This window comes from Oncorhynchus masou, unplaced genomic scaffold, assembly GCF_036934945.1.
Source record: "Oncorhynchus masou masou isolate Uvic2021 unplaced genomic scaffold, UVic_Omas_1.1 unplaced_scaffold_1906, whole genome shotgun sequence".
In the NCBI taxonomy this organism is placed as follows: domain Eukaryota; kingdom Metazoa; phylum Chordata; class Actinopteri; order Salmoniformes; family Salmonidae; genus Oncorhynchus; species Oncorhynchus masou.
Genome location: NW_027008404.1, coordinates 2,382 through 62,143, shown reverse-complemented (window position 1 = coordinate 62,143; position 59,762 = coordinate 2,382). Strand labels below are relative to the sequence as shown.

Genomic DNA, 59,762 nt, shown 5'->3' with positions numbered 1-59,762 from the left:
GTGTAAGTGTAACTCGGGAAGAGTAGTGGAAGTGTAGTTTGGTCGGATGGAGGCTCCGTAGCTGTATGGATCTGTCACTGCTACAGTGTACAGTCGTGGCCAAAAGTTTTGAGAATGACACAAATATTAATTTCCACAAAGTTTGCTGCTTCAGTGTCTTTAGATATTTCTGTCAGATGTTACTATGGAATAGTGAAGTATAATTACAAGCATTTCATAAGTGTCAAAGGCTTTTATTGACAATTACATGAAGTTGATGCAAAGAGTCAATATTTGCAGTGTTTAACCTTTTTCAAGACCTCTACAATCCACCCTTGGCATGCTGTCAATTAACTTCTGGGCCACATCCTGACTGATGGCATTCCATTCTTGCATAATCAATGCTTGGAGTTTGTCAGAATTTGTGGGTTTTGTTTGTCCACCCGCCTCTTGAGGATTGACCGTAAGTTCTCAATGGGATTAAGGTCTGGGAGTTTCCTGGCTATGGACCCAAAATATCGATGTTTTGTTCCCCTTGCCACTTAGTTACCACTTTTGCCTTATGGCAAGGTGCTCCATCATGCTGACACGGAATTGTTCATCACCAAACTGTTCCTGAATAGTTGGGAGAAGTTGCTCTCGGAGGATGTGTTGGTACCATTCTTTATTCATGGCTGTGTTCTTAGGCAAAATTGTGAGTGAGCCTAGTCCCTTGGCTGAGAAGCAACCCCACACATGAATGGTCTCAGGATGCTTTACTGTTGGCATGACACAGGACTGATGGTTGTCTTCTCCAGACAAGCTTTTTTTCCCGATGCCCCAAACATTTGGAAAGGGGATTCATCAGAGAAAATGACTTTACCCCAGTCTTCAGCAGTCCAATCCCTGTACCTTTTGCAGAATATCAGTCTGTCCCTGATGTTTTTCCTGGAGAGAAGTGGCTTCTTTGCTGCCCTTCTTGACACCAGACCAACCTCCAAAAGTCTTCGCCTCACTGTGCGTGCAGATGCAATCACACTTGCCTGCTGCCATTCCTGAGCAAGCTCTGTACTGGTGATCCCGCAGCTGAATCAACTTTAGGAGATGGTCTTGGCGCTGCTGGACTTTCTTGGGCGCCCTGAAGCCTTCTTCACAACAATTGAACCGCACCCTCTCGCAATGATTCCAAGCACCACCCTACTTTTGAAGCTTCCAGTCTGTTATTAAAACTCCATCAGCATGACAGAGTGATCTCCAGCCTTGTCCTCGTCAACACTCACACCTGTGTTAACGAGAGAATCACTGACGTGATGTCAGCTGGTCCTTTTGTGGCAGGGCTGAAATGCAGTGGAAATGTTTTTTTGGGGGGTTCATTTCATTTGCATGGCAAAGAGGGACTTTGCAATTAATTTCAGTTTATCTGATCACTCTTCAGAACATTCTGGAGTATATGCAAATTGCCATCATACAAACTGAGGCAGCAGACTTTGTGGAAATTGATATTTGTGTCATTCTCAAAACTTTTGGCCACGACTGCATGTCAGAGAGGCCCAGCATCATCCGGGTTAGGGTTTGGCCCGGGTTAGTGTTTGGCCCGGGTTAGGCCATCATTATAAATAAGAATTTGTTCTTAACTGACTTGCCTAGTTAAATAAAATACATTTAAAAAAATGTCAGGTTGACGTTAAAGTTCATGTCCAAGTAAAGGGGGAATGTCCTGTATTGATGTGACGTGCTGACATATGACGTCACCACGGGAATGTGGGGTTTATTTCACGGACAGTGACGGAGTAAAGACATGTTGAAGTTTACCTTCAAGTCTGGTTGAGTTAATTCAGAATAATAACCTAAATATGAGATTGAACAAGAGAGGCCTGTAAAACATGCACAATGACTACGCTGATATGACGCTCACGAACATTTCCTGCAGCATCTCATAATCCAGACCAAACTCACTCGGAAAGTGGATACGTTTTTCCCGCTGCTCTACCGAGACCTCACCATTTCCAATTATTTTCAGCCAAGAAATTCGCTACAGGAAATCCGTTCCAGGTAACCTATTGCTAATTGTTATTATTTGTTTTAATGATGCTTGTAACACGGTCTGTAAACCAACGCATTCCAGGATGAAACCGCACTGGTTTCCGCGGCCTGGTTTTGTTGTTCCCCCAGCTAGTTAGCTGTTAGCCAGTTAGCAACACATCTCCCGTCCGACCCGTTTGTGTAGCTAGCTAGCTAACATGCTAACTTTATTCCAGGTTCACGGTTGAAGTGTGGCTTCCATTTCGTAGTTAGCCAGCTGTCGACTCATTGTGAGTAAAATGACTGTTGGGAGGAATTAGCTAACCGGCTGCTCCTTGTTTAGCCACAGATAGATAGGTTGGTTACAAAAGATTTGGTTTAGCTATCTAGGTAGCTAGCCAAATTAGCTGGACTAACCGTCGCTAAACTAACCGGCTACAGGTTTATGCAAACAGCTAACGCCTCGATTATACCGACAGTATTATTGCGTTTTGGTACTCCCGAGTGGCGCAGAGATCTAAGGCACTGCATCTCAGTGCTAAAGACGTCACTACAGACCCTGGTTCGATTCCAGGCTGTATCACAACCGGCCGTGATCGGGAGTCACATAGGGTGGCGCACAACTGGCCAAGCATCGTTAGGGTTTGGCCAGGGTAGGCCTTCATTGTAAATATAATAATTTGTTCTTAACTGGCTTGCCTCGTTAAAGGTAAAATAAAAGTAATTTCCTATCCAACTGGTCCGGCGTTTGCCTTGCAGCATTGATTTGCAGAGGCAGTGCGTTCTGTTTGGTGATTATGTTGCATTTATTGAACATATGCGTCAAACTGTATGCATAGACGTCTTGACAGAAATGGTAGCAGAATGTGAATGTTGCACATATCCAGATGATGCTGTGTACCTTTTTGTGCAATAATTTTGTTGGTGTGATCAAGGCATAACCCTTTTTCCACAATATTTTCAAGCAAATTAAGAAGGAATGTCGACCTAAGAAGCAAAATTTGGTTTTCCATCATAATGATACAGCTGTGACGCAGGCAAGAATAACAAAGTACTTCTGGGTGCATGGATCTTTTGGAATCCTCCAGAATAAGAGTCCCGTTATTATGGATAAACTGACAAGATGCATGTCTTTCCGCTCTAGTAATGGGAGTGGTTGTCCACAAAGCGGCACAGTGGGCTGTCGAGCTCCCCCCTATCATTTCTTTGAATTGGTGGATTCATCTCATTATTGTAATCCTTTAAAAAAGTATTTGATGAGGGTTGTTGACGTCAACCGCCTGTATTCAATGGAGAGATTGTATGCTACTACCATTTACTACCATCTTGGGACAACTCCAGTATAGTGTCCTACATATATCAGTACACTCGTAACGACTTAAACATTACGAAACTTCTATTAGATCAAATTAACCTTGTGTCGCAAATAGTCTTTTTTTTTGTTGTTGACCGAATTCGACACACTCTCATTGACTTCATACAAAAACCGGTTACTTAGCCAAACAAGTGGGGGGAAAACACCACCTGCTGGACGAATACAGATTTGCACCCTAGCTGGGCCTCTCTTCCACTTCCTCTCTGTGTGAATACTTTGTAAATTACTAATTAGTGCAGAATTATCCATGTATTTTATCCTTGTAATTATTCTTTCTTTGATAACAAGTATTTCTATAAGATATTGTGGGATGTATTTGTTTATTTCAATCCTAAATGGTCAACAATGTTGTTTGTGTGTGTACTCTTATATTGTGTACGTTGTGCTGCAGTAAAAGGTCCATTCTACTCAGGAACACTTCTAGTCTCCAAATCCACTGAGTTTACACCCCCAGGAATACTTCTAGTCTCCAAGTCCACTGAGTTTACACCCCCAGGAACACTTCTAGTCTCCAAGTCCACTGAGTTTACACCCCCAGGAACACTTCTAGTCTCCAAGTCCACTGAGTTTACACCCCCAGGAACACTTCTAGTCTCCAAGTCCACTGAGTTTACACCCCCAGGAACACTTCTAGTCTCCAATTCCACTGAGTTTACACCCCCAGGAACACTTCTAGTCTCCAAGTCCACTGAGTTTACACCCCCAGGAACACTTCTAGTCTCCAAGTCCACTGAGTTTACACCCCCAGGAACACTTCTAGTCTCCAAGTCCACTGAGTTTACACCCCCAGGAACACTTCTAGTTTCCAAGTCCACTTTTACACCCCCAGGAACACTTCTAGTTTCCAAGTCCACTGAGTTTACACCCCAGGAACACTCTAGTCTCCAAGTCCACTTTTACACCCCCAGGAGCACTTGTTTCCATAACTGAGTTTACATAGGAACACTTCTAGTCTCCAAGTCCACAGTACATCGATTGTGTCTCCAATACTGAGTTTACACCAGGGTCCAAGTCCACTGACTCAGGAACACTTCTAAAGTCCACTAGTTTACAAAACAGAATGTACATGTCCCCTATAGAGTGAAAGCTTTATCTACTTGGATTGGACTAAATACTCACCATAGATAATCGGTGCAAAACAAGGGTCCAGCCTCTACTTGGATTGGCTACAAAACAGAATGTACTGTCAAATATGAAGCATCTACTTGGATTGGCTACTCTTTAAGGGCTGCAAAATGAACAGCCACACTTCTCTGGGTGTGAACTCCGTGACAGTGTGAACGGACAGTGACATTGTGAAGTTGGCAACGATAAGAAGTAGCCCGGGAGTAGCAGATAGAGTCGCTAATGCAAATACACCTATTCTGGAAATTCATGAGCTGGAATATATCGCTATCTCTGCCTATGGAAGCAGATTACTGACTTGTTCCGGCTGAAGATCATTAGTTTGATAACGGATACGAGAGAAGGGTACTAATGATTGATTCACAGTGACTCTAAAAGAAAATATCATTGTTCTCTTCATGGAATAAAGACGTTCCGCGAAGAGAACTGAAAGTCATTGAAGACCTGGATGTCGCCTGAGTCGCTGATTTTATTTAGAATTGGGAGGGGGGAAAAAAATAACTATTTTCTTCTATTGACAATTTTATATCAAATCAGATGTTTTGTCACCGGTGTAGACTTTTACAGTGTGATAATTACTTACGAGCCCAAGTTGCTGGATCGAATCCCGAGCTGATAATGTAAAAATCGGTCGTTCTGCCCCATGAACAAGGCAATTTAACCCACTGTTCTACCGGGCGCCGAAGACGTGGATGTCGATTATGGCCCCGCCCACACCTCTCTGATTCACAGGGGTTAAATACAGCCCCGCCCACACCTCTCTGATTCACAGGGGTTAAATACAGCCCAGCCCACACCTCTCTGATTCACATTGGTTAAATACAGCCCCGCCCACACCTCTCTGATTCACAGGGGTTAAATACAGCCCAGCCCACACCTCTCTGATTTTACATTTACATTACATTTAAGTCATTTAGCAGACGCTCTTATCCAGAGCGACTTACAAATTGGTGAATTCACCTTCTGACATCCAGTGGAACAGCCACTTACAATAGTGCATCTAAATCATTTAAGGGGGGGGGAGAAGGATTACTTATCCTATCCTAGGTATTCCTTGAAGAGGTGGGGTTTCAGGTGTCTCCGGAAGGTGGTGATTGATTCTGCTGTCCTGGCGTCGTGAGGGAGTTTGTTCCACCATTGGGGGGCCAGAGCAGCGAACAGTTTTGACTGGGCTGAGCGGGAACTGTACTTCCTCAGTGGTAGGGAGGCGAGCAGGCCAGAGGTGGATGAACGCAGTGCCCTTGTTTGGGTGTAGGGCCTGATCAGAGCCTGGAGGTACTGCGGTGCCGTTCCCCTCACAGCTCCGTAGGCAAGCACCATGGTCTTGTAGCGGATGAGAGCTTCAACTGGAAGCCAGTGGAGAGAGCGGAGGAGCGGGGTGACGTGAGAGAACTTGGGAAGGTTGAACACCAGACGGGCTGCGGCGTTCTGGATGAGTTGTAGGGGTTTAATGGCACAGGCAGGGAGCCCAGCCAACAGCGAGTTGCAGTAATCCAGACGGGAGATGACAAGTGCCTGGATTAGGACCTGCGCCGCTTCCTGTGTGAGGCAGGGTCGTACTCTGCGGATGTTGTAGAGCATGAACCTACAGGAACGGGCCACCGCCATGATGTTGGTTGAGAACGACAGGGTGTTGTCCAGGATCACGCCAAGGTTCTTAGCGCTCTGGGAGGAGGACACAATGGAGTTGTCAACCGTGATGGCGAGATCATGGAACGGGCAGTCCTTCCCCGGGAGGAAGAGCAGCTCCGTCTTGCCGAGGTTCAGCTTGAGGTGGTGATCCGTCATCCACACTGATATGTCTGCCAGACATGCAGAGATGCGATTCGCCACCTGGTCATCAGAAGGGGGAAAGGAGAAGATTAATTGTGTGTCGTCTGCATAGCAATGATAGGAGAGACCATGTGAGGTTATGACAGAGCCAAGTGACTTGGTGTATAGCGAGAATAGGAGAGGGCCTAGAACAGAGCCCTGGGGGACACCAGTGGTGAGAGCGCGTGGTGAGGAGACAGATTCTCGCCACGCCACCTGGTAGGAGCGACCTGTCAGGTAGGACGCAATCCAAGCGTGGGCCGCGCCGGAGATGCCCAACTCTGAGAGGGTGGAGAGGAGGATCTGGTGGTTCACAGTATCGAAGGCAGCCGATAGGTCTAGAAGGATGAGAGCAGAGGAGAGAGAGTTAGCTTTAGCAGTGAGGAGCGCCTCCGTGATACAGAGAAGAGCAGTCTCAGTTGAATGACTAGTCTTGAAACCTGACTGATTTGGATCAAGAAGGTCATTCTGAGAGAGATAGCGGGAGAGCTGGCCAAGGACGGCACGTTCAAGAGTTTTGGAGAGAAAAGAAAGAAGGGATACTGGTCTGTAGTTGTTGACATCGGAGGGATCGAGTGTAGGTTTTTTCAGAAGGGGTGCAACTCTCGCTCTCTTGAAGACGGAAGGGACGTAGCCAGCGGTCAGGGATGAGTTGATGAGCGAGGTGAGGTAAGGGAGAAGGTCTCCGGAAATGGTCTGGAGAAGAGAGGAGGGGATAGGGTCAAGCGGGCAGGTTGTTGGGCGGCCGGCCGTCACAAGAAGCGAGATTTCATCAGGAGAGAGAGGGAGAAAGAGGTCAGAGCACAGGGTAGGGCAGTGTGAGCAGAACCAGCGGTGTCGTTTGACTTAGCAAACGAGGATCGGATGTCGTCGACCTTCTTTTCAAAATGGTTGACGAAGTCATCTGCAGAGAGGGAGGAGGGGGGAGGGGGAGGAGGATTCAGGAGGGAGGAGAAGGTGGCAAAGAGCTTCCTAGGGTTAGAGGCAGATGCTTGGAATTTAGAGTGGTAGAAAGTGGCTTTAGCAGCAGAGACAGAGGAGGAAAATGTAGAGAGGAGGGAGTGAAAGGATGCCAGGTCCGCAGGAGGCGAGTTTTCCTCCATTTCCGCTCGGCTGCCCGGAGCTCTGTTCTGGGCTGTATTCACAGGGGTTAAATACAGCCCAGCCCACACCTCTCTGATTCACAGGGGTTAAATACAGCCCAGCCCACACCTCTCTGATTCACAGGGGTTAAATACAGCCCAGCCCACACCTCTCTGATTCACAGGGGTTAAATACAGCCCAGCCCACACCTCTCTGATTCACAGGGGTTAAATACAGCCCAGCCCACACCTCTCTGATTCACAGGGGTTAGATACAGCCCCGCCCACCTCTCTGATTCACAGGGGTTAAATACAGCCCCGCCCAACTCTCTGATTCACAGGGGTTAAATACAGCCCAGCCCACCTCTCTGATTCACAGGGGTTAAATACAGCCCCGCCCACCTCTCTGATTCACAGGGGTTAAATACAGCCCCGCCCACCTCTATGATTCACAGGGGTTAAATGCTGAAGACACATTTCAGTTGAAGGCATTCAGTTGGACAACTGACTATCCCCCGTTTCCCTGTTTTGTCACAGGTGTAGACTTTAGGGTGAAATGGTGACTGACGAGCCCTTTCTCCTTGTTTTGTCACAGGTGTAGACTTTACAGTGAAATGCTGACTGACGAGCCCTTTCCCAACAATGCAGAGTTAAAAAGGAAAATGAGAATAGTTAAGCAATAAAATACAAGGCGTAGCGTTACCAAGTCTGTCTGTGTGAGGTTACATGGTTACATGGATAGTCACATTAATATAATAGTTTGATTAAAACGTGCTTTGCAAGAAGAACGGTTTCTCTAATAATAATCCAGTTTCCATGGAAAAATCTGAACCCGCTCCCGATGGCTCTCTGATAAATGCAGAAGATTACTATTCAAAATAAATGTTCTACCACAGCGATCATGTTATTTTTTTTATTTTTTTTAAAGCACATTTGATTCCCCCTAGAAATAGTTTTCACAAACAAAATGTTATAAGATAGTAGTACATTCAGTTGTTCTGAACTCACTTCACTTTGCACTTAACAGGGAGGCTGTTCCCAACACATGTGCAGATCAAATAAATTAGCTGAATTTCAATTTCAAATACAATTAGCTGGAATTTCAATTTCAAATACAATTAGCTGGAATTTCAATTTCAAATACAATTAGCTGGAATTTCAATTTCAAATACAATTAGCTGGAATTTCGATTTCAAATACAATTAGCTGGAATTTCGATTTCAAATACAGTTAGCTGGAATTTCGATTTCAAATACAATTAGCTGGAATTTCGATTTCAAATACAATCTGCTGGAATTCAGATTTTATGCTACATGTCCTATAGTCTGAAAGGTTGCTCAGAAAACCTTGTTTTAATCGGCGTTGATGCTCGCTTTCATTTTTGACCGTATACCGATTTTTAAGATAAGCAGAGTAAGGTGTTTACATGACTATTGGATAATATGCCATAATTAGATTAATATTGAGGTAGTCGAGGTAATATATGCATGTAGTTAGGGGTACAAGTGACGAGGCAATCAGGATAGATGATAATAATAGAGGAACAGCAGTATACAGAACCAGTCAACGGTTGACACAGACCTCCTCCTTCAACGGTTTACACAGACCTCCTCCTTCAACGGTTTACACAGACCTCCTCCTTCAACGTTTACATTCCTTCAACGGTTGACACATACCTACTCCTTCAACGGTTTACACAGACCTTCCTTCAACGGTTTAACAGGAACGGTTTACACAGACCTCCTCCTTCAACGGTTTACACAGACCTCCTCCTTCAACGGTTTACACAGACCTCCTCCTTCAACGGTTTACACAGACCTCCTCCTTCAACGGTTTACACAGACCTCCTCCTTCAACGGTTTACACAGACCTCCTCCTTCAACGGTTTACACAGACCTCCTCCTTCAACGGTTTACACAGACCTTCCTTCAACGGTTTACACAGACCTTCCTTCAACGGTTTCACAGACCTACTCCTTCAACGGTTGAGACCACCTCCTTCAACGGTTTACACAGACCTCCTCCTTCAACGGTTTACAAGACCTACAATTTACACAGACCTCCTCCTTCAACGGTTTACACAGACCTCCTCCTTCAACGGTTTACACAGACCTACTCCTTCAACGGTTAGACTGGAATTTACACAGACCTACTCCTTCAACGGTTTACACAGACCTCCTCCTTCAACGGTTTACACAGACCTTCCTTCAACGGTTTACACAGACCTACTCCTTCAACGGTTGACACAGACCTACTCCTTCAACGGTTGACACAGACCTACTCCTTCAACGGTTTAATCAGACCTACTCCTTCAACGGTTTCACAGACCTTTTCAACGGTTTACACAGACCTACTCCTTCAACGGTTGACACAGACCTACTCCTTCAGGGTTTACACAGACCTAGTCCTTCAACGGTTTAATAGACCTACTGCTTCAACGGTTTACACAGACCTACTCCTTCAACGGTTTGCACAGACCTCCTCCTTCAACGGTTGAACAGACCTAACGGTGACACAGACCTACTTTCAACGGGATACAGACCTCCTCCTTCAACGGTTTACACAGACCTAGTCCTTCAATTTACAGGATAGATTCAACGGTTTAAAGACCTCCTCCTTCAACGGAACAGACCTACTCCTTCAACGGTTTACACAGACCTCCTCCTTCAACGGTTTACACAGACCTCCTCCTTCAACGGTTTACACAGACCTCCTCCTTCAACGGTTTACACAGACCTCCTCCTTCAACGGTTTACACAGACCTCCTCCTTCAACGGTTTACACAGACCTCCTCCTTCAACGGTTTACACAGACCTCCTCCTTCAACGGTTTACAGACCTCCTCCTTCAACGGACACAGACCTCCTCCTTCAACGGTTTACACAGACCTCCTCCTTCAACGGTTTACACAGACCTCCTCCTTCAACGGTTTACACAGACCTACTCCTTCAACGGTTTACACAGACCTCCTCCTTCAACGGTTTACACAGACCTCCTCCTTCAACGGTTTACACAGACCTACTCCTTCAACGGTTGACACAGACCACCTCCTTCAACGGTTTACACAGACCTCCTTCAACGGTTTACACAGACCTCCTCCTTCAACGGTTTACACAGACCTCCTCCTTCAACGGTTTACACAGACCTCCTCCTTCAACGGTTTACACAGACCTCCTCCTTCAACGGTTTACACAGACCTCCTCCTTCAACGGTTTACACAGACCTCCTCCTTCAACGGTTTACACAGACCTACTCCTTCAACGGTTGACACAGACCTCCTCCTTCAACGGTTTACACAGACCTAGTCCTTCAACGGTTTACACAGACCTCCTCCTTCAACGGTTGACACAGACCTCCTCCTTCAACGGTTTACACAGACCTCCTCCTTCAACGGTTTACACAGACCTCCTCCTTCAACGGTTTACACAGACCTCCTCCTTCAACGGTTTACACAGACCTCCTCCTTCAACGGTTTACACAGACCTCCTCCTTCAACGGTTTACACAGACCTCCTCCTTCAACGGTTTACACAGACCTCCTCCTTCAACGGTTTACACAGACCTCCTCCTTCAACGGTTTACACAGACCTCCTCCTTCAACGGTTTACACAGACCTCCTCCTTCAACGGTTTACACAGACCTCCTCCTTCAACGGTTTACACAGACCTACTCCTTCAACGGTTTACACAGACCTACTCCTTCAACGGTTTACACAGACCTCCTCCTTCAACGGTTTACACAGACCTACTCCTTCAACGGTTGACACAGACCTACTCCTTCAACGGTTGACACAGACCTACTCCTTCAACGGTTTACACAGACCTACTCCTTCAACGGTTTACACAGACCTACTCCTTCAACGGTTTACACAGACCTCCTCCTTCAACGGTTTACACAGACCTACTCCTTCAACGGTTGACACAGACCTACTCCTTTAACGGTTGACACAGACCTACTGCTTCAACGGTTGACACAGACCTACTGCTTCAACGGTTTACACAGACCTACTGCTTCAACGGTTTACACAGACCTACTCCTTCAACGGTTGACACAGACCTACTCCTTCAACGGTTGACACAGACCTACTCCTTCAACGGTTGACACAGACCTACTCCTTCAACGGTTTACACAGACCTACTCCTTCAACGGTTTACACTGACCTACTCCTTCAAAGGTTTACACAGACCTAGTCCTTCAACGGTTTACACAGACCTACTGCTTCAACGGTTTGCACAGACCTACTCCTTCAACGGTTTACACAGACCTACTCCTTCAACGGTTGACACAGACCTACTCCTTCAACGGTTGACACAGACCTACTCCTTCAACGGTTGACACAGACCTCCTCCTTCAACGGTTTACACAGACCTAGTCCTTCAACGGTTTACACAGACCTAGTCCTTCAACGGTTTACACAGACCTCCTCCTTCAACGGTTTACACAGACCTACTCCTTCAACGGTTGACACAGACCTACCCCTTTAACGGTTTACACAGACCTACTCCTTCAACGGTTGACACAGACCTACTCCTTCAACGGTTTACACAGACCTCCTCCTTCAACGGTTGACACAGACCTACTCCTTCAACGGTTGACACAGACCTACTCCTTCAACGGTTGACACAGACCTACTCCTTCAACGGTTTACACAGACCTACTCCTTCAACGGTTTACACAGACCTCCTCCTTCAAAGGTTGACACAGACCTACGCCTAAGACATCAAAACTATAAAATGGCACATGGAATCATGTAGTAACTCAAAAAGTGTTCAACAAATGCTTTTCCAATGGTCTTCAAGGAGTTCCCACATATGCTGAGCACTTGTTGGCTGCTTTTCCTTCACTCTGCAGTCCAGCTCATCCCAAACCATCCCAGTTGGGTGATTGTGGAAGCCAGGGCATCTGATGCAGCACTCCATCATTTTCCTTTTTGGTCAAATAGCCCTTACACAGCCTGGAGGTGTGTTGGGTCATTGTCCTGTTGAAAAACAAATGATAGTGGGACTAAGCCCAAATCAGATGGGATGGCATGTCGCTGCAGAATGCTGCATGCTGGTTAAATGTGCGTTGAATTCTAAATAAATCACAGACAGTGTCACCAGCAAAGCACCATCACACCTCCTCCTCCATGCTTCACAGTGGGAACCACACATGCGGAGATCATCCGTTCACCTACTCTGCGTGTCAAAGACACGGTGGTTGGAACCAAGAATTTGGACTCATCAGAACAAAGGACAGATTTCCACCGGTCTAATGTCCATTGCTCATGTTTCTTGGCCCAAGCAAGTCTCTTCTTCTTATTGGTGTCCTTTTAGTAGTGGTTTCTTTGCAACAATTCGACCATGAAGGCCTGATTTCACGCAGTCTCCTCTGAACAGTTGATGTTGAGATGTGTCTGTTACTTGAACTCGGTGAAGCATTTATTTGGGCTGCAATCTGAGGTGCAGTTAACTCTAATGAACTTGTCCTCTGCAACAGGGGAAACTCTGGGTCTTCCTTTCCTGTGGCGTTCCTCATGAGAGCCAGTTTCATCATTGCGCCTGATGGTTTTTGTGACTGCACTTGAAGAAACTTTCAGGTCTTGAAATTTTCCGTATTGACTGACCTTCATGACTGTCGTTTCTCTTTGCTTATTTGAGCTGTTCTTGCCATAATATGGACTTGGTCTTTTACCAAACAGGGCTATCGTCTGTATACCACCCCTACCTTGTCACAACACAACTGATTGGCTCAAACGCATTAAGAAGGAAATAAATTCCACAAATTAACTTTTAACAAGGCACACATGTTAATTGAAATGCATTCCAGGTGACTACCTCATGAAGCTGGTTGAGAGAATGCCAAGAGCGTGCAAAGCTGTCATCAAGACAAAGGGTGGCTACTTTGAAGAATCTGAAATATAAAATATATTTTTTTATTTGTTTGACACTTTCTTTGGTTACTACATGTTTCCATATGAGTTATTTCATAGTTAGAGTTCGCCACAGGAGTCGCTATTGCGCAATGAGACAAGGATAACCCGGACGACGCTAGGCCAATTTTGCGTCGCTCCACGAACCTCCTGGACGTAGCCGGATACGACAGAGCCTGGGCACGAACCCAGAGTCTCTGGTGGCACAGCTGGCGCTGCAGTACAGCGCCCTTAACCACTGCGCCACCCGGGAGGCCCACTTAGATACATTTTTTGTTGTCTTTTCTGGAGCTATACCACGATCTAGGTTTGTGAAAATCACCCTTTCGGTCTCCTCCTTTAGATCTATCCAGCCTACCATGTCTGAACCAGGTTCTGGTTGTGGTGTTCCAGCCCAGAGAAGCTCACAGCAGGGTCCAGAGTTGCTGTCAGTGAAGCTGGGGTACTGCAGTCAAACAGTGGAACTCAATGTGATTGTCAAGGAGGAGGGCGAGGAGAGAGAAATCAATGAGCGGGAGGAGGAAGAGCGAGAGGAGGACAGGGCCTCTTTTGACTCAGGTAAATTCAGGCTAACATCCTCTTTGGTTCAGAGGTAAACAACCCAAAATAACCATTGATTTTCTGGTTCATTAAGAAATGTAAACATGTGTTTTTGGGTGTTGAATAAAATGTTAATTCAGAATATTTAGGCAAGTTAGCTGGCTAACTCATTGACTCTGCTTTTTGTAGTATAACCCTCAGGCTTCTGTATGTGTAAGAGGGAAGGCGAGTGCCTCCAAAAAGGGCTACCGACCATTGCGCAATGCATTGTAATTTGACAATGGCGGCATTATTTATGTGTAATGCAACAAGCCCCTTGCAAAAGTATTTATTTCAATACACTGTTAATCCTAATTAATGTTAAATCCTGCATTAAGATAAAATACTTTGTTCCTCTGTCCGTTTCTTACCCCATATCTGTTCATATTCTTACAGGAGAGATCCCCAACCCAGACTCAGTCAACGAGCCCAGTTCCACAGCTTCAAGTCTGCCTGGTTGTGGGAGTTACCCCTGTCCTCAATGTGGGAAGTGTTTCAGTCGAGCAGGAGACCTGAAGACTCATCAGAGATCCCACAGTGGAGAGAAGCCTACCTGTACTCTCAATGTGATTGTCAAAGAGGAGGACGGTGACTGTACTCTCAATGTGATTGTCAAAGAGGAGGAGGATGAGAAGGAAAAGAGAGGAGTTGAGGAAGAGAAGGAAACTAGTGGTATAGTTGACCCAGATACATCAAGACTTCGTGGTCGTTACCCTTGTCCTCAATGTGGAAAGAGTTTCAGTTCCTCAGGTAATCTAAAGAATCATCAAAGAGTTCACAATGGAGAGAAACCTTACCACTGCTCTCAATGTGGAAAGGGTTTCAGTCGAGCAGGAGACCTGAAGACTCATCAGAAATCGCACAGTGGAGAGAAGCCTCACCACTGCTCTCTTTGTGGGAAGTGTTTCAGTCGAGCAGGAGACCTGAAGACTCATCAGAAATCGCACAGTGGAGAGAAGTCTGCCAGTACTTTCAATGTGATTGTCAAAGAGGAGGAGGATGAAAAGGAAATCGATGAGACGGTAAAGAGAGAAGTTAAGGAAGAGCAGGAACCTAGTGGTGTAGTTGACCCAGATACATCAAGACTATCTGGTCGTGGTCGATTCCCCTGTCATCAGTGTGGGAAGAGTTTCCGTTCCTCAGGTAAACTAAAGAATCATCAAAGAGTACACACTCGAGAGAAACCATTTCACTGTGCCACATGTGGGAAGAGTTTCCGTGAAAAATTCAACCTCACGAGACATGAGAAGGTACATAGTGGGGAGAAGCCGTATCACTGCACCCAGTGTGGGAAAAGCTTCAATCGTTCTGGAAGTCTTAAGGAACATCAAAGAGTACATACAGGGGAGAAGCCTTACCACTGCTCTCTTTGTCAGAAGAGTTTTAGTCAGCCAGGAAACCTTAAGAAACATCAGAGAATACATACAGGGGAGAAGCCTTACCGTTGCTCTCTGTGTGGAAATAGTTTTTGTTTTGCTGGAAACCTAAAGAATCATCAGAGATCACACTGTGGAGAGAAGCCTTACCGCTGCTCTCAGTGTGGGGAGGGATTCCCTCAATTAAAAAGTCTTAAAAGCCATCAGAAAATGCATATTGGAGAGTCGTCTCCCTCAACTTTCAATGTGATTGTCAAAGAGGAGGATCGTGACTGTACTTTCAATGTGATTGTCAAAGAAGAGGATGATGGGAAGAAAATTGATGAGAAGAAAGTGAGAGAAGCTGAAGAGGACAACAACAACAGTGGTTTAGTTGACCCAGATGCATCTAGATTGCCTGATCGGGGTCGTTACCCCTGTCCTCAATGTGGAAAGATTTTCAGTTCCTCAAGTAATCTTAAGAATCATCAAAGAGTACACACTGGAGAGAAACCTTTCCTCTGCTCCCAATGTGGGAGGAGTTTCAGTGAGAAAGTAAACCTTAAGAGACACGAAAGAGTGCATAGTGGAGAGAAGCCTTACCACTGCACCACATGTGGGAAGAGCTTCAATCATTCAGGAAGCCTTAGAGATCATCAGAGAATTCATACAGGGGAGAAACCTTACCACTGCTCACTTTGCGGAAATAATTTCCGTTTTGCTGGAGACCTAAAGAATCATCAGAGATCACACAGTGGTGAGAAGCCTTACCAATGTTCTCGGTGTGGAGAGGGATTCAGTCAGCTAAGAAGTCTAAGAAGTCATGAGAGAATATCCATTGGAGGGAAGCCTGCCTGTGCTTTCAATGTGATTGTCCAAGAAGAGAAAGAAGTTGAGGGAGTGGAGAGTGATGTGAAATAAACGTGAAGTGAGGATACATAAGCTACCTATAGGTATTGATATTCACACCTATCCTTGCAATGGTGTCATGGACTGCACCATTTAGGGCTATCTTCATCATCTTCTTTTACTTCTATGAGTGTATTGGAAGTTCACAAATGAACTCAACTTGAATACCACCACCACCTAATGTGCTAGAGAGTGTATAAATCTGACCTTTATTTTGACAGGGAGTCAATACTGAGACCCGAGGTCTCTTTTCCAGATGAGGCCTGTATAGCACCACGATACACATTAAACTGCCAATTCATATACACATGAATACACATTAAACTACCAATTCATATGCACATGAATACACAATAAACACATTCAACTACCCATTAATATACAATAAACACATTCAACTACCCATTTATATACAATAAACACATTCAACTACCCATAAATATACAATAAACACATTCAACTACCCATTCAACTACCCATTAATAACTACCATAATATACAATAAACACATTCAACTACCCATTAATATACAATAAACACATTCAACTACCCATTAATATACAACACATTCAACTACCCATTAATATACAATAAACACATTCAACTACCCATTAATATACAATAAACACATTCAACTACCCATTAATATACAATAAACACATTCAACTACCCATTAATATACAATAAATACATTCAACTAGCCATTAATATACAATAAACACATTCAACTACCCATTCAACTAACATTAATACACAATAAACACATGCAACTACCCATTCATAAACACAATATACACGGTGTTATACACAACATGACACAAAGTAAAACACAATCATAAAAAAACAGACATTCTTTAGCAACAAGGTTCCCATAACAACTGTCTGAAATGCCCTAGAGGCACCAATTCCTCTGATTTTTTTTTTAAAGTGCATTGTAGATTATTCGACACACGCAAGGCACAAGGAAACCAAATGCTGATCGACCGAACTCTGTAGACACCGATGGAGTCTCTAGAGTTAACTAACCCCGTGAACGGGTTTTGAGTTTTAAAAATCAGTAAGGGTTTTTCCTGCACAACTGTAAAATCAGACTGTAGTCTTGTCACAGCCAGGTCAGCAGTCGGGGTAATTCCGTAACGTAATAGTATCATCCCTATTGAGATGAGATCGAGACCAGATCGTTAACAACTATAGTGGTTGCTGTAGTAATGCTATTCCCAGGCCTAAAGCCTTTTACATGAGATCGAGACCAGATCGTTAACAACTATAGTGGTTGCTGTAATAGTGCTATTCCCAGGCCTAAAGCCTTTTACATGAGATCGAGACAAGATCGTTAACAACTATAGTGGTTGCTGTAATAGTGCTATTCCCAGGCCTAAAGCCTTTTACATGTTAACGATCTTGTCTCGATCTCAACTATAGTGGTTGCTGTAATAGTGCTATTCCCAGGCCTAAAGCCTTTACATGAGATCGAGACAAGATCGTTAACAACTATAGTGGTTGCTGTAATAGTGCTATTCCCAGGCCTAAAGCCTTCACATGAGATCGAGACAAGATCGTTAACAACAATAGTGGTTGCTGTAATAGTGCTATTCCCAGGCCTAAAGCCTTCACATGAGATCGAGACAAGATCGTTAACAACTATAGTGGTTGCTGTAATAGTGCTATTCCCAGGCCTAAAGCCTTTTACATGAGATCGAGACAAGATCGTTAACAACTATAGTGGTTGCTGTAGTAATGCTATTCCCAGGCCCCTTTTAAAGATCGAGACAAGATTTTATAGTGTAATAGTGCTATGAAAGCCTTTACATGAGATCGAGACAAGATCGTTAACAACTATAGTGGTTGCTGTAGTAATGCTATTCCCAGGCCTAAAGCCTTCACATGAGATCGATATGTTGAACAATACGTTTTCCATTCACACAAAAAAAGCTTATTTCGTGCGCAAATTTGTTTACATCCTTGTTATTGAGCATTTTTTTTCTTTTGTGAAGATAATCCATCCACCTGACAGGTGTGTCATATCCAGAAGCTGATTAATTAAACAGCATGATCATGACAGCATGAACATTGACAAACTGATGTCCCAGCCTTATTAGTCTAGTGATGGTAAAAACACGACGTCTGGCCTCCCGAGGGTCACCGCGGTCTAAGGCACTACTGTCCTTCTTTTGAATGCACAGATGCCACAATAAACAACCATATCTAACCCGAACTACCACAGTATCATGTTAAAGGGACATTTCACCATTACATAGTCATAATCTCAAGCACCACCCCCAACATCGAACATTTGTGAAAATGGCACATTATGTTTTGCGGTAAAATATATAGAGGAGTGTGTGTTTCCAATGACATCAGTGTGATTTTAACCAATTATCAGGAGGAATTGTTTACTAATGACCTACTAATTGGTTGATGACGTCATCAACCAATGTTGATGTTGGGGTGGTGTTTGAGATGATGAATATGTAGTATGTTTTTTTTTAAATACATTATTTCCTGTTAAAGTAACGTATGTACATGACTAACATGTAAAACAGTAGCTTAGTCTATAGAGGCCTGTATACTGGGGGCTGAGTCTATAGAAGCCTGTATACTAGGGGCTGAGTCTATAGAGGCCTGTATACTGGGGGCTGAGTCTATAGAGGCCTGTATACTGGGGGCTGAGTCTATAGAGGCCTGTATACTGGGGGCTGAGTCTATAGAGGCCTGTATACTGGGGCCTGAGTCTATAGAGGCCTGTATTCTGGGGGCTGAGTCTATAGAGGCCTGTATACTGGGGGCTGAGTCTATAGAGGCCTGTATACTGGGGGCTGAGTCTATAGAGGCCTGTATACTGGGGGCTGAGTCTATAGATATAGTATATACTGGGACTGAGTCTATATATAGTATATACTGGGGGCTGAGTCTATATATAGTATATACTGGGGGCTGAGTCTATATGTAGTATATACTAGGACTGAGTCTATATATAGTATATACTGGGGGCTGAGTCTATATATAGTATATACTGGGGGCTGAGTCTATATATAGTATATACTGGGGGCTGAGTCTATATATAGTATATACTGGGGGCTGAGTCTATATATATATAGTATATACTGGGGGCTGAGTCTATATATAGTATATACTGGGGGCTGAGTCTATATATAGTATATACTGGGACTGAGTCTATATATAGTATATACTGGGACTGAGTCTATATATAGTATATACTGGGGGCTGAGTCTATATATAGTATATACTGGGGGCTGAGTCTATATATAGTATATACTGGGGGCTGAGTCTATATATAGTATATACTGGGGGCTGAGTCTATATATAGTATATACTGGGGGCTGAGTCTATATATAGTATATACTGGGGGCTGAGTCTATATATAGTATATACTGGGGGCTGAGTCTATATATAGTATATACTGGGGGGCTGAGTCTATATATAGTATATACTGGGGGCTGAGTCTATATGTAGTATATACTGGGGCTGAGTCTATATGTAGTATATACTGGGGACTGAGTCTATATGTAGTATATACTGGGGGCTGAGTCTATATGTAGTATATACTGGGGGCTGAGTCTATATGTAGTATATACTGGGGGCTGAGTCTATATATAGTATATACTGGGGGCTGAGTCTATATATAGTATATACTGGGGCTGAGTCTATATATAGTATATACTGGGGGCTGAGTCTATATGTAGTATATACTGGGGACTGAGTCTATATGTAGTATATACTGGGGGCTGAGTCTATATATAGTATATACTGGGGCTGAGTCTATATGTAGTATATACTAGGGCTGAGTCTATATATAGTATATACTGGGGGCTGAGTCTATATGTAGTATATACTGGGGCTGAGTCTATATATAGTATATACTGGGGGCTGAGTCGATATGTAGTATATACTGGGGGCTGAGTCGATATGTAGTATATACTGGGGGCTGAGTCGATATGTAGTATATACTGGGGGCTGAGTCTATATATACTATATACTGGGGGCTGAGTCGATATGTAGTATATACTGGGGGCTGAGTCTATATATACTATATACTGGGGCTCAATGTCCCAAATGGTGCGCTATTCACCCTGTAGTGCATTACTTTCGACCATTGGCCCTATTCTGTAGTGCACTGCATTTGTCCATGGGCCCTATGGGCTATTCTGTTGAATACAAAATAAGTCCATAGACTCCAGTAGAATTCAGTTGTGGATATTTTTTATACCTGATTAAACTCAGTAGAAGGGCTGGTTTGTATTGACATAAAATGTATTGTTATGTCATGATCTGGATGGAACCGGTGTTTTTTAGAATATTGTTCTGTTCCGGAACAGTATAGATCCCTTTCGTTGTCAGTTCTGGTTCTGTTCCTTGAAATTCCGGTTTTCTTTTCTGTTCCCTGAACTGGTTCCAACCCCTGGTTTAGAATATTGTAAAGTATCCATTAATTAAATAATAAATGCTAACAAACTGTTATCTTCTTCTTCATTAAAGGTGGATGATGTTGGTAGATTGTCTTTATCCATGAAAAGTCAGTATTGTATCATGGTGAGGATAAATCACAAGAATAAAAGATGCCAGACACTCACTGCATTGTTGGAATATTATAAACTGTCTGGTTTGAGCCCTGAATGCTGATTGGCTGACAGCCGTCGTTATATCAGACAGTATGACAAAACATGTATTTTTACTGCTCTAATTACATTGGTAACCAGTTTATAATAGCAATAAGGCACCTCGGGGTTTGTGGTATATGGCCAATGTATCCAGGCAGTCTTTCAGTCGTGCATAAGAACAGCCCTTAGCAGTGGTATATTGGCCATATACCACACCCCTCTGGCCTTATTGCTTAAACATAATACTCTGGTGAATGTTTGTATTGAATGGAGAGTGGTTGGGAAATTGTTTTGCACTCCATGTAACGTTGCGCTTGGAACACAAGAGAAGGTCGACAATCAACAGTCACGTCGAATCAGCAAAGTATATGAAAATCAGAACACTTCCCACAGCAGTGGCAGATCACCATGACTGAAGTGGTAGCAGGGAAGACTGTGGCAAGCGCTGAAAGAATCAAGGTGAGTGGCGTTTTTACTCCGCCACTCTTGGCTTTTGTAGGGTGGTCGGCACTCTGCTCTCCCCAGTCTACTCTTGGCTTTAGTAGGGTGGTCGGCACTCTGCTCTCCCCAGTGTGTCAATGGAGAGCGCTGCTCAAATCGCTGAGTGCAATTTGTCAGCTTTGCGGTATTCAACTTAACACGTATGATGAAAGCACAAGCTTTCTGGGTTTTAAAAGTACTTATCAACCACAATACTCAATTTTTTACGTTTTCTTTTCTTCATCTCCCTTGCGACCCTTTCAGAAAAAATCACAATCAAGCATTTTTAAGACAAATCGATGCTCAAATTGAAAGCGATTGATGAGCGGAATGGGAGGTGCATCTTGTGTTGATAGCAAGCCCCACGCCTGATGGAGAGGTGTGTGGGTGGATTCATTTTATCTAATTAATTGGTGCAATTGTTATTTTTCAGATTTGTGAAGATTGAGTACACACTTGCACAACAGTCAACATTGCAGGACGGAAAAAGTCATTGCAAAATGTATAACAGAATTTCCGAAAAGCTTCCACAAAATCAAGTAGAAATCAGAAAAGAATGTCGGGAAATGCTGTATTATGTTGGTAGATTGTCTTTATTGATGTCAGTATAGTCACTTTAAATAATGCCACTTTAATGTTTACAAATCTTACATTAATAATCTCATGTGTGTGTATATATACTGTATTTTATACAATGTATTGCATCGTGCCTATGCCTCTCGGTCATCTCATCCATATATTTATATGTACATATTTTTATTAGATTACTTGTTAGATATTACTGCACTGTCGGAACGAGAAGACAAGCATTTCGCTACACTCGCATTAACATCTGCTAACCATGTGTGACCCGTACAATGGATTTGATAGTGACATGGGGATAATAAAGGATAACAGATGCTGTACACTGTTGTAATAATATAACATCACACTGCAGATAGACTGTAATGACAGCTGTCTTGTTTTGGTTGAGAAATATATTTTCGTTTGTTTTGCCTGACTTCTTTCCGTCGGAGGCCTGTAAAACATGCACAATGACTACGCTGGTACGACGCTCACGAACATTTCCTGCCCCATCTCTTAATCCAGACCAAACTCACTCGGAAAGTGGATACGTTTTTCCCGCTTGCTCTACGAGACCTCTCCATTTCCAATTATTTTCAGCCCTACAGGAAATCAGTTCCAGGTAACCTATTGCTAATTGTTATTATTTGTTTTAATGATGCTTGTAACACGGTCTGTAAACCAACGCGTTCCAGGATGAAACCGCACTGGTTTCCGCGGCCTGGTTTTGTTGTTCCCCCAGCTAGTTAGCTGTTAGCCAGTTAGCAACACATCTCCCGTCAAAACCCGTTTGTGTAGCTAGCTAGCTAACATGCTAACTTCATTTCAGGGTCACTGTTGAAGTGTGACTTCCATTTCATTGTTGTTGCAAATAAGAATTTGTTAACTGATTTGCCTAGTTAAATAAATAAAACAAATATTTGGTTTTGCTACTTAGGTAACCAGCTAGCAAAATTAGCAGGACTAAACTAACCGAAAATCAAACTCCTGCCAGAATTCAGCCCCCCCTAATGCGAAAACGCGCACGCACGCTCTTCTACATTTTCTTGCCTGCCGAAATCCGTGCGCATACATGCGAAGGGGGGAGATTTTCGGCACAACACCAGCTACCAGTTTATGCAAACGTCGAATCCCAATGCTTCAAACACATCTACAGTGATTTTGCGCAAAATGCTATTTAGCAACAGTTCAACCGTCAGCTACCATTTCTGTCAAGCCGTCCAGTCATACACTTTTATACATACGTTCGATCAATTCAACGAATGCATTGCCTCTGCAACGCAATGCTGAAAAGCAAACACAGTGTCCCATTGGAAATGAATGAATGTACTTCTGGTGCACCAAAATACAACGATACTGTTGGTGTGATAGAGGCGTAACACTTTTCCAAGCAAAGTAAGAATGAATATCGACCAAAGAAGCAAAATTCCATCAAAATAATAAAACACAGTTGTGAAACAGACAAGAATAAGGAAGTACTTCCGGGTCAAGGATCTTTTGGAATCCTTCAGAATAAGAGTCCCGTCATGGATATACTGACAAGATGCATGTCTCTCCGCCCTAATAATGGGAGTGGTTGTCCACTGGGAGTGGTTGTCCGGTGGGCTGTCTAGCTCCCCCCTATCCTTTCTTTGAATTGGTTGATACATCTCATTATTGTAATCCTTTAAAAAAAATATTTGATGAAGGTTGTTGACGCCAACCGCCTGTATTCAATGGAGAGAGAGATGGATCAAATCAAATGTTATTGGTCACATACACATGGTCAGCAGATGTTAATGCGAGTGTAGCGAAATGCTTGTGCTTGTAGTTCCGACCGAGCGGTAATATCTAACAAGTAATCGAACAATTTCACAACAACTACCCAATACACACACATCTAAAATCTATATAAAGGAGTGGAATAAGAATATCACTACATGTAAACATATGGAAAAGTCTATGTCGGCAGCAGCCTCTCTGTGCTAGTGATGGCTGTTTAACAGTCTGATGGCCTTGAGATAAAATGGATGTATGTCGGTAGCAGCCTCTGTGTTAACGATGGCTGTTTAACAGTCTGATGGCCTTGAGATAAATGGATGTATGTAGGGTAGCAGCCTCTCTGTGTTAGCGATGGCTGTTTAGCAGTCTGATGGCCTTGAGATCGAAGCTGTTTTTCAGTCTCTCGGTCCCAACTTTGATGCACCTGTACTGACCTCGCCTTCTGGATGGTAGCGGGGTGAACAAGCAGTGGCTTGGGTGGTTGTTGTCCTCGATGATCTTTTTGGCCTTCCTATGACATCGGGTGCTGGACGTGCCCTGGCGGGCAGGTAGTTTGCCCCCCCCCCCCGATGATGCCTTGTGCAACCACACCACCCTCCGGAGAGCCGTAGCGTCATGCCATGAATATGCATGGTTATCTCGAGACTCCAATGCTTTTTCTAAAAGTTGTGTGTCACGCATGTCACATGTCCTACTTATATCAGTACACTTGTAACGACTTAAGGATGACAAAACTTCTATTCGATCAAGTAAACCTTGTGTAGCAAATAAGCCATAACTTTTGTGTTGACCAAAATCGAAACTCATTTACCTCCAAACAAAAACTCCCTGCTTGGTGGGCGAAACAATGAGAAAACGGCACCTGCTGGAGGGAGACAGATTTTCAGCCGAGTTGAGCCTCTCTCTTCCTCTTCCTCTCTGGTTATACTTTGTAAATAAAAGTATTTCTATAAGATATTATGTGATTTATTTGTTTATTTTTTCCAGACTAAATGGTCAACAATGTGTTCTGTGAGTAGACCTATTAATTATTGTCCACAATTATCAATATATTTTATACTAGTTATCGTACAAAGAATAATTACAATATTTATATAAAATAGTTATTTGTTAATTTTTTCAAGTCTAAATGGTCAACAATGTGTCTTATTTGTTATTGCACCTTACACAATTATCTGTACGCAACTGAGTTTACACCCCCAGGAACACTTCTAGTTTCCAAATCCACTGAGTTTACACCCCAGGAACACTTCTAGTTTCCAAGTCAACTGAGTTTACACCCCCAGGAACACTTCTAGTTTCCAAATCCACTGAGTTTACACCCCCAGGAACACTTCTAGTCTCCAAATCCACTGAGTTTACACCCCCAGGAACACTTCTAGTTTCCAAATCCACTGAGTTTACACCCCCAGGAACACTTCTAGTTTCCAAGTCCACTGAGTTTACACCCCCAGGAACACTTCTAGTTTCCAAATCCACTGAGTTTACACCCCCAGGGACACTTCTAGTTTCCAAATCCACTGAGTTTACACCCCAGGGACACTTCTAGTTTCCAAATCCACTGAGTTTACACCCCCAGGGACACTTCTAGTTTCCAAATCCACTGAGTTTACACCCCCAGGGACACTTCTAGTTTCCAAATCCACTGAGTTTACACCCCAGGAACACTTCTAGTTTCCAAATCCACTGAGTTTACACCCCCAGGGACACTTCTAGTTTCCAAATCCACTGAGTTTACACCCCCAGGGACACTTCTAGTTTCCAAATCCACTGAGTTTACACCCCCAGGGGCACTTCTAGTTTCCAAATCCACTGAGTTTACACCCCCAGGAACACTTCTAGTTTCCAAATCCACTGAGTTTACACCCCCAGGAACACTTCTAGTTTCCAAATCCACTGAGTTTACACCCCCAGGAACACTTCTAGTTTCCAAATCCACTGAGTTTACACCCCCAGGAGCGTCTCTTTTTTCGTAATTGAATCGTAATTGGATATCACGAAATTGGGGACAGAAAGGGGGTAAAATACACACAAAAAAACAATTCTAAACAACTTTTAACAATTTCCACTGAAAATTATACAAACACAGTGCAGATTGACAGTTTTTGCTGTTTGGTGCTGTCCAATTTTCTGTGTAAATTGTTAAAATGAGTCCTTGTGCATGGAGTTGTAGGGTTTGTATTCATTGCTTGTTTAAGTTTGTACTCAACAGCCAGTGTTTTTCTTCATTTATTGCCTAATTTCTGACTGGCTGTTGCCGTCAATCCTATATTTTTTTATGGCAAAAACAGTTTCCTGCTGGACGGGATGTGTGTTTAGCTAGCTAAGATACATGTTTGTCATTTCTGAAGCTATACCACGATCAAGGTTTGTGAAAATCACCCTGAACTCTTTTGGTCTTCTCTTTTAGATCCACCTCTAGCCTACCATGTCTGAACCGGGTTCTGGTTGTGGTGTTCCAGCCCAGAGAAGCTCACAGCAGGGTCCAGAGTTGCTGCCAGTGAAGCTGGGGGACTCCAGTCAAACAGTGGAACTCAATGCGATTGTCAAGGAGGAGGGCGAGGAGAGAGAAATCAATGAGGGGGAGGAGGAAGAGCGAGAGGAGGACAGGGCCTCTGTTGACTCAGGTAAATTCAGGCTAACATCCTCTTTGGTTCAGAGGTAAACAACCCAAAATAACCATTGATTTTCTGGTTCATTAAGAAATTTAAACATGTGTTTTTGGTTGTTGAATAAAATGTTAATTCTGAATATTTAGGAAAGTTAGCTGGCTAACTCATTGATTCTGCTTTGTAGTATAACCCTTCTAAAACTGTTTGAATGATGTATGTGTAAGAAGGAAGGCGAGTGCCCCCCCCCCAAAAAAAATGTCTACCGACCATTGCGCAATGCATTGTAATTTGACAATGGAGGCATTATCTATGTGCAATGCAACAAGCCCCTTCCAAAGTATTTATTTTAATCCACTGTTGATCCTAATAAATGTGGAATCCTGCATTAACTTCCTGGTGACACATGGGGCAGTTTTGAGTAGCTTGGATGAATAAGGTGCCCAGAGTAAACTGCCTGCTACTCTGTCCCAGATGCTAATATATGCATATCATTACTCGTATTGGATAGAAAACACTGATGTTTCTAAAACTGTTTGAATGATGTCTGTGAGTATAACATAACTCATATAACATGTTAGGCGAAAACCTGAGAAAAATCCAACCAGGAAGTGGGAAATCTGAGGCTTGTAGTTTTTTTTAAAACTCAGTCCTTACTGTAGAAACAGTGGGATATTGGTTATATTGCACTTCCTAAGGCTTCCACTAGATGTCAACCGTATTTAGAAACTGGTTTGAGGATTCTACTATAAAGGAGGGGCTCATAGGAGCTGTTTGAGTCAGTGGTCTGGCAGAGTGCCTTGAGTGCCCTTTCCATTGCTTTTCGACAGACAAAGGAATTCTCCGGTTGGAACATTATTGAACATTTATGTTAAAAACATCCTAACAATTGATTCTATACTTAGTTTGGTGTGTTTCTACGACCTGTAATATAACTTTTTGAACTTTTCATCCGACATTCGGCTGGACCTGAATACGCGTTTGGATTTGTTTACCAACAAGAGCCGCTATTTGGACAGAAATGATGGACATTATCGAACAAATCAAACATTTATGGTGGAATTGGGATTCATGGGAGTGCATTCTGTTGAAGATCATCAAAGGTAAGTGAATATTTATAATGCTATTTCTGACTTCTGTTGAGTCCACAACATGGCGGATATCTGTATGGCTTGTTTTGTTGTCTGTGCGCTGTACTCAGATTATTGCGTATTATTGTGCTTTTTCCATCTGACACAGCGGTTTCATTAAGGAGAAGTATATCTCTAATTTCACATGTAACACTTGAATTTTCATCAACATTTATGATGAGTATTTCTGTAACTTGATGTGGCTCTCTGCAAAATCAATGCATGTTTTAGAACTATTGAACGTACCGCGCCAATGTAAAATGAGATTTTTTTAAAATAAATATGCACTTTCGCGAACAAAACATACATGTATTGTGTAACATGAAGTCCTATGAGTGTCATCTGATGAAGATCATCAAAGGTTAGTGATTAATTTTATCTATATTTCTGCTTTTTGTGACTGCTATCTTTGGCTGGAAACATGGCTGGATTTTTATGTGACTTGGTGATGACCTAACATAATCGTTTGTGGTGCTTTCGCTGTAAAGCATTTTTGAAATCAGTCACTGTGGCTGGATTAACGAGAATGTTATCTTTAAAATGGTGTTTGATACTTCTATGTTTGAGGAATTTTAATTATGAGATTTTTGTTGATTTGAATTTGGAGCCCTTCACTTTCACTGGCTGTTGGCGAGGTGGGACGCCAGTCCCACATATCTCATAGAGGTTAAGCTAAAATACGTTGTTCCTCTGTCTGTTGCTTACCCTATATCTGTTCATATTCTTACAGGAGAGATCCCCAACCCAGACTCAGTCAAGGAGCCCAGTTCCACAGCATCGAGACTATCTGGTTGTGGGAGTTACCCCTGTCCTCAATGTGGGAAGTGTTTCAGTCGAGCAGGAGACCTGAAGACTCATCAGAGATCGCACAGTGGAGAGAAGTATGCCAGTACTTTCAATGTGATTGTCAAAGAGGAGGAGGATGAAAATGAAATCTATGAGACGGTAAAGAGAGAAGTTAAGGAAGAGCAGGAACCTAGTGGTGTAGTTGACCCAGATACATCAAGACTATCTGGTCGTTGTCGATTCCCCTGTCATCAGTGTGGGAAGAGTTTCCGTTCCTCAGGTAATCTAAAGAATCATCAAAGAGTACACACTCGAGAGAAACCATTTCAATGTGCCACATGTGGGAAGAGGTTCCGTGAAAAATTCAACCTCACGGGACATGAGAAGGTACATAGTGGGGAGAAGCCTTACCACTGCACCCAGTGTGGGAAAAGCTTTAATCGTTCGGGAAGTCTTAAGGAACATCAAAGAGTACATACAGGGGAGAAGCCTTATCACTGTTCTCTTTGTCAGAAGAGTTTTAGTCAGCCAGGAAATCTTAGGAAACATCAGAGAATACATACAGGGAGAAGCCTTACCGTTGCTTTCTGTGTGGAAATAGTTTTGGTTTCGCTGGAAACCTAAAGAATCATCAGAGAGCACACTGTGGAGAGAAGCCTTACCACTGCTCTCAGTGTGGGAGGGATTCCCTCAACTAAAAAGTCTTAAAAGCCATCAGAAAATACATTTTGGAGAGACACCTGCCTGTACTTTCAATGTGATTGTCAAAGAGGAGGATGAGAAGGAAATGAGAGAAGTTGAAGAGGACAACAACAACAGTGGTATAGTTGACCCAGATATATCAAGACTGCCTGATCGTTACATCTGTCCTCAATGTGGAAAGAGTTTCAGTACCTCAAGTAATCTTAAGAATCATCAAAGAGTACACACTGGAGAGAAACCTTTTCTCTGCTCCCAATGTGGGAGGAGTTTCAGTGAGAAAGTAAACCTTAAGAGACACGAAAGAGTGCATAGTGGAGAGAAGCCTTACCACTGCACCACATGTGGGAAGAGCTTCAATCATTCAGGAAGCCTTACAAATCATCAGAGAATTCACACAGGGGAGAAACCTTTCCACTGCTCACTTTGCGGAAATAATTTCCGTTTTGCTGGAGACCTAAAGAATCATCAGAGATCACACAGTGGAGTGAAGCCTTACCACTGCTCTCAGTGTGGCGAGGGATTCACTCAGCTAAGAAGTCTAAAAAGTCATGAGAGAATATCCATTGGAGGGAAGCCTGCCTGTGCTTTCAATGTGATTGTCCAAGAAGAGAAAGAATTTGAGGGAGAGGAGAGTGATGTGAAATAAACGTGAAGTGAGGATACATAAGCTACCTATAGGTATTGATATTCACACCTATCCTTGCAATGGTGTCATGTACTGCACCATTTAGGGCTATCTTCATCTTCTTTTACTTCTATGAGTGTATTGGAAGTTCACAAATAGGCCATACTGGGGCTGAGTCTATATTTGTCTACACTGGGGCTGAGTCTATATATATATATAGTATATACTGGGGCTGAGTCTATATATAGTATATACTGGGGGCTGAGTCTATATATATATAGTATATACTGGGGCTGAGTCTATATAGGCCTGTATACTGGGGCTGAGTCTGTTTATAGTATATATTGGGGCTGAGTCTATATATAGTATATACTGGGGGCTGAGTCTATATAGGCCTGTATACTGGGGCTGAGTCTGTTTATAGTATATATTGGGGCTGAGTCTATATATAGTATATACTGGGGGCTGAGTCTATATATAGTATATACTGTGGGCTGAGTCTATATATAGTATATACTGGGGCTGAGTCTATATAGTATATACTGGGGGCTGAGTCTATATATAGTATATACTGGGGCTGAGTCTATATAGTATATACTGGGGGCTGAGTCTATATATAGTATATAATGGGGGCTGAGTCTATATATAGCATATACTGGGGCTGAATCTATATATAGTATATACTGGGGCTCAATGTCCCAAATGGGGCACTATTCCATCTATCTCTCATAGACTCCAGTAGAATTCAGTTGTGGATATTTTTTATACCTGATTAAACTCAGTAGAAGGGCTGGTTTGTATTGACATAAAATGTATTGTTATGTCATGATCTGGATGGAACCAGTGTTTTTTAGAATATTGTTCTGTTCCGGAACAGTATAGATCCCTTTCGTTGTCAGTTCTGGTTCTGTTCCTTGAAATTCCGGTTTTCTTTTCTGTTCCCTGAACTGGTTCCTAACCCCTGGTTTAGATTATTGTAAAGTATCCATTAATTAAATAATAAATGCTAACAAACTGTTATCTTCTTCTTCATTAAAGGTGGATGATGTTGGTAGATTGTCTTTATCCATGAAAAGTCAGTATTGTATCATGGTGATGATAAATCACAAGAATAAAAGATGCCAGACACTCACTGCATTGTTGGAATATTATAAACTGTCTGGTTTGAGCCCTGAATGCTGATTGGCTGACAGCTGTTGGTATATCAGACAGTATGACAAAACATGCATTTTTACTGCTCTAATTACATTGGTAACCAGTTTATAATAGCAATAAGGCACCTCAGGGGTTTGTGGTATATGGCCAATGTATCCAGGCAGTCCGCTTTCAGTCGTGCATAAGAACAGCCCTTAGCAGTGGTATATTGGCCATATACCACACCCCCTCTGGCCTTATTGCTTAAACATAAGAGGCTACTCTGGTGAATGTTTGATGAATGGAGAGTGGATTATCTACTTTACACACAATCTCTGCTCTACTTGTTCAGCTTCCCAGAGAGGAGGCTACAACGGAGAATATTTGTGATGAATAAAGAGTGGTGCTCGTTTTATGAAGTTAGATCAAAATACTGATTCAATTTAGGATCATAGGCTGAGTTTACACAGACAGCCAAGATCTGATGTGAAAAAAATGTCATGTGATTGGTCAAAAGACCAATGAATGAAGAAAAAAACCTCAATTGGGCAGCCGGTGTAAATGCAGCCATAATGACAGTATTCTATATTTATGCTCACCCTCTTTTTACATTTCTCAACATGATTTAAAAAAAATATAATTCTTCAAGTCTTAGATCTTGGGTTATGTACAGTGTTATTTTGAAGTAGCCTACAGTGTTGTGAATGATGTACAGAGAATGAATTTTAGAGCATAAAGCGTTAAAGAACTAGCCTGTTTTTTGTTTCAATAAAAGCACATTGCCTATTGCCCATAGTGGCTCGCGTTGTTGAGTTTTGACCGCATGGCATGAGAGAAAAATGCGATCATTCACAAAATCATTTAAAACAATCTCATTGGCCAACAAAAATAACAGCTGAAAGACTGTGCGAAACACGTTCCACATGTTGTACGCGAAAGTGGTTGGGAAATTGTTTCGCCCTCCATGTAACATTGCGCTTGGAACACAAGAGAAGGTCGACAATCAACAGTCACTTCGAATCAGCAAAGTATATGAGAATGTCAGAACAGTTCCCACAGCAGCGGCAGATCACCATGACTGAAGTGGTAGCAGGGAAGACTGTGGCAAGCGCTGAAAGAATCCAGGTGAGTGGCGTTTTACTCCAACCTTTACTCCGCTACTCTTAGCTTTAGTAGGGTGGTCGGCACTCTGCTCTCCCCAGTCTACGCTTGGCTTTAGTAGGGTGGTCGGCACTCTGCTCTCCCCAGTCTACTCTTGGCTTCAGTAGGGTGGTCGGCACTCTGCTCTCCCCAGTCTAACCTTGGCTTTAGTAGGGTGGTCGGCACTCTGCTCTCCCCAGTCTACTCTTGGCTTTAGTAGGGTGGTCGGCTCTCTGCTCTACCAGTCTAACCTTGGCTTTAGTAGGGTGGTCGGCACTCTGCTCTCCCCAGTCTACTCTTGGCTTTAGTAGGGTGGTCGGCACTCTGCTCTCCCCAGTCTAACCTTGGCTTTAGTAGGGTGGTCGGCACTCTGCTCTCCACAGTCTAACCTTGGCTTTAGTAGGGTGGTCGGCACTCTGCTCTCCCAGTCTACTCTTGGCTTTAGTAGGGTGGTCGGCACTCTGCTCTCCACAGTCTAACCTTGGCTTTAGTAGGGTGGTCGGCACTCTGCTCTCCACAGTCTAACCTTGGCTTTAGTAGGGTGGTCGGCACTCTGCTCTCCCAGTCTACTCTTGGCTTTAGTAGGGTGGTCGGCACTCTGCTCTCCCCAGTCTACTCTTGGCTTCAGTAGGGTGGTCGGCACTCTGCTCTCCCCAGTCTACTCTTGGCTTTAGTAGGGTGGTCGGCACTCTGCTCTCCCCAGTGTGTCTATGGAGAGCGCTGCTCAAAGCGCTGAGTGCAATTTGTCAGCTTTGCCCTATTAAACTTAATATGTATGACAAAAACACAATCTTTCTGGATTTAAAAATAAATGGTAATACCGTTTTAAAAGTACTTATCATCCACAATACTCTATTTTTACGTTTTCTTGTTCTTCATCTCCCTTTCAGAAAAATCACAATCAAGCATTTTGAAGACAACAAAAATCGATGCTCAAATTGAAAACGATTGATGAGCTTTGAATCTATTTGTTTTGTTTGAGAGAGAATGTGAGTGGGAATGGGATGTGCATCTTGTGTTGATAGCAAGCCCCAAGAGAATGATTGGCTACCTCGAGCAACATCTTGCAGGGAAGTGTCAGTGGCTATCATCTTTGATGAAACCCCAGATGTTGAAGGAAGACGTGTACTAAATATCGTCATGGCGCCACTTGAAAAGGATTCCTCGGGGAGAATGATTGGCTACCTCGCAGAGACAGTGTTTCTGGAGCAGTGGAAACCATTCAACCGTTTCCATGGCGGTGGTGAAATGTCTACAAGACTACAGTATCTCCAATGATGACGTCTTTGTCTTTGACACGGAGAGAGAGAGAAATGCTGCGTACATGAAGAAAGCCTACAAATACAGATGGAAATACAGGTATGATTTAAATCTACATGCAATTGCTTAAGTCATTGTCATAACATTGTAATTATGCCGTAATGTTATTTCATAGTCATATTTCCGATGTTCCTCTTTTTTTAAATTCTGTGTCATTCAAAGGTGTGTGGCCAAAGTGCACCGCAGTCTGTAGAGAAACTCCACGAGATGCTACAAGACCACGAGCCGGTTCACCACCAATTTCCGAAAAGCTTCCACAAAATCAAGCATTTTTGGAAGTAGAAATCAGAAAAGAATGTCGCGAAATCCTGTATTATGTTGGTAGATTGTCTTTATTGATGTCAGTATAGTCACTTTAAATAATGCCACTTTAATGTTTACATATCTTACATTACTCATCTCATATGTGTGTGTATATATACTGTATTTTATACAATGTATTGCATATGCCTCTCGGTCATCTCATCCATATATTTATAGGTACATATTCTTATTCAATCCCTTTAGATTTGTGTGTATTGGATAGTTGTTGTGGATTTTTTTAGATTACTTGTTAGATATTACTGCAATCTCGGAACGAGAAGACAAGCCTTTCGCTACACTCGCATTAACATCTGCTAACCATGTGTGACCCGTACAATGGATTTGATAGTGACATGGGGATAATAAAGGATAACAGATGCTGTACACTGTTGAAATAATATAACATCACACTGCAGATAGACTGTAATGACAGCTGTCTTGTTTTGGTTGAAATATCTATTTTCGTTTGTTTTGCCTGACTTCTTTCCGTCGGAGGCCTGTAAAACATGCACAATGACTACGCTGATACGACGCTTACGAACATTTCCCGCAGCATCTCGTAATCCAGACCAAACTCACTCGGAAAGTGGATACATTTTTCCCGCTTGCTCAACGAGACCTCACCATTTCCAATTATTTTCAGCCAAGAAATTCGCTACAGGAAATCCGTTCCAGGTAACCTATTGCTAATTGTTATTATTTGTTTTAATGGTGCTTGTAACACGGTCTGTAAACCAACGCATTCCAGGATGAAACCGCACTGGTTTCCGCGGCCTGGTTTTGTTGTTCCCCCAGCTAGTTAGCTGTTAGCCAGTTAGCAACACATCTCCCGTCCGACCCGTTTGTGTAGCTAGCTAGCTAACATGCTAACTTCATTTCAGGGTCACGGTTGAAGTGTGTCTTTTATTTCATAGTTAGCCAGCTGCCGACTCATCTTCAGTACAATGACTGTACGGAGGAATTAGCTAACCGGCTGCTCCTTGTTTAGTCACAGGCCTTTTGGTAGGCCGTCATTGCAAATAAGAATTTGTTGTTAACTGATTTGCCTAGTTAAATAAATAAAACAAATATTTGGTTTAGCTATTTAGGTAACCAGCTAGCGAAATTAGCAGGACTAAACGTTGCTAAACTAACGTTTACAGGGTGTGCCCCGAAAATCACCCCCTGCCAGAATTCAACCCCCCCCTACTGCGTGAACGCGCACGCACGCTCTTCTACATTTTCTTGCCTGCCGAAATCCCCCCCCCCCCCTTCTAATTTCCTTAATTGTGTGCCTGGAGTCAAATACTTCCGGTGGCACACACAACTCACGAGCCACCAAAATCCTGTCAAATACTTTATATAGAACAAACTTCGCGTCAGGATATGCAACCGAAATTAATAAATACTGTATGTGTGTCATATTAAATATTATATTAAACATGCCTTCTGGATGGTAGCGGGGTGAACAGGCAGTGGCTTGGGTGGTTGTCGTCCTTGATGATCTTTTTGGCCTTCCTGTGACATCGGGTGCGGGACTTGCCCTGGAGGGCAGGTAGTTTGTCCCCCACCCCCCACCCCACCCCCACGCATGTCACGTGTCCTACTTATATCAGTACATTCGTAACGACTTAAGGATGACACAATTTCTATTCGATCAAGTAAACCTTGTGTAGGAAATGAGCCATTACTTTTTTTTGTTGACCAAAAGTGACACACTCATTGACCTCCATACAAAAACTCCCTGCTTGGTGGGCAAAACAACAAGAAAAACGCCACCTACTGGAGGGATACAGATTTGCAGCAGCGTTGGGTCCCCCACTTCCTCTCTGGTTATACTTTGTCAATAAAAGTATTTCTATAAGATATTATGTGATTTATTTGTTTATTTTTTCCAGACTAAATGCTCAACAATGTGTTCTGTGAGTAGACCTATTTATTATTGTCCACAATTATCAATATATTTTATACTAGTTATCATACAAAGAATAACTAAAATATTTATATAAAATATTGTTATTTGTTATTTTTTTCAAGTCTAAATGGTCAACAATTTGTGTCCTCCTATCATTTATATTATATTATTACACAATTATCTGTACATTGTGCTGCAGCAACAGGTCCATTCTACCCAGGAAAACGTCTAGTTTCCAAATCCACTGAGTTTACACCCCCAGGAACACTTCTAGTTTCCAAGTCCACTGAGTTTACACCCCCAGGAACACTTCTAGTCCCCAAGTCCACTGAGTTTACACCCCCAGGAACACTTCTAGTCCCCAAATCCACTGAGTTTACACCCCCAGGAACACTTCTAGTCCCCAAGTCCACTGAGTTTACACCCCCAGGAACACTTCTAGTTTCCAAGTCCACTGAGTTTACACCCCCAGGAACACTTCTAGTCCCCAATTCCACTGAGTTTACACCCCCAGGAACACTTCTAGTCCCCAAATCCACTGAGTTTACACCCCCAGGAACACTTCTAGTTTCCAAGTCCACTGAGTTTACACCCCAGGGACACTTCTAGTTTCCAAGTCCACTGAGTTTACACCCCCAGGAACACTTCTAGTTTCCAAGTCCACTGAGTTTACACCCCCAGGAACACTTCTAGTTTCCAAGTCCACTGAGTTTACACCCCCAGGAACACTTCTAGTTTCCAAGTCCACTGAGTTTACACCCCCAGGAACACTTCTAGTTTCCAAGTCCACTGAGTTTACACCCCCAGGAACACTTCTAGTTTCCAAGTCCACTGAGTTTACACCCCCAGGAACACTTCTAGTTTCCAAGTCCACTGAGTTTACACCCCAGGAACACTTCTAGTTTCCAAGTCCACTGAGTTTACACCCCCAGGAACACTTCTAGTTTCCAAATCCACTGAGTTTACACCCCCAGGAACACTTCTAGTCTCCAAATCCACTGAGTTTACACCCCCAGGAACACTTCTAGTTTCCAAGTCCACTGAGTTTACACCCCCAGGAACACTTCTAGTCTCCAAATCCACTGAGTTTACACCCCCAGGAACACTTCTAGTTTCCAAGTCCACTGAGTTTACACCCCCAGGAACACTTCTAGTTTCCAAGTCCACTGAGTTTACACCCCAGGAACACTTCTAGTTTCCAAATCCACTGAGTTTACACCCCCAGGAACACTTCTAGTTTCCAAGTCCACTGAGTTTACACCCCCAGGAACACTTCTAGTTTCCAAATCCACTGAGTTTACACCCCCAGGAACACTTCTAGTCTCCAAGTCCACTGAGTTTACACCCCCAGGAACACTTCTAGTTTCCAAGTCCACTGAGTTTACACCCCAGGAACACTTCTAGTTTCCAAGTCCACTGAGTTTACACCCCAGGAACACTTCTAGTTTCCAAATCCACTGAGTTTACACCCCCAGGAACACTTCTAGTCTCCAAATCCACTGAGTTTACACCCCCAGGAACACTTCTAGTCCCCAAATCCACTGAGTTTACACCCCCAGGAACACTTCTAGTCCCCAAGTCCACTGAGTTTACACCCCCAGGAACACTTCTAGTTTCCAAGTCCAATGAGTTTACACCCCCAGGAACACTTCTAGTCCCCAAGTCCACTGAGTTTACACCCCCAGGAACACTTCTAGTCCCCAAATCCACTGAGTTTACACCCCCAGGAACACTTCTAGTTTCCAAGTCCACTGAGTTTACACCCCAGGAACACTTCTAGTTTCCAAGTCCACTGAGTTTACACCCCCAGGAACACTTCTAGTTTCCAAGTCCACTGAGTTTACACCCCCAGGAACACTTCTAGTTTCCAAGTCCACTGAGTTTACACCCCCAGGAACACTTCTAGTTTCCAAATCCACTGAGTTTACACCCCCAGGAACACTTCTAGTCTCCAAGTCCACTGAGTTTACACCCCCAGGAACACTTCTAGTTTCCAAGTCCACTGAGTTTACACCCCCAGGAACACTTCTAGTTTCCAAGTCCACTGAGTTTACACCCCCAGGAACACTTCTAGTTTCCAAGTCCACTGAGTTTACACCCCAGGAACACTTCTAGTTTCCAAATCCACTGAGTTTACACCCCCAGGAACACTTCTAGTCTCCAAATCCACTGAGTTTACACCCCCAGGAACACTTCTAGTTTCCAAGTCCACTGAGTTTACACCCCCAGGAACACTTCTAGTCTCCAAATCCACTGAGTTTACACCCCCAGGAACACTTCTAGTTTCCAAGTCCACTGAGTTTACACCCCCAGGAACACTTCTAGTTTCCAAGTCCACTGAGTTTACACCCCCAGGAACACTTCTAGTTTCCAAATCCACTGAGTTTACACCCCCAGGAACACTTCTAGTCTAAATGTCCACTGAGTTTACACCCCCAGGAACACTTCTAGTCTCCAAATCCACTGAGTTTACACCCCCAGGAACACTTCTAGTTTCCAAGTCCACTGAGTTTACACCCCCAGGAACACTTCTAGTTTCCAAATCCACTGAGTTTACACCCCAGGAACACTTCTAGTTTCCAAGTCCACTGAGTTTACACCCCAGGAACACTTCTAGTTTCCAAATCCACTGAGTTTACACCCCAGGAACACTTCTAGTCTCCAAGTCCACTGAGTGTACACCCCCAGGAACACTTCTAGTTTCCAAGTCCACTGAGTTTACACCCAGGAACACTTCTAGTTTCCAAGTCCACTGAGTTTACACCCCCAGGAACACTTCTAGTTTCCAAATCCACTGAGTTTACACCCCCAGGAACACTTCTAGTCTCCAAATCCACTGAGTTTACACCCCCAGGAACACTTCTAGTCCCCAAATCCACTGAGTTTACACCCCCAGGAACACTTCTAGTCCCCAAGTCCACTGAGTTTACACCCCCAGGAACACTTCTAGTTTCCAAGTCCACTGAGTTTACACCCCCAGGAACACTTCTAGTCCCCAAGTCCACTGAGTTTACACCCCAGGAACACTTCTAGTCCCCAAATCCACTGAGTTTACACCCCCAGGAACACTTCTAGTTTCCAAGTCCACTGAGTTTACACCCCCAGGAACACTTCTAGTTTCCAAGTCCACTGAGTTTACACCCCCAGGAACACTTCTAGTTTCCAAGTCCACTGAGTTTACACCCCCAGGAACACTTCTAGTTTCCAAGTCCACTGAGTTTACACCCCCAGGAACACTTCTAGTTTCCAAATCCACTGAGTTTACACCCCCAGGAACACTTCTAGTCTCCAAGTCCACTGAGTTTACACCCCCAGGAACACTTCTAGTTTCCAAGTCCACTGAGTTTACACCCCAGGAACACTTCTAGTTTCCAAGTCCACTGAGTTTACACCCCCAGGAACACTTCTAGTTTCCAAGTCCACTGAGTTTACACCCCAGGAACACTTCTAGTTTCCAAGTCCACTGAGTTTACACCCCCAGGAACACTTCTAGTTTCCAAATCCACTGAGTTTACACCCCCAGGAAAACTTCTAGTCTCCAAATCCACTGAGTTTACACCCCCAGGAACACTTCTAGTTTCCAAATCCACTGAGTTTACACCCCCAGGAACACTTCTAGTCTCCAAGTCCACTGAGTTTACACCCCCAGGAACACTTCTAGTTTCCAAGTCCACTGAGTTTACACCCCAGGAACACTTCTAGTTTCCAAGTCCACTGAGTTTACACCCCCAGGAACACTTCTAGTTTCCAAGTCCACTGAGTTTACACCCCAGGAACACTTCTAGTTTCCAAGTCCACTGAGTTTACACCCCCAGGAACACTTCTAGTTTCCAAGTCCACTGAGTTTACACCCCAGGAACACTTCTAGTTTCCAAGTCCACTGAGTTTACACCCCCAGGAACACTTCTAGTTTCCAAATCCACTGAGTTTACACCCCCAGGAACACTTCTAGTCTCCAAATCCACTGAGTTTACACCCCCAGGAACACTTCTAGTCCCCAAATCCACTGAGTTTACACCCCCAGGAACACTTCTAGTCCCCAAGTCCACTGAGTTTACACCCCCAGGAACACTTCTAGTTTCCAAGTCCACTGAGTTTACACCCCCAGGAACACTTCTAGTCCCCAAGTCCACTGAGTTTACACCCCAGGAACACTTCTAGTCCCCAAATCCACTGAGTTTACACCCCCAGGAACACTTCTAGTTTCCAAGTCCACTGAGTTTACACCCCCAGGAACACTTCTAGTTTCCAAGTCCACTGAGTTTACACCCCAGGAACACTTCTAGTCCCCAAGTCCACTGAGTTTACACCCCCAGGAACACTTCTAGTCCCCAAATCCACTGAGTTTACACCCCCAGGAACACTTCTAGTTTCCAAGTCCACTGAGTTTACACCCCCAGGAACACTTCTAGTTTCCAAGTCCACTGAGTTTACACCCCCAGGAACACTTCTAGTTTCCAAGTCCACTGAGTTTACACCCCCAGGAACACTTCTAGTTTCCAAATCCACTGAGTTTACACCCCCAGGAACACTTCTAGTCTCCAAGTCCACTGAGTTTACACCCCAGGAACACTTCTAGTTTCCAAGTCCACTGAGTTTACACCCCCAGGAACACTTCTAGTTTCCAAATCCACTGAGTTTACACCCCCAGGAACACTTCTAGTCTAAATGTCCACTGAGTTTACACCCCAGGAACACTTCTAGTCTCCAAATCCACTGAGTTTACACCCCCAGGAACACTTCTAGTTTCCAAGTCCACTGAGTTTACACCCCCAGGAACACTTCTAGTTTCCAAGTCCACTGAGTTTACACCCCCAGGAACACTTCTAGTTTCCAAATCCACTGAGTTTACACCCCAGGAACACTTCTAGTTTCCAAGTCCACTGAGTTTACACCCCCAGGAACACTTCTAGTCTCCAAGTCCACTGAGTTTACACCCCAGGAACACTTCTAGTTTCCAAGTCCACTGAGTTTACACCCCCAGGAACACTTCTAGTTTCCAAATCCACTGAGTTTACACCCCCAGGAACACTTCTAGTCTAAATGTCCACTGAGTTTACACCCCCAGGAACACTTCTAGTCTCCAAATCCACTGAGTTTACACCCCCAGGAACACTTCTAGTTTCCAAGTCCACTGAGTTTACACCCCAGGAACACTTCTAGTTTCCAAGTCCACTGAGTTTACACCCCCAGGAACACTTCTAGTTTCCAAATCCACTGAGTTTACACCCCCAGGAACACTTCTAGTTTCCAAGTCCACTGAGTTTACACCCCCAGGAACACTTCTAGTTTCCAAATCCACTGAGTTTACACCCCCAGGAACACTTCTAGTCTCCAAGTCCACTGAGTGTACACCCCCAGGAACACTTCTAGTTTCCAAGTCCACTGAGTTTACACCCCAGGAACACTTCTAGTTTCCAAGTCCACTGAGTTTACACCCCCAGGAACACTTCTAGTTTCCAAATCCACTGAGTTTACACCCCCAGGAACACTTCTAGTCTCCAAATCCACTGAGTTTACACCCCCAGGAACACTTCTAGTCCCCAAATCCACTGAGTTTACACCCCCAGGAACACTTCTAGTCCCCAAGTCCACTGAGTTTACACCCCAGGAACACTTCTAGTTTCCAAGTCCACTGAGTTTACACCCCCAGGAACACTTCTAGTCCCCAAGTCCACTGAGTTTACACCCCCAGGAACACTTCTAGTCCCCAAATCCACTGAGTTTACACCCCCAGGAACACTTCTAGTTTCCAAGTCCACTGAGTTTACACCCCAGGAACACTTCTAGTTTCCAAGTCCACTGAGTTTACACCCCCAGGAACACTTCTAGTTTCCAAGTCCACTGAGTTTACACCCCCAGGAACACTTCTAGTTTCCAAGTCCACTGAGTTTACACCCCCAGGAACACTTCTAGTTTCCAAATCCACTGAGTTTACACCCCCAGGAACACTTCTAGTCTCCAAGTCCACTGAGTTTACACCCCAGGAACACTTCTAGTTTCCAAGTCCACTTTTACACCCCAGGAACACTTCTAGTTTCCAAGTCCACTGAGTTTACACCCCCAGGAACACTTCTAGTTTCCAAATCCACTGAGTTTACACCCCCAGGAACACTTCTAGTCTCCAAATCCACTGAGTTTACACCCCCAGGAACACTTCTAGTTTCCAAATCCACTGAGTTTACACCCCCAGGAACACTTCTAGTCTCCAAGTCCACTGAGTTTACACCCCCAGGAACACTTCTAGTTTCCAAGTCCACTGAGTTTACACCCCAGGAACACTTCTAGTTTCCAAGTCCACTGAGTTTACACCCCCAGGAACACTTCTAGTTTCCAAGTCCACTGAGTTTACACCCCAGGAACACTTCTAGTTTCCAAGTCCACTGAGTTTACACCCCCAGGAACACTTCTAGTTTCCAAGTCCACTGAGTTTACACCCCAGGAACACTTCTAGTTTCCAAGTCCACTGAGTTTACACCCCCAGGAACACTTCTAGTTTCCAAATCCACTGAGTTTACACCCCCAGGAACACTTCTAGTCTCCAAATCCACTGAGTTTACACCCCCAGGAACACTTCTAGTCCCCAAATCCACTGAGTTTACACCCCCAGGAACACTTCTAGTCCCCAAGTCCACTGAGTTTACACCCCCAGGAACACTTCTAGTTTCCAAGTCCACTGAGTTTACACCCCCAGGAACACTTCTAGTCCCCAAGTCCACTGAGTTTACACCCCCAGGAACACTTCTAGTCCCCAAATCCACTGAGTTTACACCCCCAGGAACACTTCTAGTTTCCAAGTCCACTGAGTTTACACCCCCAGGAACACTTCTAGTTTCCAAGTCCACTGAGTTTACACCCCCAGGAACACTTCTAGTTTCCAAGTCCACTGAGTTTACACCCCCAGGAACACTTCTAGTTTCCAAGTCCACTGAGTTTACACCCCCAGGAACACTTCTAGTTTCCAAATCCACTGAGTTTACACCCCCAGGAACACTTCTAGTCTCCAAGTCCACTGAGTTTACACCCCCAGGAACACTTCTAGTTTCCAAGTCCACTGAGTTTACACCCCAGGAACACTTCTAGTTTCCAAGTCCACTGAGTTTACACCCCCAGGAACACTTCTAGTTTCCAAGTCCACTGAGTTTACACCCCAGGAACACTTCTAGTTTCCAAGTCCACTGAGTTTACACCCCCAGGAACACTTCTAGTTTCCAAATCCACTGAGTTTACACCCCAGGAACACTTCTAGTTTCCAAGTCCACTGAGTTTACACCCCCAGGAACACTTCTAGTCTCCAAATCCACTGAGTTTACACCCCCAGGAACACTTCTAGTTTCCAAGTCCACTGAGTTTACACCCCCAGGAACACTTCTAGTTTCCAAGTCCACTGAGTTTACACCCCCAGGAACACTTCTAGTTTCCAAATCCACTGAGTTTACACCCCCAGGAACACTTCTAGTTTCCAAGTCCACTGAGTTTACACCCCCAGGAACACTTCTAGTTTCCAAATCCACTGAGTTTACACCCCCAGGAACACTTCTAGTCTAAATGTCCACTGAGTTTACACCCCCAGGAACACTTCTAGTTTCCAAGTCCACTGAGTTTACACCCCCAGGAACACTTCTAGTTTCCAAATCCACTGAGTTTACACCCCCAGGAACACTTCTAGTCTCCAAATCCACTGAGTTTACACCCCCAGGAACACTTCTAGTCCCCAAATCCACTGAGTTTACACCCCCAGGAACACTTCTAGTTTCCAAGTCCACTGAGTTTACACCCCCAGGAACACTTCTAGTCCCCAAATCCACTGAGTTTACACCCCCAGGAACACTTCTAGTCCCCAAGTCCACTGAGTTTACACCCCCCAGGAACACTTCTAGTTTCCAAGTCCACTGAGTTTACACCCCCAGGAACACTTCTAGTCCCCAAGTCCACTGAGTTTACACCCCAGGAACACTTCTAGTCCCCAAATCCACTGAGTTTACACCCCCAGGAACACTTCTAGTTTCCAAGTCCACTGAGTTTACACCCCCAGGAACACTTCTAGTTTCCAAGTCCACTGAGTTTACACCCCCAGGAACACTTCTAGTTTCCAAGTCCACTGAGTTTACACCCCCAGGAACACTTCTAGTTTCCAAGTCCACTGAGTTTACACCCCCAGGAACACTTCTAGTTTCCAAATCCACTGGGTTTACACCCCCAGGAACACTTCTAGTCTCCAAGTCCACTGAGTTTACACCCCCAGGAACACTTCTAGTTTCCAAGTCCACTGAGTTTACACCCCAGGAACACTTCTAGTTTCCAAGTCCACTGAGTTTACACCCCAGGAACACTTCTAGTTTCCAAATCCACTGAGTTTACACCCCCAGGAACACTTCTAGTCTCCAAGTCCACTGAGTTTACACCCCCAGGAACACTTCTAGTTTCCAAGTCCACTGAGTTTACACCCCAGGAACACTTCTAGTTTCCAAGTCCACTGAGTTTACACCCCCAGGAACACTTCTAGTTTCCAAGTCCACTGAGTTTACACCCCAGGAACACTTCTAGTTTCCAAGTCCACTGAGTTTACACCCCCAGGAACACTTCTAGTTTCCAAGTCCACTGAGTTTACACCCCAGGAACACTTCTAGTTTCCAAGTCCACTGAGTTTACACCCCCAGGAACACTTCTAGTTTCCAAATCCACTGAGTTTACACCCCCAGGAACACTTCTAGTCTCCAAATCCACTGAGTTTACACCCCCAGGAACACTTCTAGTCCCCAAATCCACTGAGTTTACACCCCCAGGAACACTTCTAGTCCCCAAGTCCACTGAGTTTACACCCCCAGGAACACTTCTAGTTTCCAAGTCCACTGAGTTTACACCCCAGGAACACTTCTAGTCCCCAAGTCCACTGAGTTTACACCCCAGGAACACTTCTAGTCCCCAAATCCACTGAGTTTACACCCCCAGGAACACTTCTAGTTTCCAAGTCCACTGAGTTTACACCCCCAGGAACACTTCTAGTTTCCAAGTCCACTGAGTTTACACCCCCAGGAACACTTCTAGTTTCCAAGTCCACTGAGTTTACACCCCCAGGAACACTTCTAGTTTCCAAGTCCACTGAGTTTACACCCCCAGGAACACTTCTAGTTTCCAAATCCACTGAGTTTACACCCCCAGGAACACTTCTAGTCTCCAAGTCCACTGAGTTTACACCCCCAGGAACACTTCTAGTTTCCAAGTCCACTGAGTTTACACCCCCAGGAACACTTCTAGTCTCCAAATCCACTGAGTTTACACCCCCAGGAACACTTCTAGTTTCCAAGTCCACTGAGTTTACACCCCCAGGAACACTTCTAGTTTCCAAGTCCACTGAGTTTACACCCCCAGGAACACTTCTAGTTTCCAAATCCACTGAGTTTACACCCCCAGGAACACTTCTAGTTTCCAAGTCCACTGAGTTTACACCCCCAGGAACACTTCTAGTTTCCAAATCCACTGAGTTTACACCCCCAGGAACACTTCTAGTCTAAATGTCCACTGAGTTTACACCCCCAGGAACACTTCTAGTTTCCAAGTCCACTGAGTTTACACCCCCAGGAACACTTCTAGTTTCCAAATCCACTGAGTTTACACCCCCAGGAACACTTCTAGTCTCCAAATCCACTGAGTTTACACCCCCAGGAACACTTCTAGTCCCCAAATCCACTGAGTTTACACCCCCAGGAACACTTCTAGTTTCCAAGTCCACTGAGTTTACACCCCCAGGAACACTTCTAGTCCCCAAATCCACTGAGTTTACACCCCCAGGAACACTTCTAGTCCCCAAGTCCACTGAGTTTACACCCCCAGGAACACTTCTAGTTTCCAAGTCCACTGAGTTTACACCCCCAGGAACACTTCTAGTCCCCAAGTCCACTGAGTTTACACCCCCAGGAACACTTCTAGTCCCCAAATCCACTGAGTTTACACCCCAGGAACACTTCTAGTTTCCAAGTCCACTGAGTTTACACCCCCAGGAACACTTCTAGTTTCCAAGTCCACTGAGTTTACACCCCCAGGAACACTTCTAGTTTCCAAGTCCACTGAGTTTACACCCCCAGGAACACTTCTAGTTTCCAAGTCCACTGAGTTTACACCCCCAGGAACACTTCTAGTTTCCAAATCCACTGGGTTTACACCCCAGGAACACTTCTAGTCTCCAAGTCCACTGAGTTTACACCCCCAGGAACACTTCTAGTTTCCAAGTCCACTGAGTTTACACCCCAGGAACACTTCTAGTTTCCAAGTCCACTGAGTTTACACCCCCAGGAACACTTCTAGTTTCCAAATCCACTGAGTTTACACCCCCAGGAACACTTCTAGTCTCCAAGTCCACTGAGTTTACACCCCCAGGAACACTTCTAGTTTCCAAGTCCACTGAGTTTACACCCCAGGAACACTTCTAGTTTCCAAGTCCACTGAGTTTACACCCCAGGAACACTTCTAGTTTCCAAGTCCACTGAGTTTACACCCCAGGAACACTTCTAGTTTCCAAGTCCACTGAGTTTACACCCCCAGGAACACTTCTAGTTTCCAAGTCCACTGAGTTTACACCCCAGGAACACTTCTAGTTTCCAAGTCCACTGAGTTTACACCCCCAGGAACACTTCTAGTTTCCAAATCCACTGAGTTTACACCCCCAGGAACACTTCTAGTCTCCAAATCCACTGAGTTTACACCCCCAGGAACACTTCTAGTCCCCAAATCCACTGAGTTTACACCCCCAGGAACACTTCTAGTCCCCAAGTCCACTGAGTTTACACCCCAGGAACACTTCTAGTTTCCAAGTCCACTGAGTTTACACCCCCAGGAACACTTCTAGTCCCCAAGTCCACTGAGTTTACACCCCCAGGAACACTTCTAGTCCCCAAATCCACTGAGTTTACACCCCCAGGAACACTTCTAGTTTCCAAGTCCACTGAGTTTACACCCCCAGGAACACTTCTAGTTTCCAAGTCCACTGAGTTTACACCCCCAGGAACACTTCTAGTTTCCAAGTCCACTGAGTTTACACCCCCAGGAACACTTCTAGTTTCCAAGTCCACTGAGTTTACACCCCCAGGAACACTTCTAGTTTCCAAATCCACTGAGTTTACACCCCCAGGAACACTTCTAGTCTCCAAGTCCACTGAGTTTACACCCCCAGGAACACTTCTAGTTTCCAAGTCCACCTAGTTTACACCCCAGGAACACTTCTAGTTTCCAAGTCCACTGAGTTTACACCCCCAGGAACACTTCTAGTTTCCAAGTCCACTGAGTTTACACCCCAGGAACACTTCTAGTTTCCAAGTCCACTGAGTTTACACCCCCAGGAACACTTCTAGTTTCCAAATCCACTGAGTTTACACCCCCAGGAACACTTCTAGTTTCCAAGTCCACTGAGTTTACACCCCCAGGAACACTTCTAGTCTCCAAATCCACTGAGTTTACACCCCCAGGAACACTTCTAGTTTCCAAGTCCACTGAGTTTACACCCCCAGGAACACTTCTAGTTTCCAAGTCCACTGAGTTTACACCCCCAGGAACACTTCTAGTTTCCAAATCCACTGAGTTTACACCCCCAGGAACACTTCTAGTTTCCAAGTCCACTGAGTTTACACCCCCAGGAACACTTCTAGTTTCCAAATCCACTGAGTTTACACCCCAGGAACACTTCTAGTCTAAATGTCCACTGAGTTTACACCCCCAGGAACACTTCTAGTTTCCAAGTCCACTGAGTTTACACCCCCAGGAACACTTCTAGTTTCCAAATCCACTGAGTTTACACCCCCAGGAACACTTCTAGTCTCCAAATCCACTGAGTTTACACCCCAGGAACACTTCTAGTCCCCAAATCCACTGAGTTTACACCCCCAGGAACACTTCTAGTCCCCAAGTCCACTGAGTTTACACCCCCAGGAACACTTCTAGTTTCCAAGTCCACTGAGTTTACACCCCCAGGAACACTTCTAGTCCCCAAGTCCACTGAGTTTACACCCCCAGGAACACTTCTAGTCCCCAAATCCACTGAGTTTACACCCCAGGAACACTTCTAGTTTCCAAGTCCACTGAGTTTACACCCCCAGGAACACTTCTAGTTTCCAAGTCCACTGAGTTTACACCCCCAGGAACACTTCTAGTTTCCAAGTCCACTGAGTTTACACCCCAGGAACACTTCTAGTTTCCAAGTCCACTGAGTTTACACCCCCAGGAACACTTCTAGTTTCCAAGTCCACTGAGTTTACACCCCAGGAACACTTCTAGTTTCCAAGTCCACTGAGTTTACACCCCAGGAACACTTCTAGTTTCCAAATCCACTGAGTTTACACCCCCAGGAACACTTCTAGTCTCCAAATCCACTGAGTTTACACCCCAGGAACACTTCTAGTTTCCAAATCCACTGAGTTTACACCCCCAGGAACACTTCTAGTCTCCAAATCCACTGAGTTTACACCCCCAGGAACACTTCTAGTTTCCAAGTCCACTGAGTTTACACCCCCAGGAACACTTCTAGTCTCCAAATCCACTGAGTTTACACCCCACAGGAACACTTCTAGTTTCCAAATCCACTGAGTTTACACCCCCAGGAACACTTCTAGTTTCCAAGTCCACTGAGTTCACACCCCCAGGAACACTTCTAGTTTCCAAATCCACTGAGTTTACACCCCCAGGAACACTTCTAGTCTAAATGTCCACTGAGTTTACACCCCCAGGAACACTTCTAGTTTCCAAGTCCACTGAGTTTACACCCCCAGGAACACTTCTAGTTTCCAAGTCCACTGAGTTTACACCCCAGGAACACTTCTAGTTTCCAAGTCCACTGAGTTTACACCCCAGGAACACTTCTAGTTTCCAAATCCACTGAGTTTACACCCCAGGAACACTTCTAGTTTCCAAGTCCACTGAGTTTACACCCCCAGGAACACTTCTAGTTTCCAAATCCACTGAGTTTACACCCCCAGGAACACTTCTAGTCTCCAAGTCCACTGAGTTTACACCCCCAGGAACACTTCTAGTTTCCAAGTCCACTGAGTTTACACCCCAGGAACACTTCTAGTTTCCAAGTCCACTGAGTTTACACCCCCAGGAACACTTCTAGTTTCCAAATCCACTGAGTTTACACCCCCAGGAACACTTCTAGTCTCCAAATCCACTGAGTTTACACCCCCAGGAACACTTCTATTCTCCAAGTCCACTGAGTTTACACCCCCAGGAACACTTCTAGTCCCCAAGTCCACTGAGTTTACACCCCCAGGAACACTTCTAGTTTCCAAGTCCACTGAGTTTACACCCCCAGGAAAACGTCTAGTTTCCAAGTCCACTGAGTTTACACCCCCAGGAACACTTCTAGTTTCCAAGTCCACTGAGTTTACACCCCCAGGAACACTTCTAGTTTCCAAGTCCACTGAGTTTACACCCCCAGGAACACTTCTAGTTTCCAAGTCCACTGAGTTTACACCCCCAGGAACACTTCTAGTTTCCAAGTCCACTGAGTTTACACCCCCAGGAACACTTCTAGTCTCCAAGTCCACTGAGTTTACACCCCCAGGAACACTTCTAGTTTCCAAGTCCACTGAGTTTACACCCCCAGGAACACTTCTAGTTTCCAAGTCCACTGAGTTTACACCCCCAGGAACACTTCTAGTCTCCAAATCCACTGAGTTTACACCCCCAGGAACACTTCTAGTCTCCAAATCCACTGAGTTTACACCCCCAGGAACACTTCTAGTCTCCAAATCCACTGAGTTTACACCCCCAGGAACACTTCTAGTTTCCAAGTCCACTGAGTTTACACCCCAGGAACACTTCTAGTTTCCAAATCCACTGAGTTTACACCCCCAGGAACACTTCTAGTTTCCAAATCCACTGAGTTTACACCCCCAGGAGCGTCTCTTTTCCCCGTAATTGAATCGTAATTGGATATCACAAAATTGGGGACAGAAAGGGGGTAAAATACACACACACAAAAACAATTCTAAACAACTTTTAACAATTTCCACTGAAAATTATACAAACACAGTGCAGGTTGACAGTTTTTGCTGTTTGGTGCTGTCCAATTTTCTGTGTAAATTGTTAAAATGAGTCCTTGTGCATGGAGTTGTAGGGTTTGTTTATCTTTGTATTCATTGGTTTTTCATACATTTTAAAGTGACATCTCTGTGTCTACATCACTCTGTTACCTAGAATTAGGGGCAGTTCCTAACACAAGCAAATGCTTGTGTTGCCTAATAGCCTAAAGGCGAATGTTTGAATAGGCTACTGAGGACGGGGTGGTAATTTCAATCACTGTATGTATCAATGTATCATATATTAGTAATGAATTTGAACTGAATGTGCTTGTACTCGACAGCCAGTGTTTTTCTTCACTTATGGCCTAATCTGACTTGCTGTTGCCGTCAATCCTGTGTTTATTTTATGAAAAAAAGGTTTTCTGCTGGACGGGATGTGTGTTTAGCTAGCTTAGATACATGTTTGCTGTCTTTTCTGGAGCTATACCACGATCAAGGTTTGTGAAAATCATCCTGAACTCTTTCGGTCTCCTCTTTTAGATCCACCTCTAGCCTACCATGTCTGAACCGGGTTCTGGTTGTGGTGTTTCAGCCCAGAGATGCTCACAGCAGAGTCCAGAGTTGCTGTCAGTGAAGCTGGGGGACTGCAGTCAAACAGTGGAACTAAATGTGATTGTCAAAGACGAGGAGGAGGAGAGAGAAATCAATGAGGGGGAGGAGGAAGAGAGAGAGGAGGACAGGGCCTCTGTTGACTCAGGTAAATTCAGGCTAACCTCCTCTTTGGTTCAGAGGTAAACAACCCAAAATAACCATTGATTTTCTGGTTCATTAAGAAATGTATTCTTAGATATGTTTTTGGTTGTTAAGTCAATTAGAGCATGCCAATTTCAAGTTAATCTTTCAAAATAAATATATATTTCTGAATATTTAGGCAAGTTAGCTGGCTAACTCATTGATTCTGCTTTGTATTATACCCCTCAGGCTTCTGTATGTGTAAGAGGGAAGGAGAGTGTCTACCGACCATTTGGCAATGCATTGTAATTTCACAATGCCATTATCTATGTGCGATGCTATGCAACAAGCCCCTTGCAAAGTATTTATCTTAATTCTCTGTTAATCCAAATTAATGTTGAATCCTGCGTTGGTAAGCTTAAAGCCTTTGTTTCTTTGTCAGTTTCTGACCATATATGTGTTCATATTCTTACAGGAGAGATCCCCAACTCAGACTCAGTCAACAAGCCCAGTTCCACAGCATCAAGACTACCTGGACATGGGAGTTATTCGTGCCCTCAATGTGAGAAGAGTTTCAGTTCCTCAACTATTCTAAAGAATCATCAAAGAGTACACACTGGAGAAAAACCTTTCCACTGCTCTGCATGTGGAAAGAGTTTCAGTGAGAAAGTAAACCTCAAGAGACACGAGAGAGTACATAGTGGAGAGAAGCCTTACCACTGCACCCAATGTGGGAAGAGCTTCAATCATTCTGGAAGCCTTAAGGAACACCAAAGAGTACATACAGGGGAGAAACCTTACCACTGTGCTCTTTGTAGGAAGCATTTCAGTCAGCCAGGAAGCCTTAAGAAACACCAGAGAATTCATACAGGGGAGAAACCTTACCACTGCTCACAGTGTGGAAAGAATTTTCGTTTCGCAGGAGACCTAAAGAGTCACCAGAGATCACACAGTGGAGAGAAGCCTTACCACTGTTCTCAGTGTGGCGAGGGATTCACTCAGCTCAGGCGTCTTAAACGTCATCAGAGGATACACATTGGAGGGAAGCCTGTCTGTGTTTTAAATGTGATTGTCAAAGAGGAGGAGGTTGAGAGGGAAATCAAAGAGGAGGAAAAGCGAGAAGTTGAGGAAGAGGAGGACAATAGTGGTATAGTTGACCCAGATACATCAACATTACCTGGTTGTAGTCTTTACCCCTGCCATCAATGTGGGAAGAGTTTCCGTTCCTCAAGTAATCTACAGAATCATCAAAAAGTACACACTGGAGAAAAGCCTTACCATTGCTCTGAGTGTGGGGAGGGATTCACTCAGCTACTACGTCTTAAAAGTCATCAGAGAATACACAATGGAGGGAAGCCTGTTTGTGCGTTAAATGTGATTGTCAAAGAGGAGGAGGTTGAGAGGGAAATCAAAGAGGAGGAAAAGCGAGAAGTTGAGGAAGAGGAAGACAATAGTAGTGTCGTTGACCCAGATACACCAAGACTGCCTGATCGTGGTCGTTACCCATGCCATCAATGTGGGAAGAGTTTCCGTTCCTCAAGTAATCTAAAGAATCATCAAAGAGTACACACAGGAGAGAAACCTTACCACTGCTCCCAGTGTGGGAGGGGTTTCAGTGAGAAGGTAAATCTTAAGAGACATGGCAAAGTACATAGTGGAAAGAAGCCTTATCACTGCACCCAATGTGAGAAGAGCTTTAATTATTCAGGAAGCCTTAAGGAACACCAGAGAATACATACAGGGGAGAAGCCTTACCACTGCTCTCTATGTGGTAAGAGTTTCAGTCAGCCAGGAAACCTTAAGAAACATCAGAGAATACATACAGGGGAGAAGCCTTACCACTGCTCTCTTTGCGGTAAGAGTTTCAGTCAGCCAGGAAACCTTAAGAAACATCAGAGAGTACATACAGGCGAGAAGCTTTACCACTGCTCTCATTGTGGGGGTGGTTTCACTCAGCTAAGAAGTCTTAAAAGTCATGAGAAAATACACATTGGAGGGAAGCCTGCCTGTGCTTTCAATGTGATTGTCAAGGAGGAGGAGGAGGAGGAAGAGGAGGAGGAAGAAAAGAAAGAAGTTGAGTGAGAGGAGAGCGACGTGAAATAAAGGTGAAGTGAGAATAGATAAGCAACTCTATAGTTATTGAAATTCACACCTATCCTTGCAATTGCATCTTCTGTGACAGCATGGTCATGGGCAGCACCATTTGAGTTTTAAAAATCAGTAAGGGTTTTCCTGCACAACTGTAAAATCAGACTGTAGTCTTGTCACAGCAGGGTCAGCAGTCGGGGTAATTCCGTAACGTAATAGTGTCATCCCTATTGAGATGAGATCGAGACCAGATCGTTAACAACTATAGTGGTTGCTGTAATAGTGCTATTCCCAGGTCTAAAGCCTTTTACATGCTATCGAGACAAGATCGTTAACAACTATAGTGGTTGCTGTAGTAATGCTATTCCCAGGCCTAAAGCCTTTACATGAGATCGAGACAAGATCGTTAACAACTATAGTGGTTGCTGTAATAGTGCTATTCCCAGGCCTAAAGCCTTTTACATGAGATCGAGACAAGATTGTTAACAACTATAGTGGTTGCTGTAGTAATGCTATTCCCAGGCCTAAAGCCTTTACATGAGATCGAGACAAGATCGTTAACAACTATAGTGGTTGCTGTAATAGTGCTATTCCCAAGGCCTAAAGCCTTTACATGAGATCGAGACAAGATCGTTAACAACTATAGTGGTTGCTGTAATAGTGCTATTCCCAGGCCTAAAGCCTTTACATGAGATCGATACAAGATCGTTAACAACTATAGTGGTTGCTGTAATAGTGCTATTCCCAGGCCTAAAGCCTTTTACATGAGATCGAGACAAGATCCTTAACAACTATAGTGGTTGCTGTAGTAGCCTGATTGGTTTACGTTAACAATACATGTCTCATTGTAAACCAGGTTGCCAGTCCGGGTCTAAGCCTGTGTTCCTGGCCTTGACCCAAGCATAATTTATTTAATGAATTATTTCTGAACAAGATCCCTCCCCCTAATGTGCTGCAGTGTGTACAGTCTGAACAAGATACCTCTTCCTAATGTGCTGCAGTGTGTACAGTCTGAACAAGATCCCTCCCCCTAATGTACTGCAGTGTGTACAGTCTGAACAAGATACCACCTCCTAATGTGCTGCAGTGTGTACAGTCTGAACAAGATACCACCTCCTAATGTACTGCAGTGTGTACAGTCTGAACAAGATACCACCTCCTAATGTACTGCAGTGTGTACAGTCTGAACAAGATACCACCTCCTAATGTACTGCAGTGTGTATAGTCTGAACAAGATCCCTCCCCCTAATGTACTGTAGTGTGTACAGTCTGAACAAGATACCTCTTCCTAATGTGCTGCAGTGTGTACAGTCTGAACAAGATCCCTCCTCCTAATGTACTGCAGTGTGTACAGTCTGAACAGGTACAAAGCCAAGGTTGGTGATTTACTGCTTCCTGCAGTTATGGAATGTTAGCTCAGGACTATAATTCATTGGTTGACTCCTCCTCCTGACCTCCTCCTGACCTGGATGGAATTATACGACCTGGATATAGTGCACTACATTTGACCATGATTTTTGGAATGAGATGTTGGACGAGCAGGTGTCACACTACATCGGTTGCCACTACAAACGTATCTTCCTTTATCTACTACCAAACAGAGAAACGCTCCATTTTCACATCTGCTGATGTTGGGTTGGTGCTTGAGATTATGAATATGTAGTAGAATGTTTTTGAAATGTCCCTTTAAAGGTACGTATGCCCATGTACACGACTAACATTTAAATGTAAAACATTTGACAGTATCATAATCTATATTTGACTTGAGCTGAATACTGGGGCTGAGTCTATATATAGTATATACTGGGGGCTGAGTCTATATATAGTATATACTGGGGGCTGAGTCTATATATAGTATATACTGGGGGCTGAGTCTATATATAGTATATAATGGGGGCTGAGTCTATATATAGTATATAATGGGGGCTGAGTCTATATATAGTATATACTGGGGCTGAGTCTATATATAGTATATACTGGGGCTGAGTCTATATATAGTATATACTGGGGGCTGAGTCTATATGTAGTATATACTGGGGGCTGAGTCTATATATAGTATATAATGGGGGCTGAGTCTATATATACTATATACTGGGGGCTGAGTCTATATATAGTATATAATGGGGGCTGAGTCTATATATAGTATATAATGGGGGCTGAGTCTATATATAGTATATAATGGGGCTGAGTCTATATATAGTATATAATGGGGGCTGAGTCTATATATAGTATATAATGGGGGCTGAGTCTATATATAGTATATACTGGGGGCTGAGTCTATATATAGTATATAATGGGGGCTGAGTCTATATATAGTATATAATGGGGACTGAGTCTATATATAGTATATAATGGGGACTGAGTCTATATATAGTATATAATGGGGACTGAGTCTATATATAGTATATACTGGGGGCTGAGTCTATAGATATAGTATATACTGGGGGCTGAGTCTATATATAGTATATACTGGGGGCTGAGTCTATATATAGTATATAATGGGGACTGAGTCTATATATAGTATATACTGGGGGCTGAGTCTATATATAGTATATACTGGGGGCTGAGTCTATATATAGTATATACTGGGGGCTGAGTCTATATATAGTATATAATGGGGGCTGAGTCTATATATAGTATATAATGGGGACTGAGTCTATATATAGTATATACTGGGGGCTGAGTCTATATATAGTATATACTGGGGGCTGAGTCTATATATAGTATATACTGGGGGCTGAGTCTATATATAGTATATACTGGGGGCTGAGTCTATATATAGTATATAATGGGGGCTGAGTCTATATATAGTATATAATGGGGACTGAGTCTATATATAGTATATACTGGGGGCTGAGTCTATAGATATAGTATATACTGGGGGCTGAATCTATATATAGTAGATACTGGGGCTGAATGTCCCAAATGGCGCGCTATTCACCCTGTAGTGCACTACTTTCGACCATGGGCCCTATTCTGTAGTGCACTACATTTGACTATGGGACCTATTCTGTAGTGCACTGCATTTGACCATGGGCCCTATGGGCTATTCTATTGAATACAAAATATGTCCATAGACTCCAGTAGTGGATATTTTTTATACATGATTAAACTCAGTAGAAGGGCTGGTTTCTATTGACATCAAGTCTATTGTTGTGTCATGATGGAACCTGTAAGTATTTCCTAATCATTTTGTTCTGAACAGAACCATTGTTGTTTTTTTGTTCCATTCCAGCAAAGTAAAGTTCTGAACCGGTTCGAACCCTGACGCGCTGGGCTTCTTGTTGCCATGACGCGCTGGGCATCTTGTTGCCATGACGCGCTGGGCATCTTGTTGCCATGACGCGCTGGGCATCTTGTTGCCATGACGCGCTGGGCATCTTGTTGCCATGACGCGCTGGGCATCTTGTTGCCATGACACGCTGGGCATCTTGTTGTTATGACATGTATTATCTGTTATAATATGTATTATCTGTTATGACATGTATTATCTGTTATAACATGTATTATCTGTTATGACATGTATTATCTGAATTATTTTATTCTTATTTTACCTTTATTTAACTAGGCAAGTCAGTTAAGAACTGTGGGTTAATTGCCTGTTCAGGGGCAGAACGACAGATTTGTACCTTGTCAGCTCGGGGGTTTGAACTTGCAACCTTCTGGTTACTAGTCCAACGCTCTAACCACTCGGCTGCCCACGGAAGTATACCTACAGAGGAGCGGCTTCCATGATGAAACTTTGAATGTCTTTGAACTTCAGAGAGTTGGCTTTAACTAACGTTGGACCAGAACTATCCCTTAATCATGACACTCAGTTCCATTACAGTACAGACAATGTCTCCTAAACGTGATAACTATAGTATCCTTAGTATCCTTAACTAGCATTGAAATAGTTCATCAATGTTCTCTAATTAAACCTCTCTCTCCGTAATGTCTGAATCACCCCTGCAATGTCCGTAGCTACAGTAGACTATGCATGCTTCAGTGGGAGGGGAGGGGGAACGTAGCCTGCACACACTGGCAAAGATTTTCAGCAGGCAGACACTGGAATATGTTTCTGAGTGTATAGGGACTGGAAAGAAATGCCTGGAATGTAAAATAACATTATTAACCAGTTCCCATGCTTTTCAAATCACTGTTCTGTTCCGGAACAGTATAGATCCCTTTCGTTGTCAGTTCTGGTTCTGTTCCGGAACAGTATAGATCCCTTTCGTTGTCAGTTCTGGTTCTGTTCCGGAACAGTATAGATCCCTTTCGTTGTCAGTTCTGGTTCTGTTCCGGAACAGTATAGATCCCTTTCGTTGTCAGTTCTGGTTCTGTTCCTTGAAATTCCGGTTTTCTTTTCTGTTCCCTGAACTGGTTCCAACCCCTGTTTTAGAACATTGTAAAGTATCCATTAATTAAATAATAAATGCTAACAAACTGTTATCTTCTTCTTCATTGAAGGTGGATGATGTTGGTAGATTGTCTTTATCCATGAAAAGTCAGTATTGTATCATGGTGATGATAAATCACAAGAATAAAAGATGCCAGACATTAATTGTTGGAATAATATAACATCACACTGCAGGCCTGTGTAGGTTTATCTACTTTACACACAGTCTCTTCTGTACTCGTTCATCTGCCCAGAGAAGAGGCTACTCTGGTGAATGACTGATGAATAAAGAGTGGTGCTCGTTGCTCGTTTCAATTTAATGAAGTTAAAGGACAGCGGGAGTCAATCACCACCTTCCGGAGACACCTGAAACCCCACCTCTTCAAGGAATACCTAGGATAGGATAAGAATCCTTCCTCACGATTTAGATGCACTATTGTAAAGTGGCTGTTCCACTGATGTCAGAAAATTCAAAATTTGTAAGTCGCTCTGGATAAGAGCCCTGTAAATGACTTTGTTAAGTTAGGTCAAAATCAAATTTTCGATGTAGTGGTGATGTAGTGTCCCCATGAGTGACAGAACACTGAGCCAATCACGGAGCAACTAGAGAACATTACCAAACACCTATGCTTCGTATTTTCCGCTGGCTGTCCCACCACCACTGAAGGCACTGAGCTGAAACACCTGCATTTTGGAGCTGCCTGACTCAAGAAAGCAAAAAAAGAGACCAAGTTTGTATGTGGCTTTATTATCTCAATGTTTTATTTTATTTGTTTGCAAATTGAAATGTGACATGTATTAATGCCAAAATAACATGCAAAACAGCCAACAATAAAAAAATATATTAAAAAAAAAATATATATACATACAGTACCAGTCAAAAGTTTGGACACACCTACTCATTCCAGGGTTTTTCTTTATTTTTACTATTTTCTACATTTTATAATAATAATGAAGACACCAAAACTATGAAATAGCGCATATGGAATCATGTAGTAACCAAAGAAGTGTTAAACAAATCAACATATATCTTATATTTGAGATTCTTCAAAAAGAACACAGCACAACTATGCAGTTACCCATACTTGGGACTGGGCAAAAAATCCCTATTTTCAGCCACAGACTAAAAAAAAAAAGATGTATCTGTCAGATGGCCAAAATATGCACAACTACAACAGCTGATATGACACTCACAACTACAACAGCTGTTATGACACAACTACAACAGCTGATATGACACAACTACAACAGCTGATATGACACAACTACAACAGCTGATATGACACTCACAACTACAACAGCTGATATGACACTCACAACTACAACAGCTGATATGACACAACTACAACAGCTGATATGACACTCACAACTACAACAGCTGATATGACACAACTACAACAGCTGATATGACACTCACAACTACAACAGCTGATATGACACTCACAACTACAACAGCTGATATGACACAACTACAACAGCTGATATGACACAACTACAACAGCTGATATGACACAACTACAACAGCTGATATGACACAACTACAACAGCTGATATGACACAAACATGTATTGCAGTGCTCCATTAATCCAGACCAGTCAGCAGGGTTAGGGGGTCATGGCAGCAACACACTAGCTGTATCCGATCCACATTAAGTCTTCAGGTTTTCGGAATTTGATTTCAAAATAAAAGTCCCGTGGATAAACTTTTTTTGCAGCTTTATAGGACATAATGTTAAAATGATGTTAAAAACAACAGCAATTAGTCCAGCAACACTGTATTATTCAGTGCCCCATGAAATGACACCGTATGTACACTGAGTGTACAGAACATTAGGAACACCTTCCTAATATTGAGTTTTACACCCCGTTTTGCCCCACAGAACAGCCTCAATTTGTCGGGGAATGGACACTACAAAGGTGTCGAAAGCATTCTATAGGGATGCGGAGCCATGTTCACTCCAATGCCTCCCACAGTTGTGTGAAGTTGGCTGGATGTCCTTTGGGTGAGGGAGCATTCTTTATCTACACACAATACCCCATAACGACAAAGCGAGAATAGGTTTTTAGACATTTTTGCAAATGTATTAAAAAAAATAAATACAGAAATTGCTTATTTACAGACATATTAATCCTTGAGATGTTTTGACAACATGGAGTCCACCTGTTGATTGATTGGACATGATTTGGAAAGGCACACACCTGTCTATATAAGGTCCCACAGTTGACAAGTGCATGAGAGCAAAAACCAAACCATGAGGTCGAAGGAATTGTCCATAGAGCTCCGAGACAGACTTCTCCCCATCTTAGCTACTGTTGTATCAATGTGTTTTGACCATGAGAATGAAGAGCAGTGCTTTATCATGGACATATTTCTCCCCATCTTAGCTACTGTTGTATCAATGTGTTTTGACCATGAGAATGAAGAGCAGTGCTTTATCATGGACAGACTTCTCCCCATCTTAGCTACTGTTGTATCAATGTGTTTTGACCATGAGAATGAAGAGCAGTGCTTTATCATGGACAGATTTCTCCCCATCTTAGCTACTGTTGTATCAATGTGTTTTGACCATGAGAATGAAGAGCAGTGCTTTATCATGGACAGACTTCTCCCCATCTTAGCTACTGTTGTATCAATGTGTTTTGACCATGAGAATGAAGAGCAGTGCTTTATTATGGACAGACTTCTCCCCATCTTAGCTACTGTTGTATCAATGTGTTTTGACCATGAGAATGAAGAGCAGCGCTTTATCATGGACAGACTTCTCCCCATCTTAGCTACTGTTGTATCAATGTGTTTTGACCATGAGAATGAATGGACAGACTTCTCCCCATCTTAGCTACTGCTTTATCATTATCATGGACAGACTTCTCCCCATCTTAGCTACTGTTGTATCAATGTGTTTTGACCATGAGAATGAAGAGCAGCGCTTTTGTATCATGGACAGACTTCTCCCATCTTAGCTACTGTTGTATCAATGTGTTTTGACCATGAGAATGAAGAGCAGCGGACAGACTTCTCCCATCTTATGTTGTATCAATGTGTTTTGACCATGAGAATGAAGAGCTCATGGACAGACTTCTCCCCATCTTAGCTACTGTTGTATCAATGTGTTTTGACCATGAGAATGAAGAGCAGCGCTTTATCATGGACAGACTTCTCCCCATCTTAGCTACTGTTGTATCAATGTGTTTTGACCATGAGAATTAAGAGCAGCGCTTTATCATGGACAGACTTCTCCCCATCTTAGCTACTGTTGTATCAATGTGTTTTGACCATGAGAATGAAGAGCAGCGCTTTATCATGGACAGACTTCTCCCCATCTTAGCTACTGTTGTATCAATGTGTTTTGACCATGAGAAT

The 59,762-nt window shown here is 43.6% G+C and overlaps 2 protein-coding genes across 2 annotated transcripts; both read left to right on the top strand.

The window, feature by feature from the left end:
* Positions 1-1,915: 1,915 nt before the first annotated feature.
* Positions 1,916-16,217, top strand: LOC135532559 (zinc finger protein 271-like). Its single transcript, XM_064960040.1, has 3 exons — positions 1,916-2,010; positions 13,626-13,840; positions 14,258-16,217. The coding sequence occupies exons 2-3, from the start codon at positions 13,642-13,644 to the stop codon at positions 16,135-16,137; spliced, it is 2,079 nt and encodes a 692-aa protein (XP_064816112.1). The 5' UTR covers positions 1,916-2,010; positions 13,626-13,641; the 3' UTR covers positions 16,138-16,217.
* A 17,661-nt stretch (positions 16,218-33,878) lies between these two features.
* Positions 33,879-56,453, top strand: LOC135532558 (zinc finger protein 883-like). The gene is made up of 3 exons (XM_064960039.1): positions 33,879-33,973; positions 49,745-49,961; positions 50,412-56,453. Exons 2-3 carry the CDS (start codon positions 49,763-49,765, stop codon positions 52,016-52,018), a joined length of 1,806 nt encoding a protein of 601 aa, XP_064816111.1. The 5' UTR covers positions 33,879-33,973; positions 49,745-49,762; the 3' UTR covers positions 52,019-56,453.
* The last annotated feature ends 3,309 nt before the right edge of the window (positions 56,454-59,762 follow it).

Coding starts and splice junctions, on each gene's coding strand:
- LOC135532559 (XM_064960040.1), top strand. CDS start 13,642: ATGTCTGAACCAGGTTCTGGTTGTGGTGTTCCAGCCCAGAGAAGCTCA. Junction 13,841..14,257: donor CAGGGCCTCTTTTGACTCAG/GTAAATTCAGGC, acceptor ATATTCTTACAG/GAGAGATCCCCAACCCAGAC.
- LOC135532558 (XM_064960039.1), top strand. CDS start 49,763: ATGTCTGAACCGGGTTCTGGTTGTGGTGTTTCAGCCCAGAGATGCTCA. Junction 49,962..50,411: donor CAGGGCCTCTGTTGACTCAG/GTAAATTCAGGC, acceptor ATATTCTTACAG/GAGAGATCCCCAACTCAGAC.